The following is a 72,089-nucleotide window of genomic DNA, read 5'->3' on the forward strand; positions in this document are numbered from 1 at the left end:
GCCAAGATATTGGTTGAATCTTTGATGCAATAGAATCGACATGCGCCAAGATATTGGTTGAATCTTTGATGCAATAGAATCGACATGCACCTAAAGAGTACATAAACAGAATACACAAGGAGGAGAACAACTGGGTAAATGGGCTTCATGCATTCTTAGGGTAGTTTGTATGAGAATATTATCATTCCAAAAGGCTTCCTTCAACTATTTTCCCTTCTAGGCTGACTAGGCTATATTATGTAACAATCATGCATTAGAAGCCAGAGCAGGGTTTGATACAAAGGATCTGCCCTACAGTTTCAAGAGGATCTCCTATGCCATAAAGGACCCGACCTCTTGGTAGAGGTAGTAGCTATGTCGTACAAGGGAGAAGGTAACAATACATGTAAAACGTCGAGAGACCAAACGATATAGGCTATGCTATGGTTCGTTTAAGTTGACAGTACAGAAGTTGGATAATGCAGTATGAGCATGTTTCCTGCGCGAGACTGGTTACATAAACTTGCAAATGTGCAGAGATTCATGCTCAAGTAGTGGTCTCTGGAATAGTCCACCGTGGCACGTGACCATTGTTATTGTGACCATGCACAGGCTGCAGTCTCAACTCTTCTATTGCCACTTGCCAGTGCATAACGCAATACCTGGTAATACATCGAATATGCGTATACACTATTGACAGCGTCTACAATTCAGTAAACGATACACCATTATGCAATGCATAATTCTAGAACCAAACGGCGTAAAAGACCAGTGCGTTCAAATGAGGGAAAAACGAAAGCATATTTGACAATCAAGCGACTTCCTGCATATAATGCACAACATAATTTAGTGTGCAATGAAATATAGAAATACATTTATATTTGTAGCTATCAATTTGCATATTTAAAAAATCGCATTGAACCGAACATATGTCAGTTTCAAAATAAACGCACACCAAAACAAATAAACTGTCAACATCAATAGCAGTTATTTTGCCAAAAAACATTTAACCACATCTGTAAATAACACATTTACCTGATATCTCAATCCTTCTCCAATCCACTGTTATTCGTTGTCAATTCCACAAAATCATAACTGCACGTCGAGGATCGTTGGCAACATTATACTCTCCCGCTACATAGGATCTCAAATGCCTGCCTGCTGTTCGCCTCCGCTAAAGAAATGAGGGGAGAAATTCAGGCCACTGATTGGCTGCAGCACTCCTACCACTCGTGTAAACATCAAAGTATTCTCATGAAGGTGATGGGTAATGGATAACGTTATTTTGTTTTATCCATAAAAGGTTAAGGGAATTCCTTCCGTTCCGTGGGAATCTCTGTTCTGTCGTGCTCTTTTGCAGTATGGAGTATTCGGAGCACTTCTAAACCATATATCAAAGGTTAGACCAGCCAGTGAGGTGATTGTACATTCATTTTAATTAGGTGCTGCTATTCAATCAATTGTACTCCCATCCAAAAATGTAATACTTCAGAATAAATATTCTGAGTGAAATGTTTTCCATGAGAAAGAGCCAGTACAGGCAGAGTGAGAAAGCAGTAGCACATCACTGAGGTCCAAGGACCAAAGGCCATGGTATGTATATAAAAAGATTAGAAAAGAAAAACAAATCAGAATAGTTTCCAGGAAATGCAACCTGGCTCTAGTCCGAGTACAGGATGTCTTGAGTCGCTGGTCAACACACGGCCAATGGGATTCTCTCTCTAGGGAAATAAGATTTCCCTCAAAGATACAGTAGAGGATGCTTGCATCCCAAATTACACCCTATTCCCTTTAGTGCACTACTTTTGACCAGGGCTTGCATAAGGTGTCATTTGGGATGCATTCTCTCTAGCGAAATAAGATCTTCCCTAAAAGATAGAGATTAGGACAGAACCCTCTCCTTCCTTCAACGTGAACAGTTCTGCTAGTAATGCACATGCACTTGAAAATCAAAGTATCTGTAATTGTGTCACTGCCCCTATCTAACCTTTGTTGGTAATTTGATGTCAATGTATGGTTTGAGCCTTATTCAGGGCCTTAATTCTCTGATCTGATGTCCACTCATGGCATTGACCTCTTTAAATGGTTATACAACCAGTGGTAATGATTTAACATGGAGAACTGGAGATTATATAATGCACTGTCCACTGGGGCCAGGCAGGCTGGTGCTGAAACAGCACCAGAGGAGGCTGGTGAGAGGAGGACGCCTCATAATAATGGCTGGGATGGAGTGAACGGAATGGCATCTAACAAAATACATTCATTCCGTTCCAGCCATTACTATGATCCCTGTCCTCCCCATTTAAAGTGCCACCAGCCACCACTGTACAGCACTCATGGATGATGCAAGACACTAACTGAGGTACAGCTCCAGGACAGAAGAATTAGCAAATGTTTCTCAGGAATGACAAATGCTCCATCACTCCATTGGCTGGATATACATACATATACATAGGGTATAAATTAATTAGATTTATTGTAGTTCAATGAGTCTCAATAGCTCCACCGTCTGGTTAACCTGGGAATGGAACATTATTTAACTCAGGAGTTTGTACAGTATGTTTACACATTTTATTATTACATTCAGGCAAGAACTATATGATTTGAAATTGCTAAATTAACAAATAAAACATAGGTAAAACAATTCCTTAAAAAATGTGATCAGATAAAATATATAAAATTGCTACAAAATAAATAATGTCCTTCCCATCATTCAGTCTAAATATCCTATTAAAATAGCCCATTGCATATTATAAAAAAGCCAATGTCACCCCTCGCAGTCAATATGTGAGAAATCCCATTGTCTGTCCTCTTCCATAGGAATCCAGGTTGCATCCAATGTGTTCTATTCCCTAGCCCATTTCATAACATTCCATGATGCTTTTTAGAAGCTCGGAATCCAAAGTTTCATTTCCAGGTCCAAGTTGTGATCCTCATAGGCAACAACAGGAGGTCCGTTGGAGGCATCATGGTGATTTCAATCCAGCATGAACATTCTCTATTCGTTCCCCAAGGTAGATACTGCTGCCGGTGGCCGATTCGATGGCTTCTGACCAAACAACATCGACAGTCATTTTTTTTTCATTTCCCAAAGATTTGACATGTTGTATCGACCACAGTTAGTCAACATCCAGTAGGTGATCTACTGTACTGCACACGGCCAACGTTCGTTATGGTGTGTAGGTAGCTTAGTGGTTAAGAGCGTTGTGCCAGTAACCGAAAGGTCGCTGGTTCTAATCCCCGAGCCGACTAGGTGAAAAATCTGTCGATGTGCCCTTGAGCAAGGCACTTAACCCTAATTGCTCATGTAAGTCGCTCTGGATAAGAGCGTCTGCTAAAATGACTAAAATGTAAAAATGTAAAATGTGTGTCAATGTCTTTAGTTCCTCAGGTACTGTGTGTGGCCCCTGTAGAGCATCAGAGACCAGCTACTGATGAGCTCTGTCAGCGCAGGGGACCCAGACCCCGTGGACCCAGACCCCGTGCACAGACCCCCTCACACTGGCCTGCTCTGAGGCCCTCTCTGCCTCCACCTGACCTCCAGCCCAAGGGGTCGTCCATCACCACTTCACCTTCCAGACAGAACATTTAAAACCAGCAGATTGGAATTAGTTACACTGATAATCACCTCGGGCTGTGTCCCAAATGGCACCTTATTCCCTATGCAGTGTACTACTTTTGATCATGACCCTTATCCACTTGGTCCTGGTCAAAGGTAGTGAACTAAATAGGGAATAAGGTGCCATTTGGGACACAGCTCTAGTTAAATAGGAAAGACCCAGAGACCTAAATACAGCGTAGGCATTTAAAAAAGTTCCTTCTGAATTTAAAATGTCTGTCCCAAACTCACCTGGTATAATCTGGGTGGGTAAACACTCCTGGTATAATCTGGGTGGGTAAACTCCCCTGGTCTAACCTGGGTGGTTATACTCACCTGGTCTAATCTGGGTGAGTAAACTCACCTGGTATAATCTGGGTGGGTAAACTCATCTGGTATAATCTGCGTGGGTATACTCACCTGGTCTAATCTGTGTGGGTAAACTCACCTGGTCTAATCTGGGTGGGTAAACTCTCCTGGTATAATCTGGGTGGGTAAACTCCCCTGGTCTAACCTGGGCGGGTAAACTCTCCTGGTATAATCTGGGTGTGTAAACTCTCCTTGTATAATCTGGGTGGGTAAACTCACCTGGTATAATCTGGGTGGGTAAACTCTCCTGTTATAATCTGGGTGGGTAAACTCACCTGGTATAATCTGGGTGGGTAGCTCTGTGCCATAGTAAAAGCCATTTTCCTTTTCTGATGATTTAGTAAAGTTGTCCAACTAGAACAAGAACATATTTACTTATTTTATTATGACAATGTTTTCTTGCAAATGGTCCTAACTAATAGTTCTGAAACAAAAGACCTTCATGGCATATTATATTATATTATTATATTATACAGACAATACCCAAAATATTATTTTAGAATATGATGACAAAAGTAGTTTAGTGATAACTTTCAATTTGGTTAGGGTAACTGACCTCAGTACAGAAAGATCCAGAGAATTGACTTGAAATAGTTCCTGTTTCCTGATTCTTGCAGCTACAACACGCAAAAGAAGAGGTGCCATGCACAATAATGTGTTATTATACAAATCTATCTTTGAGATAACTACAATAAGGGCCTCCCGAGTGGTGGAGTGCTTGAGGCGTCACTACAGCCCCGGGTTCGATCCCAGGCTGTCACAGCCGGCCGTGACTTGGAGACCCATGAGGCGACGTACAATTGGCCCAGCATCGTCCGGGTTAGGGGAGGGTTTGGCCGGCTGGGATTTCCTTGTCCCATCGCGCTCTAGCAAGCTGACTTTGGTCACCAGTTGGATGGTGTTTCCTCCGACACATTGGTGCGGCTGGCTTTCGGGTTAAGCGAGCAGTGTGTCAAGAAGCAGTGCGGCTTGGCAGGGTCATGTTTCAGAGGACGCATGACTCTCCCGAGTCCGTAGGGGATTTACAGCAATGGGACAAGACTGTAACTACCAATTGGATATCACGAAATTGGGAAGTAAAAGGGGTAAAAGTAAAATCTAAAAACTACAATAACATGTTATTCTACAAGTCTATATTTGAGATAACTACAATAACGTGTTATTCTACAAGTCTATATTTGAGATAACTACAATAACATGTTATTCTACAAGTCTATATTTGAGATAACTACAATAACGTGTTATTCTACAAGTCTATATTTGAGATAACTACAATAACGTGTTATTCTACAAGTCTATATTTGAGATAACTACAATAACGTGTTATTCTACAAGTCTAAATTTGAGATAACTACAATAACGTGTTACTCTACAAGTCTATCTTTGAGATAACTTTTACACTTTGGAAGATTACAATTTCCCAGCTGCATAGCAGGAAACCTTCCAGTACTTGTGTCTTGCAACACTGTACATGATAACCACATGCATCGGTATCATGGTTTCCTAGTGGAATTACCTACCTGACACCGTCTGACAACGATGCATCACAGTCGATGGAGGGCTCCATTGGCGGATAATTCTAAAAAACAATCAAATCAACAAATCAATCCTGAGAATACATGATTGTGTAGTCTCTCTTGTACCAAACTCATGGCTATGGGATTGAAGAAACTAGTTTGCATGCAACTATTGGAATTAGGGTTGCAAAATTCCAGTAACTTTGCCAAAATGCCCAGGTTTTCCAGAAATCCTGGTTGGATTTCACCAAGGCCAGAGAGGAGCAGTGAAACAAAGGATCTGACCTGTCCTGCGTTGCCATTGCTGTCAGATGACTGGGGAAAGCCCATCTCTATGTCCTGGCTGCTGGCCTGTTTACGGCGTCGTGTTATAATGTAGTCATACGTGCTTATTTTGTTTAACACTGCAGAGACCAGAGGAAGAGAAGACAGTTGATTGGAAGGAAAACATTCTGTATGTAGCATCTTGTTGTGTTGACCTTGTGTACTGTTGTAATGCTGCAAGAGAAACATCCTCAGAGACAATAATAACGTGTTGTCATGCCAACTCACTGTTGTAATGCTGCAAGAGAAACATCCTCAGAGACAATAATAAAGTGTTGTCATGCCAACTCACTGTTGTAATGCTGCAAGAGAAACATCCTCAGAGACAATAATAAAGTGTTGTCATGCCAACTCACTGTTGTAATGCTGCAAGAGAAACATCCTCAGAGACAATAATAAAGTGTTGTCATGCCAAATAACATACAGATACACTATTCCATCGGTTCCATTGTACTAAATCAAACTAAAAGCTAGTATCAGGAAGGTATTCAAAATAATATGTACAATATTTTACCCAGGTCTGAGCCCGTATTCACAAAGTCTCACAATAGAACTGCTGATCTAGGATCAGTTTTGCCTTTCAGATCATAATGAATATGCTTATATGGACAGGGGGGGGGACCTGATCCTAGATCAGCACTTTTACTCTGAGACACTTGATACATACAGCCCCTGGACCAGTTAGTAACTCACAGAGATAGATGTGGAAGCCCAGCAGGTGAACCAGCAGCAGCAGAGAGCCAGTAGCCAACATGACCGTGAGGAAGGCTACAACCAGGAGACTGACTGAGCTTGTCTCCATGGGCACCAGGGGCAGGAAGACCAGCCATGTCCCGTTACTCAAAACACCTACAGACAGGAAGACCAGCCACGTCCCGTTACTCAACACACCTACAGACAGGAAGACCAGCCACGTCCCGTCACTCAACACACCTACAGACAGCAATTCTAGCCGGCCGCGTCGTAGCCGGCCGCGACCGGGAGACCCATGGGGCGGCGCACAATTGGCCCAGCGTTGTCCAGAGTAGGGGAGGGAATGGCCTGCAGGGATGTAGCTCAGTTGATAGAGCATGGTGTTTGCAACGCCAGGGTTGTGGGTTCGATTCCCACGGGGGGCCAGTATGAAAAATAAAAAAAATATGTATGCTCTGGATAAGAGTGTCTGCTAAATGACTAAAATGTCAATGTAAAATGTAAGTCCAGCCACGTCCCGTTACTCAACACACCTACAGACAGGAAGACCAGTCACGTCCCGTTTTTTTTTTTTTTTTTGGGGGGGGGGGGGGGTTTATCTGAGGGCCTTGTGGCCCGTGGGCCGCCAATTGCCCATCCCTGACATAGATGATCAAAATCATCATCCAATTACTCCTCTGATTACCTCATATTGAACCCAGTTGCATGCATCGCCTCCTCTCTATCTAGTCTAGTTAAGCTAGCCTAACACCACCAAAGACCACAACTCACTGGTAAACTGTGGTGCGGAAATGTAAACTCACTGATAAACTGTGATGCAGAAATGTAAACTCACTGGTAAACTGTGGTGCGGAGATGAAAACTTACTGGTAAATTGCGGTGCGGAGATGAACTCACTGGTAAACTGCGGTGCGGTGCGGAAATGTAAACTCACTGGTAAACTGCGGTGCGGAGATGAAAACTTACTGGTAAATTGTGGTGCGGAGATGAACTCATTGGTAAACTGCGGTGCGGAGATGAACTCACTGGTAAACTGTGGTGCGGAAATGTAAACTCACTGGTAAACTGCGGTGCGGTGCGGAAATGTAAACTCACTGGTAAACTGCGGTGCGGTGCGGAGATGAAAACTCACTGGTAAACTGCGGTGCGGTGCGGAGATGGAAACTCACTGGTAAACTGCGGTGCGGAGATGAAAACTCACTGGTAAACTGCGGTGCGGTGCGGAGACTGGCGGGGTCCATATAATGCTGGATGAAGATGAACAGGATGACCATGAGGAGCACGAGGACGCCCAGCGTAGCAGAGAACACCGTCACAAAGAAGTACCTGAGAAGGACAAACATAGAAATACATCTGGCTTTGATCTCAATCAAATGTATTGGATTTAGCCTTGCCACAAAGTGCTTTACAGTAACCTGGTCTAGACTACAAAGAGCCAAATAAACTACATTTAAAGGAATGATATTCAAAACAATATTTCCTCAAACTCTTAGTAGTCAACATCGACTGAAATGGGCCATCCTCCCATGCTTCCTCTTACCAGTAGTTCTGTCCCCCCACACAGTTGTTCAGCCATTTACAGTGGTGGTCAAAGTCTTCAATACACTTGTTGCACACGCCACAGTGTTTCACTTTGGGGTCCCTAGAGAAAGACAGAGAAACCACATCAACCTTGTTGCAATTTCCTCAATGAGAAAAAACATAATTGTATCTCAATGTACAGTATAATGCAACAGGGACAATCCTGAATTCAAACCAGAACAAAACGGCCGCCCGCCACTTTTTAAATGTTCAAAAATGAATGTAAACATTTGACCAATTCCAGATTGGCCTTTTTAAGAGACTTGGGTGAGATACATACACATTGATTTTACACAGGTAGCAGTGTAGGTTGTGGATAACATGTGGTTGTTTCTTCTTGTCGAAGACAGGCAGTGGGTTGGAGTAGCTCTTCTTGGCTCGGACGCCTGCCTCTGCTGGGTTTATTGACACGGCAGCTAGATGGGTGACCAGGTGCACAATGAAGGCTGTACCAGTTAGCTGCATAGTGGGATGGTCAAGGGACTAACAAGGGAAATATTGATACAGTTTATCAAATAGCCACACCATGAACCATAGTAGAATCCAAACCAGCTTGAATATCTGATTCAGTATCAGTGTATGAAGTAAAGTGTCCACTCTCAGTCTAGATGTCATTTTGACAAACCTTACAGTGACCATCGCGGTACACAAAAGCTTCTCTATGTGAGGAGGAGTAGGAGTGTCAAGTCTGAATAAATCAACCCTTTCTGTTTCATCATACTGCATCTGACACCATACTGCAGCTGAAATCATACTGCAGCTGAAATCATACTGCAGCTAACTATCATACTGCAGCTGACATCATACTGCAGTTGACATCATACTGCTGTTGACATCATACTGCAGCTGACATCATATTGCAGCTGACATCATACTGCAGCTGAAATCATACTGCATCTAAACATCATACTGCAGCTGACATCATACTGCAGCTGACATCATACAGCAGCTAAACATCATACTGCAGTTGACATCATACTGCAGCTGACATCATACTGCAGCTGACATCTTACAGCAGCTAAACATCATACTGCAGCTGACATCATACTGCAGTTGATATCATACTGCAGCTGACATCGTACTGCAGCTGACATCATACTGCAGCTGATATCATACAGCAGCTAAACATCATACTGCAGTTGATATCATACTGCATCTGATATCATACTGCATCTGACATCATACTGCAGCTGAAATCATACTGCAGCTAAATATCATACTGCAGCTGACATCATACAGCAGCTAAACATCATACTGCAGTTGACACCATACTGTAGCTGACATCATACTGCAGTTGACATCATACTGCAGCTGACATCATACTGCAGCTGACATCATACTGCAGTTGACATCATACTGCAGCTGACATCATACTGCAGCTGACATCATACAGCAGCTAAACATCATACTGCAGCTGACATCATACTGCAGCTGACATCGTACTGCAGCTGACATCATTCTGCAGCTGACATCATACAGCAGCTAAACATCATACTGCAGTACACATCATACTGCAGCTGACATCATACTGCAGTTGACATCATACTGCAGTTGACATCAGACAAAAGAGCAGTGATGATAGTGGTTCTGTCCCAAATGGCACCCTATTCCCTATATAGGGCTCTGGTTAAAAGTAGTGCACTATATAGGGAATAGGGTGTCATTTGGGATGCCACTATGTCTGTAAAGGTCAGTGGGAGGATGCCACTATGTCTGTAAAGGTCAGTGGGAGGATGAGACTATGTCTGTAAAGGTCAGTGGGAGGATGCCACTATGTCTGTAAAGGTCAGTGGGAGGATGCCACTATGTCTGTAAGGGTCAGTGGGAGGATGAGACTATGTCTGTAAAGGTCAGTGGGAGGATGCCACTATGTCTGTAAAGGTCAGTGGGAGGATGCCACTATGTCTGTAAAGGTCAGTGGGAGGATGAGACTATGTCTGTAACGGTCAGTGGGAGGATGAGACTATGTCTGTAAAGGTCAGTGGGAGGATGCCACTATGTCTGTAAAGGTCAGCGGGAGGATGAGACTATGTCTGTAAAGGTCAGTGGGAGGATGCCACTATGTCTGTAAAGGTCAGTGGGAGGATGCCACTATGTCTGTAAGGGTCAGTGGGAGGATGAGACTATGTCTGTAAAGGTCAGTGGGAGGATGCCACTATGTCTGTAAAGGTCAGTGGGAGGATGCCACTATGTCTGTAAAGGTCAGTGGGAGGATGAGACTATGTCTGTAAAGGTCAGTGGGAGGATGAGACTATGTCTGTAACGGTCAGTGGGAGGATGAGACTATGTCTGTAAAGGTCAGTGGGAGGATGAGACTATGTCTGTAACGGTCAGTGGGAGGATGAGACATTGTGATAAAGAAGCATATCTGACCTGATGATGACTCACTACTATCATTATCCACAACAACATTACAGCTATAGAGCAACACTAAAACCTTGGCTAAGTCCCAAAATTCCCTATATAGTGCACTACTTTTGGTCAAAGGTTGTGTACTACAGTTGAAGTCGGAGGTTTACATACACTTAGGTTGGAGTCATTAAAACTCGTTTTTCAACCACTCCACAAATTTCTTGTTAACAAACTATAGTTTTGACAAGTCGGTTAGGACATCTACTTTGTGCATTACACAAATAATTTTTCCAACAATTGTTTACAGACAGATTATTTCACTTATAATTCACAGTATCACAATTCCAGTGGATCAGAAGTTTACATATACTAAATTGACTGTGCCTTTAAACAGCTTGGAAAATTCCAGAAAATGATGTCATGGCTTTAGAAGCTTCTGATAGGCTAATTGACATAATTTGAGTCAATTGGAGGTGTACCTGTGGATGTATTTCAAGGCCTACCTTCAAACTCAGTGCCTCTTTGCTTGACATCATGGGAAAATGAAAAGAAATCAGCCAAGACCTTAGAAAAAAAAATGTAGACCTCCACAAGTCTGGTTCATCCTTGGGAGCAATTTCCAAATGCCTGAAGGTACCACGTTCATCTGTACAAACAACAGTACGCAAGTGTAAACACCATGGGACCACGCAGCCGTCATACCGCTCAGGAAGGAGACGTGTTCTGTCTCCTAGTGATGAACGTACTTTGGTGCGAAAAGTGCAAATCAATCCCAGAACAACAGCAAAGGACCTTGTGAAGATGCTGGAGGAAACAGGTACAAAAGTATCAATATTCACAGTAAAACTAGTCCTATATCGACATAACCTGAAAGGCCGCTCAGCAAGGAAAAAGCCACTGCTCCAAAAAAAGCCAGACTACGGTTTGCAATTGCACATGGGGACAAAGATCGTACTTTTTGGAGAAATGTCCTCTGCTCTGATGAAACAGAAATAGAACTGTTTGGCCATAATGACCATCGTTATGTTTGGAGGAAAAAGGGGGAATGCTTGCAAGCCGAAGAACACCATCCCAACCGTGAAACACAGGGGTGGCAGCATCATGCTATGGGGGTGCTTTGCTGCAGGAGGGACTGGTGCACTTCACAAAATAGATGGCATCATGAGGAAGGAACATTATGTGGATAAATTGAAGCAACATCTCAAGACATCAGTCATGAAGTTAAAGCTTGGTTGCAAATAGGTCTTCCAAATGGACAATGACCCCAAGCATACTTCCAAAGTTGTGGCAAAATGGCTTAAGGACAACAAAGTCAAGGTATTGGAGTGGCCATCACAAAACCCTGACCTCAATCCTATAGAACATTTGTGGGCAGAACTGAAAAGGCGTGTGCGAGCAAGTAGGCCTACAAACCTGACTCAGTTACACCAGCTCTGTCAGGAGGAATGGGCCAAAATTCACCCAACTTATTGTGGGAAGCTTGTGGATGGCTACCCGAAAAGTTTGACCCAAGTTAAACAATTTAAATGCAATGCTACCAAATACTAATTGAGTGTATGTAAACTTCTGACCCACTGGGAATGTGATGAAAGAAATAAAAGCTGAAAAAAATAATTCTCTCTACTATTATTCTGACATTTCACATTCTTAAAATAAAGTGGTGATCCTAACTGACCTAAGACAGGGAATTTTTACTAGGATTAAATGTCAGGAATTGTGAAAAACTGAGTTTAAATGTATTTGGCTAAGGTGTATGTAAACTTCCGACTTCAACTGTATGTAGGGAATAGGGTGCCATTTGGGACGAAATGCAACACTAAAACCTTCTGTGCAATTTATAGGTCTTGCTCTTCACTCAAAGCAGAAATATTTCAAGAGCTGAAACAAATAAACAGAAGCAAGACATCTCACAGAAATTATCTGACCTGAACACCTGTGTCAAATATTTACACTTACTTATTTGACTTGCGAATGACTTAGCTTGACTTAGAGTTTGCACTTTTGGGACTATTCTATTGGTTCTACTTGTAACTGGAAAACTAAATCAAGTGGTTCTACTTGTACCAGGTAAAGTCACTTGAGTGCAACTCAAATATTTGAAAGTATTTGACCCAGAGCTTATTTGACCAAGGCCTGCTTGAAACTTCTTCAACCTCTGCTTTCGACCAAGAGTCCTTGACTCCTTGAGTAAAGGTTACAGAGTAGGCCATGTGGCTCCAGGGTGAAGGTAGTAGTGGGATATAGATCCCAAAGCCAACTACAGCCATGTAGCTGTATATTGTCCATCCCACCAGCTGGAAGGAGTGAGGGGGACAGGCCCAGCCGTTAACCCTGGAGAGAGATGCCGTCGAGGGGGTCACCAGCTCATTCCTGCTGCTGCCGCGTGCAGGGGCCGTCCGCCTCAGCCCCCGCTCAAAACAGCTCATCTGGAACACAGAAGACAGCGACACATAGGACAAAGTCTATGTCCCAAATGGCACCCTATTCAGTGCACTACTTTTCACCAGGGCCCATTGTGCGCTGATCAAAAGTAGTGCACTATTTAGAGACTAGGGTGCCATTTGCATTTTTCCTGACCGCAATACCTGACCAGGAAAACCTCTGGGCTCTGGTTATAGACTAGGAACCTGGTTATAGACTAGACCCTGGTAATAGACTATGATGACTAGGAACCTGGTTATAGACTACGACCCTGGTTACAGACTATGATGACTAGGACCCTGGTTATAGACTATGATGGCTAGGACCCTGGTTATAAACTATGATGACTAGGATCCTGGTTATAGACTATGATGACTAAGACCCTGGTTATAGACTATGATGACTAGGATCCTGGTTATAGACTATGATGACTAGGACCCTGGTTACAGACTATGATGACTAGGATCCTGGTTATAGACTACAATGACTAGGACCCTGGTTATAGACTATGATGACTAGGGACCTGGTTATAGACTATGATGACTAGGAACATGGTTGTAGACTATGAGGACTAGGAACCTGGTTATAGACTATGAGGACTAGGATCCTGGTTATAGACTATGATGACCAGGAACATGGTTGTAGACTATGATGACTAGGACCCTGGTTATAGACTACGATGACTAGGACCCTGGTTATAGACTATGATGACTAGGAACCTGGTTAAAGACTATGATGACTAGGACCCTGGTTATAGACTATGACGACAAGAACCCTGGTTATAGACTATGATGACTAGGACCTTGGTTATAGACTATGATGACTAGGACCCTGGTTATAAACTATGATGACTAGGACCCTGGTTATAAACTATGATGACTAGGATCCTGGTTATAGACTATGAGGACTAGGACCCTTGTTATAGACTATGATGACTAGGACCCTGGTTATAAACTATGATGACTAGGACCCTGGTTATAAACTATGATGACTAGGACCCTGGTTATAAACTATGATGACTAGGACCCTGGTTATAAACTATGATGACTAGGATCCTGGTTATAGACTATGATGACTAGGACCCTGGTTATAGACTATGATGACTAGGATCCTGGTTATAGACTATGATGACTAGGATCCTGGTTAGAAACTATGATGACTAGGACCCTGGTTATAGACTATGAAGACTAGGACCCTGGTTATAGACTATGAGGACTAGGACCCTGGTTATAGACTATGATGACTAGGACCCTGGTTATAGACTACGATGACTAGGACCCTGGTTATAGACTACGATGACTAGGACCCAGTTCTTCCTATTCATGTCAAATGGCCAAGGAAAACTTGCCCACTTCCATCATCACACCAAAAGTGAAAGGAATGTTTTGTATCTATTTTAGAATGCATGATGCCACACTGGTAGGCTGCGGTTACATTTGCCAGGGAAATTAGTTGAGTTGGAGCAGCATGATGGCATTGTTACCATCCCCCACATCCATCCTGTATCAACAGCTTAGCTCACAGTGTCCATAGTGGTTCAACATAATAACCAAACACTCTGGCCTTACGTCCCAAATGGCACCCTATTCTCTATACATATTACACTACTTTTGAACAGGACCCATAGGGCTCTAGTCAAAAGTAGTGCACTATATAAGGAATAGGGTGCCATTTGGGACAGCCACGCATTGTGGTTCAACTGTGGTTATAATAGCCAACCCTTCTGGACAGTTTTGGTTCCTTGTCTCTGGACGATCAGGTTTTTAAAAACAGAAACCAGTTTCACAAGGAGGATATTGCTTTGAGCAGGCAGCCAGTCACAACAGTTGAACCTTTCCCAATCAAAGCGTAACCATTTATATGACATTTACGCTGACAAACCCCTCCTATGCCACTATGTTTCTATCATTATTTCTGATTTATAATTTTCCCTCCCTCGTCTTACCTTCTCCACTAAGCTGTCAAAATCATAATGACTATTCTCTTTATTCTCAAAATTCAGAATGTTAGTGCATGAAAAATTATGATGCTGTAGAACTAATCGTTTTGTCATCATCTTCATTTTGGCACACATTGGCATTGACATGGGCGTATGATCTTGTTTGCCTCATGAGTTCATTGACAGGGTTGAAATTCGGTTGCCGAATCCCTGTGGCGTATTCATTAAGCGCCATACGGAAGAAAATGTACTGAAACTGGGAAAGACTAGTATGGACGTATCCAATAAGAAACGCTCGTTTTCGTTTGCAGTTGTAAAACGTTTTGCTCCGGTGTGGACTAATGAATAGGACCCAAGCTTCTTATTTGTGCTCCTGCCAATCGGATGGTTTCGCCGATTACACTGTTTTGATAGGCAAATAACGTAGCCTTAGTTCCAACAATAGTTTAAACATAAATCGAGACAGGAAAATGTATAGTGTGTCAATTGGCTTTCCTATATAGAAGCCATAAAAAAATGTTGCACCAACCGGACGTTTGTAACTGCGAATGTTCCATCTGTCAGTCACATACAGTCAACAACGCAAGCAATCAACACCATAATCAGATGTAAACATTTTCCAAAACACCAACGTGCACAGCTAAAAACATAAACTACATACACTGATGATACACATTATATATAAAAAAACATAAAATATGCTATTGAAGTTTACCTTTTTACATCTTTAAAGTTTATTCAAAATTATTTGAAAATTACTTACATTTTGTCGGATGGCGTACAATAAAAGAAAAACACTGTGATGACCCAAAAAAATATTTGCTCAAAATAAGAAGCAGAATTCACGGTCTTGATTGCCCATAATTGTTTCTTTCCCCCAATCAGTCGGACTTTTGTCTCAACTACCGTCTCTTGCCAAAACGCAAAAGTTCACTGAATCAATCGATCAGGCAATAATTAGGAAGGCTACTAGGCTATATAAAATTGAGCGTATGTAAGTCCATAACAAGATCCATATCAAAGGAACTGGCACTGCGGGTGTCAGTCAGTCATCATAAATTGGAGAATTTATCTTGCGGTGCGTCCACTGCTATGGAAACGGGCCTTGCAGAAACGCGCATGCCCCGTACGTGGTCATTATAGAGCGCCCTCGGAAAGGATGCATTTAATTTACCAGTTTTTGAGCACTTTGCAGACCAATATATATTTATTTTTTTACAATAAAAAAAGAAATATGTGTGTAACATACAGTTGAAGTCGGAAGTTTACATACACTTAGGTTGGAGTCATTAAAACTCGTTTTTCAACCACTTCACAAATTTCTTGTTAACAACTATAGTTTTGGCAAGTCGGATAGGACATCTACTTTGTGCATGACACAAGTAATTTTTCCAACAATTGTTTACAGATAGATTATTTCACTTATAATTTACTGTATCACAATTCCAGTGGGTCAGAAGTTTACATACACTAAGTTGACTGTGCCTTTAAACAGCTTGGAAAATTCCAGAAAATGATGTCATGGCTTTAGAAGCTTCTGATAGGCTAATTTACATAATTTTAATCAATTGGAGGTGTACCTGTGGATGTATTTCAAGGCCTACCTTCAAACTCAGTGCCTCTTTGCTTGACATCATGGGAAAATCAAAAGAAATTAGCCAAGACCTCAGAAAAAACATTGTAGACCTCCACAAGTCTGGTTCATCCTTGGGAGCAATTTCCAAACGCCTGAAGGTACCACGTTCATCTGTACAAACAATAGTTCGCAAGTATAAACACCACGGGACCACGCAGCCGTCATACCACTCAGGAAGGAGACACGTTCTGTCTTCTAGAGATTAACGTACTTTGGTGCGAAAAGTGCAAATCAATCCCAGAACAACAGCAAAGGACCTTGTGAAGATGCTGTAGGAAACAGGTACAAAAGTATCTATATTCACAGCAAAATGTGTCCTATAGCGACATAACATGAAAGGCCGCTCAGTAAAGAAGAAGCCACTGCTCCAAAACCGCCATAGAAGAGCCAGACTACGGTTTGCAACTGCACATGGGGACAAAGATTGTACTTTTTGGAGAAATGTTCTCTGGTCTGATGAAACAAAAATAGAACTGTTTGGCCATAATGACCATCGTTATGTTTGGAGGAAAAAGGGGGTCGCTTGCAAGCAGAAGAACACCATCCCAACCTTGAAGCACGGGGGTGGCAGCATCATGCTGTGGGGGTGCTTTGCTGCAGGAGGGACTGGTGCACTTCACAAAATAGATGGCATAATGAGGAAGGAAAATTATGTGGATATGTTGAAGCAACATCTCAAGACATCAGTCAGGAAGTTAAAGCTTGGTCGCAAATGGGTCTTCCAAATGGACAATATGCAAGCATACTTCCAAAGTTGTGGCAAAATGGCTTAAGGACAACAAAGTCAAGGTATTGCCATCACAAAACCCTGACCTCAATCCTATAGAACATTTGTGGGCAGAACTGAAAAAGTGTGTGCGAGCAAGGAGGCCTACAAACCTGACTCAGTTACACCAGCTCTGTCAGGAGGAATGGGCCAAAATTCACCCAACTTATTGTGGGAAGCTTGTGGAAGGCTACCCGAAACATTTGACCCAAGTTAAACAATTTAAAGGCAATGCTACCAAACACTAACTGAGTGTATGTAAACTTCTGACCCACTGGGAATGCGATGAAAGAAATAAAACCTGAAATAAATCATTCTCTCTAATATTATTCTGACATTTCACATTCTTAAAATAAAGTAATGATCCTAACTGACCTAAGACAGGGAATTTTACTAGGATTAAATGTCAGGAATTGTGAAAAACTGAGTTTAAATGTATTTGGCTAAGGTGTATGTAAACTTACGACTTCAACTGTCTGTAGCCTAGAACTCTAACCCTATAATCTTGGCATTGCATCCAACTTCATGTAGCCATAATTAGGGAGATTCCTTCCCAGGATTTGTTTCTTTGGGAGGAATTTACTTTAAAGTTATTATGTTACATACTTTTATAGCCTCCACAGAATAACGGGAACTGAAACCAGGTAGGAAATACTGTGGCAATGAAACTTCTGCTTTCTAAACAGACTCCTGCACATACTTTAAAGTAATCTGCATCCATTTGGGACGCAAACAAAGACTTTATCCAGTTGAACTTCAGTTGCCATGAAAGAGTTGATGTAGACTCCTTGTTGTGAGGGACATAAAACATACACTACATGGCCAAAGGTATGTGGACACCTGCTCGTCGAACATCTCATTCCAAAATCATGGGCAATAATATGGAGTTGGTCCCCCCCTTTGCTGCTATAATTGCCTCCACTCTTCTGGGAAGGCTTTTCACTAGATGTTGGAACATTGCTGCAGGGACTTGCCTCCATTCAGCCACAAGAGCATTAGTGAGGTCGGGCACTGATGTTGGGCAATTAGGCCTGGCTCGCAGTCGGCGTTCCAATTAATCCCAAAGGTGTTCGATGGGGTTGAGGTAAGGGCTCTGTGCAGGCCAGTCAAGTTCTTCCACACCGATCTCGACAAACCATTTCTGTATGGACCTCGATTGGTGCATGGGGGCATTGTCCGGCCAAAGTGAGCAATCGGGGGAGAAGGGCCTTGGTCAGGGAGGTGACCAAGAACCCAATGGTCACTCTGACTGAGCCCCAGAGTTCCTCTGTGGAGATGGGAGAACCTTCCAGAAGGACAACCATTTCTGCAGCACTCCACCGATCAGGCCTTTATGGTAGTGGCCAGATGGAAGCCACTCCTCAGTAAAAAGCACATGACAGCCCACTTGGAGTTTGCCAAAAGGCACCTAAAGGAGTCAGACCATGAGAAACAACATTCTCTGGTCTGATGAAACCAAGATTGAACTCTTTGGCCTGAATGCCAAGCGTCACGTCTGGAGGAAACCTGGCACCATCCCTACGGTGAAGCATGGTGGTGGCAGCATCATGCTGTGGGGATGTTTTTCAGCGGTAGGGACTGGGGACTAGTCAGGATCGAGGGAAAGATTAATGGAGCAAAGTACAGAGAGGTCCTTGATGAAAACCTGCTCCAGAAGGCTCAGGACCTCAGATTGGGGTGAAAATTCACCTTCCAACAGGACAACGAACCTAAGCACACAGCCAAGACAACGCAGTGGCTTCAGGACAAGTCTCTGAATGTCCTTGAGTGGCCCAGCCAGAGCCCGGACTTGAACCCGATCGAACATCTCTGGAGAGACCTGAAAATAGCTGTGCAGCAACGCTCCCCATCCAACCTGACAGAGCTTGAGAGGATCTGCAGAGAAGAATGGGAGAAACTCCCCAAATACAGGTGTGCCAAGCTTGTAGCGTCATACCCAAGAAGACTCAAGGCTGTAATCGCTGCCAAAGGTGCTTCAACAAAGTACTGAGTAAAGGGTCTGAATTCTTATGTAAATGTATTATTTCTAAAAACCTGTTTTTGCTTTGTCATTATGGGGTATTGTGTTTTCTCACTAACAGTGGCCAGCCATGTAAACGCAGGTAAACGCAGGGGCCTTTTAACACTGGACCAATACAACCTGCGCGATAACATCCTTTATGAGAGGACGACTTCACAAGGAGGAAAGTTGGTAGACTTCTGGGGCCGTATTTATCAAGCGTCTCAGAGTCTGATGTAGGATCAGTTTAGCCTTTTAGATCACAATGAACAAGATTACATGGACAAGGGGGGGTCTGATCCTAGATCAGCACTCCTACACTGAGATGGTTGATACATATGGTCCCTGAGCTTGTTTTTTTTATACTGTTCCAATATCTGCCCTCTTGAAAAGTATGATATGGACTTCAGTATAGATAAACAAGTTCCATCCACACAGGAAGGATAAGTTATTGAGACTCCACAGTATCATATCAATCCCAGTGCCCAAAACATTTGAAAGAAACTAATGAATGATATAGTACCATATAAAAACACAACCTGTGGCGACTTTATTCTCCTAAGTATAGCACACATACAAATAATCTGTACAATCATGATGAGCTTTCACAACATGTCTGAGGTTCATTCTCATTATTCCCGGTGTGTTGAGAGCACAGAGTCAGACAATAAAACAACCAGGGTGGTTAAAAACAGGGCTTCAGATCAGCTCCAGGTAGAAGTTTTCTCCAAGCCACATTTCTAGGATCAGATTACCCAACCCCAGACCCTAACCTTAACCATTATGACGATCAAACATTATCTGACCCCAGACCAGCGGTTAGAGGCATCTTCTACCAACTCCCTAGTAGTGTCTCTAGCAGTATCGCTATACTCAGAAGTCCTAATGTTGGACACAAACAGGCAGCATTGTGATGTCACCCAGAGACACATTTGCTTGTTTTTTTTCAAGCTACAGAAAACAATATTTTAGATAAAGCAGGTTTTTAAAGAGTTAAGTCGGTTTCATGTTTCCTTTTTTGCCTTGGAAAGTTGAGTATCATAGTATGGTGATACTGGTATTGTGACAACCCTAGTTAGAGGCAACTTGACAGTGTGTGGGTCAGCTGTTGGCTGTGGAGCCTGGCCCTGGAGACTGGAGGAACTCATAGGTCAGCTGTTGGCCCTGGAGACTGGAGGAACTCATAGGTCAGCTGTTGGCTGTGGAGCCTGGCTCTGGAGACTGGAGGAACTCATATGGGTCATGAACCATCTCAGACCGGTCACCAACACCCAGGTGTGATGGACTCCCTGTGGAGGAACACAGAAAAACAGCACCAATGGTCATTCATTTGAAAATAACAAACAAAGCACATAAATAATGTGTCTATAAAGCCTTTGAAACGTTGAAACCCATGTCTCCTTATTACATTTTACATTATATTTATTCATTTGGCAGAAGCTCTTATCCAGAGCGTCTTTCCTTATAGCTTTAAGTGACTGATGGGCGAGCCTGTAAGTGTCAACAAGGTACAAAATGGCACGGACAAACCAAATCCTGTATGTTTCTAACACTGATTCAGCCAGGCAGGTGGAGGAGCTCCTGGCTACGTCCCAAATGGCACCCTATTCCCTGCATAGTGCACTACTTTTGTGCACTATATAGGGAATAGGGTGCCATTTGGGACTCACACTGGTACAGCCAAGTAAGTGGATGAGCTCCAGACAGTGTTGTCCTGAGGTCCTTACCCAGGTGGTGCTGGTCCCTGTCTGAGGTCCCTGACAGGGAGGAGAGGTTAGAGGAGGGTCTGGAGCCTCCCCTTTCCACCTGGCCCTCCTGGAACTCCTGCAGCAGCTTGGCTGCCTCCTCAAAGTGCTGCTGGCTGACCCCGTCCTCATGCTCCGGCTCCTTCTTCACGGACTTCCCTGAGAGGAGAGGAGGGACACAGGGAAGACCATTACAGTCATACAAGTGATGAAGATGACAGGGTCTGCATCCCAAACAGCACCCTATTCCTATATAGTGCACTACCTTAGGGCTATGGTAAAGAATCATGAACTATAAAGCCTATATTACGATACATACAGTGTGTGTGTAAGTGTGTGTGTGTGTGTGTGTGTGTGGGGGGGGGGTGAAGGTTATGATCATTGACATTGATGATGAAGGTTATGATCATTGAAACCATACCACTAATTGACAACCTGTAGGATTCTCACCTAAAGAGTTGAGCATGGACATCTCCAGAGACATGTCAGAGTAGCTCTTCATGGACATGAAGTCCAGCACTGAGCTGCCCTCTCCCAGACCTGTCCCATCAGCCACCTGGGCAAATAAACACATCCGGAGGGTCAACAATGTGGGGAAAGCAGGACGGACACGGACACGGACACACACACACACACACACAACACAGAACACACACACACACACACACACACACACACACACACACACACACACACACCTCATTTTACTCCAACCACTAAACTAAACCACTGTAAGCGTATTCAGTTGAACAGCTGTAAAATACTTTACATGCATATCGTAAATGTTGCTCTTGGTTTCGTCAGGTAACGCCATGTTTCTTTTCTGAAACAGAAGATGACATATTACAACCACATTAACATAATGTACATTCACACAGCTTTTACCAGAAATTAAAAAATCTATCTGCAAATACACATGCCCCCTCTAAAACAGGACTTACTGTGCTTTTGGAAGTCATATGTGTGACTGTGTCCCCCAGATGGCACCCACACGGTGCCACGGCCCTGGTCAAAGGTAGAGCCCTATATAGGGAATAGGGTGCCATTTGGGGTTCAGCCTGTATGAGTGTGTAAGTGGGGTACCAACCTGTCTGATCTGGAAGACAGCCTTGGAGTGATCCCCTGCAGTCATTTTATCCAGGAGCCCGTCAACCAAACGCTTAGTAACGTTCCCACAACCTTTAACAAACTCCTGAATACTGGAATGAGGAAGGAGACAGCATTTACACAAAATCCTGGTAACTTTCCCAAAGTTCCCTGATTTTTCAGATATCCCAGGATTCCTGGATTTCCTTATTATTGTATCCTGATTCCAGGAATACTGCAATGGGAACTCCAGTAATGATGTGAGTGCTGCTACAGCATTGACTAACCTGAGAGCACACTGCACCCCAGTCTCGTCCCCGTAGGCTGAGTAGAGCATGTCCATCTCATCAGGCAGCAGGTCTGGGTAGATGGAGTTGTTCTGCAGGGTCTGGGTGTTATAGGTACTGCTCAGGAACGTCACTACACACACACAGGAAGAGCAGAGAAGGAAGCCTTGGAAGAAATTCTCTCTCTCATCATAGCCAACAGTATGAAAGACAGAAACTATCACTTCTAAGCACCAGAGGTCAAATTGACTTTTTACATTGTCAGGACATATATCAAACGTGTTAGCTAACAGCTAAGCAGCTTTGCACTTTCTACACATACCCTTGTGTCTCCTGTCATCTTTGAAGCCCAGTGTTGTTAATCCAGGTAGGAGCTTATTGGACAGAGAGCTCAGGTCCACAGGGTGGGTCTCCTCCTCTGGGAAACAGAGTCAGAAAAGGTACTTCCCTCCGTTTTATATGGTCCAGAACATCTTGGACATTTATCTGATACATACAGTGGGGAGAACAAGTATTTGTTACACTGCCGATTTTGTAGGTTTTCCTACTTACAAAGCATGTAGAGGTCTGTCATTTTTATCATAGGTGCACTTCAACTGTGAGAGACGGAATCTAAAACAAAAATCCAGAAAATCACATTGTATGATTTTTAAGTAATTAATTTGCATTTTATTGCATGACATAAGTATTTGATACATCAGAAAAGCTGAACTTAATATTTGGTACAGAAACCTTTGTTTGCAATTACAGAGATCATATGTTTCCTGTAGGTCTTGACCAGGTTTGCACACACTGCAGCAGGGATTTTGGCCCACTCCTCCATACAGACCTTCTCCAGATCCTTCAGGTTTCAGGGCTGTCGCTGGGCAATACGGACTTTCAGCTCCCTCCAAAGATTTTCTATTGGGTTCAGGTCTGGAGACTGGCTAGGCCACTCCAGGACCTTGAGATGCTTCTTACGGAGCCACTCCTTAGTTGCCCTGGCTGTGTGTTTCGGGTCGTTGTCATGCTGGAAGACCCAGCCACGACCCATCTTCAATGCTCTTACTGAGGGAAGGAGGTTGTTGGCCAAGATCTCGCGATACATGGCCCCATCCATCCTCCCCTCAATACGGTGCAGTCGTCCTGTCCCCTTTGCAGAAAAGCATCCCCAAAGAATGATGTTTCCACCTCCATGCTTCACGGTTGGGATGGTGTTCTTGGGGTTGTACTCATCCTTCTTCTTCCTCCAAACACGGCGAGTGGAGTTTAGACCAAAATGCTCTATTTTTGTCTCATCAGACCACATGACCTTCTCCTATTCCTCCTCTGGATCATCCAGATGGTCATTGGCAAACTTCAGATGGGCCTGGACATGCGCTGGCTTGAGCAGGGGGACTTGCGTGCGCTGCAGGATTTTAATCCATGATGGCGTAGTGTGTTACTAATGGTTTTCTTTGAGACTGTGGTCCCAGCTCTCTTCAGGTCATTGACCAGGTCCTGCCGTGTAGTTCTGGGCTGATCCCTCACCTTCCTCATGATCATTGATGCCCCACAAAGTGAGATCTTGCATGGAGCCCCAGACCGAGGGTGATTGACCGTCATCTTGAACTTCTTCCATTTTCTAATAATTGCGCCAACAGTTGTTGCCTTCTCACCAAGCTGCTTGCCTATTGTCCTGTAGCCCATCCCAGCCTTGTGTAGGTCTACAATTTTATCCCTGATGTCCTTACACAGCTCTCTGGTCTTGGCCATTGTGGAGAGGTTGGAGTCTGTTTGATTGAGTGTGTGGACAGGTGTCTTTTATACAGGTAACGAGTTCAAACAGGTGCAGTTAATACAGGTAATGAGTAGAGAACAGGAGGGCTTCTTAAAGAAAAACTAATAGGTCTGTGAGACCCGGAATTCTTACTGGTTGGTAGGTGATCAAATACTTATGTCATGCAATAAAATGCAAATTAATTACTTTAAAAAAATACAATGTGAATTTCTGGATTTTTGTTTTAGATTCCGTCTCTCACAGTTGAAGTGTACCTATGATAAAAATTACAGACCTCTACATGCTTTGTAAGTAGGAAAACCTGCAAAATCGGCAGTGTATCAAATACTTGTTCTCCCCACTGTACATCTATACAGGTTCTATGGGTGCGACCCAAATGGTAGCCTATTCCCTATATAGTGCACTACCTTTGACCAGAGCCCATAGGGTGAATAGGGCTCTGGTCAAAAGTAGTGCACTACATAGGGAATAGTGCCATTTGGGACTGTGAGTTTCCCACTGGATAATACACTAGAAAAGTAGGGAACAAACCTTCTGCTTCTGGATTCAGCTGATTCACTACAGTGTACAACAGATTGCCATCAGGCTCTTTCCTCAGGTAACCCATCTGAAAACACAGGGACACAAGAACCATGTGGTCACCGTAGTAACTAAACATAGATCTCCCCTGGCGTCCACTTTAAATGTCCAACAGTATCTAGTAAACCTGACTCAAAGCCAGGGATTCGAACCAGCAACCCTCCGCTTCTCTAACCTCTAGGCTACCAGTCATATCTGATTAAAACAGACACTGGTGCATTGAGTACCTTGGAGTTGGGTATATAGCAGTTGATTATTATACACCTTGGAGTTGGGCATATAGCAGTTGATTATTATACACTACCAGTCAAAAGTTTGGACACACCTACTCATTCAAGGGTTTTTCTTTATTTTTACTATTTTCTACATTGTATAATAGTGAAGACATCAAAACTATGAAATAACACATATGGAATCATGTAGTAACCAAAGAAGTAACCAAAGAAGTGTTAAACAAATCAAAATATATTTTATATTTGAGATTCTTAACAGACATATCTCAACATCAACTGTTCAGAGGAGACTGCGTGAATCAGTCCTTCATGGTCGAATTGCTGCAAAGAAACCACTACTAAAGGTCACCAATAAGAAGAAGAGACCTGCTTGGGCCATGAAACACGAGCAATGGACATTAGACCGGTGGAAATCTGTCCTTTGGTCCGATGAGTCCAAATTTGAGATTTTTGGTTCCAACCGCCATGTCTTTGTGAGACGCAGAGTAGGTGAACGGATGATATCACCGTGAAGCATGGAGGAGGAGGTGTGATGGTGTGGGGGTGCTTTGCTGGTGACAATGTCTGTGATTTATTTAGAATTCAAGGCACACTTAACCAGCATGGCTACCACAGCATTCTGCAGAGATACGCCATCCCATCTGGTTTGCGCTTAGTGGGACTATCATTTGTGTTTCAACAGGACAATGACCCAAAACACACCTCCAGGCTGTGTAAGGGCTATTTGACCAAGAAGGAGAGTGATGGAGTGCTGCATCAGATGACCTGGCCTCCACAATCACCCGACCTCAACCCAATTGAGATGGTTTGGGATGAGTTGGACCGCAAAGTGAAGGAAAAGCAGCCAACAAGTGCTCAGCATATGTGGGAACTCCTTCAAGACTGTTGGAAAAGTATTCCTCATGAAGCTGGTTGAGAGAATGCCAAAAGTGCGCAAAGATGTCATCAAAGCAAAGGGTGGCTACTTTGAAGAATCTAAAATCTAAAATATATTTTGATTTGTTTAACACTTTTTTGGTTACTACATGATTCCATATGTGTTATTTAATAGTTTTGATGTCTTCACTATTATTCTACAAATGTAGAAAATAGTAAAAATAAATAAAAACCCTGGAATGAGTAGGTGTGTCCAAACTTTTGACTGGTACTGTATATACACCTTGGAGTTGGGTATATAGCAATTGATTATTATATACACCTTGGAGTTGGGCATGTATCGGTTGATTCGGTCGTGTGCTTCATCTGCAGCGTGCTCCACCAGGGCCAGAACGTGTTCCTCCGCTGTGCTGTCGGTCAGGCTGCAGGCGTTCCCCTCTGGCTCATACAGGTAACTGCTGGGACCACAGAGATACAGAATGTTACTCCACAGATCACTGGTTAATACAGGTAACTGCTGGGACCACAGAGATCCACACTGTTACTCCACAGATCACTGGTTAATACAGGTAACTGCTGGGACCACAGAGATCCACACTGTTACTCCACAGATCACTGGTTAATACAGGTAACTGCTGGGACCACAGAGATCCACACGGTTACTCCACAGATCACTGGTTAATACAGCTAACTGCTGGGACCACAGAGATCCACACTGTTACTCCACAGATCACTGGTTAATACAGGTAACTGCAGGGACAAGGGCTGGTCCTGGCCATTCTGCCGCCCTAGGCCAGACCAAAAAATGGCTGCCCCTACAAGAATTATCCCAGTAAGCAAAATGATGTTGAAAAGACATCTAAAATAGGTATTTTTTTCCAGATGTTGAAGTTAGGTTCCATTTAGGTTCTGAATGAAAGGTGAAAAGACGCATTTTCCGGACGTTGAAATCAGGTACATTTTCGGTTCTGAATGAACGTTGAAAATAGCTATTTTCCGGGCATTGAAAATACGTATTTTCCGGGCATTGAAAATAGCTATTTTCCGGGCATTGAAAATAGCTATTTTCCGGGCACTGAAAATAGCCATTTTCGGGGCACTGAAATACGTTCATTTTCAGGTTCCTTTTCGGTTCTGAATGAAAGTTGAAAATACGTTTTTTTTTTTGTCTGGTCCGGACTAACTCTGAACCAATCATAGACGTCTATGTTTGGGCCAAATCAAGGCTAGTCCAGACCGGACAAAATTTGAACCAAACATACAGTGGGGAGAACAAGTATTTGATACACTGCCGATTTTGCAGGTTTTCCTACTTACAAAGCATGTAGAGGTCTGTAATTTTTATCATAGGTACACTTCAAGAGACGGAATATAAAACAAAAATCCAGAAAATCACATTGTATGATTTTAAAGTAATTAATTTGCATTTTATTGCATGACATAAGTATTTGATCACCTACCAACCAGTAAGAATTCCGGCTCTCACAGACCTGTTAGTTTTTCTTTAAGAATCCCTCCTGTTCTCCACTCATTACCTGTATTAACTGCACCTGTTTGAACTCGTTACCTGTATAAAAGACACCTGTCCACACACTCAATCAAACAGACTCCAACCTCTCCACAATGGCCAAGACCAGAGAGCTGTGTAAGGACATCAGGGATAAAATTGTAGACCTGCACAAGGCTGGGATGGGCTACAGGACAATAGGCAAGCAGCTTGGTGAGAAGGCAACAACTGTTGCCGCAATTATTAGAAAATGGAAGAAGTTCAAGATGACGGTCAATCACCCTCGGTCTGGGGCTCCATGCAAGATCTCACCTCGTGGGGCATCAATGATCATGAGGAAGGTGAGGGATCAGCCCAGAACTACACGGCAGGACCTGGTCAATGACCTGAAGAGAGCTGGGACCACAGTCTCAAAGAAAACCATTAGTAACACACTACGCCGTCTTCTCAAGCCAGCGCATGTCCAGGCCCGTCTGAAGTTTGCCAATGACCATCTGGATGATCCAGAGGAGGAATGGGAGAAGGTCATGTGGTCTGATGAGACAAAAATAGAGCTTTTTGGTCTAAACTCCACTTGCCGTGTTTGGAGGAAGAAGAAGGATGAGTACAACCCCAAGAACACCATCCCAACCGTGAAGCATGGAGGTGGAAACATCATTCTTTGGGGATGCTTTTCTGCAAAGGGGACAGGACGACTGCACCGTATTGAGGGGAGGATGGATGGGGCCATGTATCGCGAGATCTTGGCCAACAACCTCCTTCCCTCAGTAAGAGCATTGAAGATGGGTCGTGGCTGGGTCTTCCAGCATGACAACGACCCGAAACACACAACCAGGGAAACTAAGGAGTGGCTCCGTAAGAGGCATCTCAAGGTCCTGGAGTGGCCTAGCCAGTCTCCAGACCTGAACCCAATAGAAAATCTTTGGAGGGAGCTGAAAGTCCGTATTGCCCAGCGAAAGCCCTGAAACCTGAAGGATCTGGAGAAGGTCTGTATGGAGGAGTGGGCCAAAATCCCTGCTGCAGTGTGTGCAAACCTGGTCAAGACCTACAGGAAACATATGATCTCTGTAATTGCAAACAAAAGTTTCTGTACCAAATATTAAGTTCAGCTTTTCTGATGTATTAAATACTTATGTCATGCAATAAAATGCAAATTAATTACTTTAAAAAAATGCAATGTGAATTTCTGGATTTTTGTTTTAGATTCCGTCTCTCACAGTTGAAGTGTACCTATGATAAAAATTACAGACCTCTACATGCTTTGTAAGTAGGAAAACCTGCAAAATCGGCAGTGTATCAAATACTTGTTCTCCCCACTGTAGATGTCTATGATTGGTTCAGAGTTGGTCCGGATCGGACCCAAAAACAACGTCCGTGGACATGTAAATCAAGGCTGGTCCAGACTGCACCAATAAAAGAAGACCAGTTTGGACAGGAACAAAAAAAACGTCAGCGTCGGTCCGTGCTTACTGAGGTTAGCCTACAGCAGGGATGGGCAACTCCAGTCTAACACTTTTCCCCAATCCCTTGTCAACACAGCGGATGAAACTAATTGCATTCTAAACTGAAGATTATGATTAGTTGATTATTGGTGTCAGATGTGTTTTCTGTGGCTGGGGCAAAAGTGTGACACCAATCAGGCCCCAGAGGACTGGAGTTGTCCATCCCTGGCCTACAGGCCCACAATGCCCAGCTATGTGGTAGGCCTATCGTTTGTAAAACACCCCAAAAAAAGACGGCCGACCAAAAAAAGGTGCTTAGCATGCCGGCCCACAATGGAATTTTATGACTGCCCATCCATGTGGTAGGCCCACCGTTTGCAAAACAGGCCGTTGCATTGTCTTTATTACATTTTTACATTTTAGTCATTTAGCAGACGCTCTTATCCAGAGCGACTTACAGTTAGTGAGTGCATACATGTTTTCATACTGGCCCCCCGTGGGAAACGAACCCACAACCCTGGCGTTGCAAGCGCCATGCTCTACCAACTGAGCTACAGGGGTATTAGTCCTGATGACTAATCAATTTGGCTATTTAAGCTCTGAATATCAGCTACCCAACTTTATCAGGAGGGGTTATCCCGAGCCTATTTGCAATGTGTTTAAACAGCGAGAAATGCAGAAGTATATTACTTTTTCGCTATGATCAGCTCGTAAAAAATGTATGGATACAAACTTAAAACCACTGATCATGACAATTTAGCCCACGAGATGAAACTCCTGGATAGCAGTTAAGTAACCCGATTGTCCATTCCATATTGTCCATTTTACTTTGACCTGTCCTGTTTTTAGGATATGTTGTTTGTTAACATGTCAGCGCATTTTTTATTTGATTGGGCGCCATTTAGGTTAGGCTATTTGATCAGAGAATAGTGCATGATGTAAAAAGTTTATATCTCATTACATTGTCATACATTTGATCTCCAGCCTGTAGGCTATAGATAAGGCTACATTCTCTTTCTACCATATCCTACATCTTCTACATATATGTTTGATGATTTTTTTGACGGAATATTAGTGGAGCGTCGCAGCGATGGGTCTCTCCAACAGCACCCTGGAGAGGCGCGCTGGGAATGGACAAGATAAACAATTTGCGCCCCTGCCTTTGACAAAGTGGACACTGCTTATCATAGGGCGGCATCAGCGCTCACCTAAAAAGCCCATTTGCCACTGGTTGAGAGAAACTGTCATTGTTTTTGGGCAGAATTATGTGAAGTTTTATGTGTTGTTGGAGGTGCGTCTTGGTCAGTTTAGCCATAGCCACCTAATCCTGCCTAATGAGCGGGCCGGCCCACAGAGATACACACTGTTACTCTACAGTTCATGGTTATGCAGCATGTCGGATGTAACATGTAGGATACAATGAACACCATACAGTAGTGGTTTATGGGCCTCATCCGTCACATTGTACCAAGCCTGGGACAACAGAAGGGACTACTTGAGCAATGATGTCATGTGTACACATGCATTAGACCAACATCTACTGAAGTCAAGACACTGGACTAGAGATTAGGCCAGTCCATTCTACCTGATGACTTCCTTCAGATCTTTGATGTCTTTGGGCTGTTTCTTGGATTTCTTGGCCGACGCCGACTCCACGGGCACGGGGACGACCTCCGGCGGGGGCTCCTCGGACGCCACGTCCTCGTCCCCCAAAATGGCCGCCTGCTGAGAGAAATCCATGTCCTGCATGAAAGACATGCTGCGCTTCAGAGCTAACAGCCGCTCCTGTAAACAGAGTACAGAGCCACAGAGAAAGAGAGAGCCACAGAGAGAGAGAGAAAGAGAACCAAAGGGCAACACTTTATACTCCATCTACCACAACTCAGCCAGAGAGTGATGGGATGGCTGGTGGGATGGCAGGATGGGATGGCTGGTGGGATGGTGATGATTGTTAGGAGGGAAATCATTGAACAAACATCTCTCTCGAGTCACACATCTGCCCTCTATCTGTTTTTGTTGTTCTACAGTCTCCTGAATGCTCCAATGCTACATTATGGAAATATACAAGGACCTTAGAGTGTGTTGAGTCTGAAGTAAAAACACACAGAGGCAAATCTGTTTCACAAAGCCAGAGAGGAAGAAGAATGACCAACAGGTCAAATGGCATAGAGAGAACAGAAAAGGACAAGACAAGGGCAAACAGGAAGCACCAGCGAAGACATCTGTCACAGGAAAGGGAAGTGCATGAAATGGATGGGTTATGAACATCAACACGCACAACAAATCATACACTGACAATCACATTTCTATCCGGTCCTTGTATAGGACACAGACTCTACTCATTACTTTGCTCATCATCTTGAAGCCAGTGTGCAGCAGTTTCTTGGCAGCCTTGTAGTAAACTGTCTCTGGCCGGTTATACACCATGGCATTATCACACATCAGCTTGAAGTCTGCCTGCAACAGAGGAAGCAACAGCTTTAGAAGAAGCAGCTCCATCACTCAATTACAAACATAAAACTGATACAAATACTTCAACACAAATATTTTTTCAATTGAAGCAAATAAATATTCTCATTTGAAAACACTATCCATGTTATGAATGTTACCATTATGTAAAGCACACACACATTCATTTCCACAAGTTATATCAACGTGATAACACCAAGGCTCTTCCACAATGAATCTTTCACTGATTCCTGGCAACTTCTGTCCTTGTCACCTTCTCAAAATGCATTGGAGAAGAAGGTCCAAGGGAAGTCATGTTGGACCTTCTCCAATACAGTTGCGAAAGAGGCGAGGAAGTAGCATCACCTCACCTTGAACTCTGTGACGGTTTTGTACTCGTTGTCTGTGATCTTGTCGTTCATGGTGCTGAAGTCCATGGGGTGTTTGATTATCACAGAGTAACCCGGAGCGATGGCGTCTGTCACTGGGAAAGTGAAAAACCCATGGGCATCCTTCCTGGAAAGACAAGACAATCAATTAGTACCGACTGAACTGACTTTCATGTCACCAACAGGCATAATCCAGAGATGTTCGTGGATCTGTCACTGACCACGTTTACATGCCCACAGTATTCCAGATAGTAGCTCATATCCTGCTTAAGGTCTTATTCTGCCTTGAGAGCTCGGTTTTCTTTAGTTGGTTTGGTCAGGGTGTGAATTTCTATGTGTACATTCTATGTTTGTAGATCTGTTGGCCGGGTGTGATTCCCAATCAGAGGCAGCTGTCGATCGTTGTTTCTGATTGGGGATCATACTTAGGTAGCCATGTTGCCTACCTATGTTGTGGGATCTTGACTCTTGTTTGGCTTGTTTGTGTATAGCCATTGTGAGCTTGACGTTACGTTGCTTTTGTTGTTTTGTCGTGTGCTAACTTCGTTAATAAACATGTATGCATTCCACACTGCACCTTGGTCCAATCCTGTACTCTACGAGCGTGACAGAAGATCCCACCACCAACGGACCAAGCAGCGTGCCCAGGAGGAGCAAACACCCTGGACACAGCGGGAAGCAACCTTGGTAGATGTCCTCCTCGGTTGGGGAAAAATTACAGAGGAAGAATCCGTCCGTTACGGTGAGGTAATGGAGGAGGGCTGGAGTCCGGATCGACGGCGACTCCAAAATGCGAAACGACAAAGGAGACCCAAGAGGCAACCCCAATAAAAAAAATTGGGGGGTACACGGGGTGGTCGACGAAGCATTAGGAGGCCGTGAAAGGGCTGACTTTAGGGGAGGAGGCCGCTAATGTAGGGGTCCTCCAAGACCTGCGGATCAGCAGTATGAGTGAGAAGGCCACCACATTACGGGGGCTGTTAGAGAAGAGGGAGCAGGAGCAATCACTTCAGAAGGAGGCGCTGCAGGAGGCCCAAAGGGAGAAGGAGTCAGTGGATGCAAGGAGAGAGGAGCTGGCCAGGCAACAGAAGGAGCGTGGGACCATACAGGCACCCTGTTCTGCTGTGATTCACAGCCCGGTGCGAGTGGTGCCCGCGTCCCGCTCTTGTCGGGCTAACATGAGCGTTCAGCCAGGACGGGTTGTTCCTGCTCTTCGCACCAAACCAGTGGTGCGTGTCTCCAGCCCGGTACGCCCCGTGCCTGCTCCTTGCACCAAACCAGTGGTGCGTGTCTCCAGTCCGGTACGCCCCGTGCCTGCTCCTTGCACCAAAACAGTGGTGCGTGTCTCCAGTCCGGCACGGCCCGTGCCTGCTCCTCGCACCTGACCAGTGGTGCGTGTTCCCAGCTCGGTGCGGCTCATGCCTGTTCCTCGCACCAGACCAGTGGTGCGTGTCCCCAGCCCGGTACGGCTGGTGCCAGAGCAGTCCGCTCCACCGTTGTCCAGTCCAGCTCCGGTCAGCTGCTCCACTCCAGTGCCAGAGCAGTCCGCTCCACTGGTGCCTAGTCCAGCTCCGGTCAGCTGCTCCACTCCAGTGCCAGAGCAGTCCGCTCCACCGGGGTCCAGTTCAGCTCCGGTCAGCGGCTCCACTCCAGTGCCAGACGTCAACCCCTCTCCAGGGTCGGGGCCTCCCACACCAAGGTCCAGACAGGACTTGGTGCATCGCGGGGGGATTGCCGGTCCAGGCCCAGACGTCGGCCCCTCTCCAGGGTCGGGGCCTCCCACACCAGGGTCCAGACAGGGCTTGGTGCATCGTGTGAGGACTGAGAGGGGAAGCATCGCGCCGAGGTCCAGACCGGACCAGGGGTGCAACGGGGAGGCAGAGAGGGAGAGGACGTCACGCCCGGAGCCGCCACCGAGGCTGAATGCCCACCCGGACCCTCCCCTAATGAGTCAGGTTGGTGCGGCCGGAGTACGCAGCTTTGGGGGGGGGGGGGGGGTACTGTCACGCCCTGGCCTTGAGAGCCCGGTTTTCTTTAGTTGGTTTGGTCAGGGTGTGAATTTCTATGTGTACATTCTGTTTGTAGATCTGTTGGCCGGGTGTGATTCCCAATCAGAGGCAGCTGTCGATCGTTGTTTCTGATTGGGGATCATACTTAGGTAGCCATGTTGCCTACCTATGTTGTGGGATCTTGACTCTTGTTTGGCTTGTTTGTGTATAGCCATTGTGAGCTTGACGTTACGTTGCTTTTGTTGTTTTGTCGTGTGTTAACTTCGTTAATAAACATGTATGCATTCCACACTGCACCTTGGTCCAATCCTGTACTCAACGAACGTGACATATTCGGGTAAGCTGTTTACATGCACCTTTGATATCCCACTCACGAGAATCCCTGTATCCATGAATAAACTGAATATTCCTAATTTAAATTCATATGGGTTAAATGGAATAGTAACTGAAATATGGACACTGACTGTAGGACTCTAACCTCCCACATGTAGCGTAATATAATATGAACTCCTGCAGAATTATGCATTTCTTGCAGCAAAATTATAAAACAAATTTTGTCTCGGGAACAGGAGAGGATAAATATTATTTCTTTCTTTCATCATCTCTCGAGAAAATGCGAATGCGCGTGTAATGTGTTATCTTTGACACCGTTATGCAAGCAGACAGTATTTCAACCACCTAAAATAAGCACCTAAGATGAACTGAAGTCTTATCAGCAAAGTGTTTAATCATTTTCTCAGCTTTTCATTTCCTTAAAACCGGTCAAACTGATGACATTTGGACATTTTGCACAGGACCAATCTCTCCACTGTTTTGGAGTTGTTGCGTTTTCACCCCGGTCCCTAAATGCAGACCTAAACGAAACAGACAACTTTACCGGTGTTAACTAGATAACTGATGCATTCATTCTATCAATGTAAGACATTCTGGTGAGCACTACTTTATATAGTCTCCTGGGGCAACAAGTCATGACAGAAGACAAGCTGCATGTATCAAACTATAGTTGACATGGCCTACCAAATGTAGGAAATTACAATTGTCACGACTTCCGCCGAGGCTGCCTTGTATTTTCCAGGGCATAAAACAGGCGCACGGGAAAAATACTCCCGTCGATACACAATACACGAGCTCCACCGAGCTTCACTAACCTCCACAATAAACAATCACCCACACAGACAAGGAAGCAGAGGGAACACTTACAGTGAGGGAAAAAAGTATTTGATCCCCTGCTGATTTTGTACGTTTGCCCACTGACAAAGAAATGATCCGTCTATAATTTTAATGGTAGGTTTATTTGAACAGTGAGAGACAGAATAACAACAACAAAAATCAAGAAAAACGCATGTCAAAAATGTTATAAATTGATTTGCATTTTAATGAGGGAAATAAGTATTTGACCCCCTCTCAATCAGAAAGATTTCTGTCTCCCAGGTGTCTTTTATACAGGTAACGAGCTGAGATTAGGAGCACACTCTTAAAGGGAGTACTCCTAATCTCAGCTTGTTACCTGTATAAAAGTCACATGTCCACAGAAGCAATCAATCAATCAGATTCCAAACTCTCCACCATGGCCAAGACCAAAGAGCTCTCCAAGGATGTCAGGGACAAGATTATACACCTACACAAGGCTGGAATGGGCTACAAGACCATCGCCAAGCAGCTTGGTGAGAAGGTGACAACAGTTGGTGTGATTATTTGCAAATGGAAGAAACACAAAAGACCTGTCAATCTCCCTCGGCCTGGGGCTCCATGCAAGATCTCACCTCGTGGAGTTGCAATGATCATGAGAACGGTGAGGAATCAGCCCAGAACTACACGGGAGGATCTTGTCAATGATCTCAAGGCAGCTGGGACCATAATCACCAAGAAAACAATTGGTAACACACTACGCCGTGAAGGACTGAAATCCTGCAGCGCCCGCAAGGTCCCCCTGCTCAAGAAAGCACATATACAGGCCCGTCTGAAGTTTGCCAATGACATCTAAATGATTCAGAGGAGAACTGGGTGTTGTGGTCAGATGAGACCAAAATCGAGCTCTTTGGCATCAACTCAACTCGCCGTGTTTGGAGGAGGAGGAATGCTGCCTATGACCCCAAGACCACCATCCCCACTATCAAACATGGAGGTGGAAACATTATGCTTTGGGGGTGTTTTTCAACTTCACCGCATCAAAAGGGACGATGGACGGGGCCATGTACCGTCAAATCTTGGGTGAGAACCTCCTTCCCTCAGCCAGGGCATTGAAAATGGGTCGTGGATGGGTATTCCAGCATGACAATGACCCAAAACACACGGCCAAGGCAACAAAGGAGTGGCTCAAGGAGAAGCACATTAAGGTCCTGGAGTGGCCTAGCCAGTCTCCACACCTTAATCCCATAGAGAATCTGTGGAGGGAGCTGAAGGTTCGAGTTGCCAAACGTCAGCCTCGAAACCTTAATGACTTGGAGAAGATCTGCAAAGAGGAGTGGAACAAAATCCCTCCTGAGATGTGTACAAACCTGGTGGCCAACTGCAAAAAACGTCTGACCTGGGTTTTGCCACCAAGTACAAAGTCATGTTTTGCAGAGGGGTCAAATACTTATTTCCCTCATTAAAATGCAAATCAATTTATAACATTTCTGACATGCGTTTTTCTGGATTTATTTGTTGTTATTTTGTCTCTCACTGTTCAAATAAACCTACCATTAAAATTATAGACTGATCATGTCTTTGTCAGTGGGCAAACGTACAAAATCAGCAGGGGATCAAATACATTTTTCCCTCACTGTATACCATGACTAATGAGGGAATAAGGACCAGGTGTGTGTGATTGAAGACAAGACAAATGGAGTGATGATAAATAGATCGGCAGTAGCTAGTAAGCCAGTGACGCCGAACGCCGAAACCTGCCCGAACAAGGAGGGGAGGTAGCCTCGGCGGAAGTCGTGACAATAATATGGCCTACCAAATGTAGGAAATTATAATATGGCCTACCAAATGTCGGAAATTATGATATTGCCTACCAAATGTCGGAAATTATACGCAGAAACTTGTCTAAATTAGGGGTGAAAGTAACCAGTAGGCTATACGGTCAAGTATGGAATATCAACAAAATAAATTATTATGAAATTATTACGGTGGATCGAACCGCACAGGTAGCCTACTTTTTGAAGTGATTTGTTTGACAGTTAAACATCATCACACAACACCCATGATATGCGAAACTGAGGCCGATAAGATGTTTACATGCCACAGTATCCTGTCTAAGATCAACATATCCCAGGAATTTTATCCTGGTTTCTCATAACCAGGATACAAGCTGATATGATGTTTATATGCATCAACTCTAAAACAGAATACTTGAGCATTCCGAATAATAACGGGATACTGGTGTTGATGTAAACATGGTCAATGTTGTCAGAGAGCCTTACCTCTGAAGCTGGCGCAGGAAGTGTTCCAGGAGCTGCTGCCGAGGGGTGCACTCACTCTCTGAGGGAAGAGACAAACACACAATCACATCAGCACAAATTCTACAATCCAATGTGATCCTATTTTACATTAGCCTTTAACACCTCACAGATTACTATGGATGTACAATGTATGTTATGATCAAGCAATAAGGCCCGATGGGGTGTGGTATATGGCCAGTATACCAAGGCTAAAGGCTGTTCTTATGCACGACACAATGCGGAGTAATGGATACAGCCCTTAACCGTGGTATATTGGCAATATATCACAACCCCCTGAGGTGCCTTATTGCTATTATAAACTGGTAACCAACATAACTAGAGCAGTAAATATACATTTTGTCACACCCATGGTATACGGTCTGCTATACAACGGCTGTCAGCCAATAAGCATTCAGGGCTCAAACCACCCAGTTTATAATCAGTAATAAAATGTGTAATAACATGTAACAACACAGGAGAACTGCTAGATTATTACCCGGGACTGTCCTGCAAGCCCTGATAGGCCGGTCTCCTTGCTGCTCCACCTCTGTCTTGATGTTGGGGTGAAACTGGTCCATCATCTCCGGCTCCGGCTCCATCTCAAACCTCTTCCTCTTCTTCTCCTCCTGCTGCTGAGACAGACAGGCAAAGCCACAACAGGAGTCAGTGACATTGTCCTCATTAAACTACTGGAGATTGTCCTATGATCTCCTAGTTATTATGGTTAGGGTTAGTGTTAGTGTTACTGCTGCAAGTACAGTGTATGAATGAGTAATTATAATACTTGTTAGACGGTAGTAAAGGCAGTAATGTACAGTATTGCCAAACACTGTATTCTTATTTACTTCACTATCTCCAGTTCCACTATCTCCTATAGGACCAGGAGGTCCCCAGTTCCACTATCTCCTATAGGACCAGGAGGTCCCCAGTTCCACTATCTCCTATAGGACCAGGAGGTCCCCAGTTCCACTATCTCCTATAGGACCAGGAGGTCCCCAGTTCCACTATCTCCTATAGGACCAGGAGGTCCCCAGTTCCACTATCTCCTATAGGACCAGGAGGTCCCCAGTTCCACTATCTCCTATAGGACCAGGAGGTCCCCAGTTCCACTATCTCCTATAGGACCAGGAGGTCTCCAGTTCCACTATCGCCTATAGGACCAGGAGGTCCCCAGTTCCACTATCTCCTGTAGGACCAAGAGGTTTTCCGACCATGTGACCTCCAGGAAAACATTATAGGCTCTAGGGCTCAAGTAAGCTTGCTGCAAGTAAGCATTTCATTGGACGGTGTATACAATGTGTATCCTGTACATACGACTAATAAAACTTGAAACTTGAGTAATTCAAACCAAAACGTTCTCACCTCAAAACTAATACCAATGTTTGGTATCTTTGGCAGCATGAAAGGCTGGACTGCCACACCAGTGTGACTGGGCACCACACTGGGCAGGCCGACACCACTGGCAGAGGCAGTAGCAGCCTCTGATTCATTCAGATCCCGCTCTCTCTTCTTCCTCTTCTCTTCCTGTCAAAGATCACACATTCATTGATTGATTATTGTTTTTTTTTTGTGCTAGCTGTTATATGGTATGCTTTTTTTTTATGAAAGGCTGCCTCCCAAATGGCATCATATTATTCCCTTTACTGTGTGCACTACTTCTGACCAGGGCCCATATGGATCTGGTCAAAAGTAGTGCACTATATAGGGAATAGGGTGCCATTTGGGACACACATTGTTCAGCTCATACTCACTTTCCGTCTTCTCCTCTCCTCATCATCTACATGTTTGTCTTTCTCCTTCTCAGACTTTTTCTTCTTCTTCTTCTTTTTGTCCTTGTGGCGCTCTCGTTCATGGTCTGACCTGTCGTCGTAGTAACTAGAGTCATGGCCGGAGCCTGAGAGTTCTGTGATCTCACTTCCTCCCACTTTCAGCACCAGCTTCAGCGGCTTCTCAAAAGGCTTGTCCTCACAGTCTGAAAACAGAGACCACATTTAACTGAGTTATGGGTCATACCCAGCGCAAGATCAACAAGCATGATGTGTCATCATACTAGCAGAATATGTGGTGTGTGTGTTACTGTGTAATAAGTGATGATAAACATTAGCTACCCATCACAGAGATCTATCTGCTGGGCAATGCTACCACTACGACAGGATAAACTGGCTAGCTAGCGTTAATGCCAATATTATGAATACTCAATCTTGATAAGACCTGATATACATCCCTCATAATATTAATTGGTCATGCTTATGGCAGCAAGCAACATAAGTGGAGGAATCGTAAGTTAGCACTGGCACCGCAGGACGATTCAGTCAGCTGGCCATTAAGTAGGATAACGTTAGCTAGCGAACGCTGCTAGCTTGCTAGGCTAGCAAAATGGGACAAAGCCAGGCTTTGAATAGGTTTCTTTGCTCACTTACCATCAACTGTTCTCCACTCCGGCTTGTGCTTTTTATGCTTCTTCCCCATGTTTGTTGTGTTTAAATTAAGCGAAAGCGTCTAGTAATTAGATATCTGTATCTAATCATTGTTTGCAATCAAATGCGATCCGTACCCCAATAACCCGGAAGTACATTTCCCACAACAATGCATCTACTTCAGGTTCAACAAAACTGCGCGCTAAATTCGACTGACGTCCAGTCGATACCGGACCAAAACTCAGGTAAGCAATTTTGTGTAAACTTCTTGAATTAAAGCTTCAACAAAATAACTGACGAATCGCAATAGCTGTATTACACGTAACACTAGTAACAACAATTGCTAGCGAGATCTAGCAACAGATTAAAGCGTGTCACTCTGCGACTTTGGCTAGTAGCTAAATGCTGTGAGCTTGATGCTTTGAATTCAATGTGTTGTTGTCATACTAACTAGATAATTATACTTATTTTGTTGTTAGTTCTAAAGGCAGATAAGTACTTCTTGTTCATGTTGGTGATGTCAACAAGTGTACTGTTGTCGAGACATTACATTAGACTGAACGATGAGTTATTGTATTTCCCCTCGAAAATGTTATAATTTTGACATATATTTTAATCTCTCTGAAGGTATGGAGGGCGACAGAATGGATGTAGGGGATCTGAAGCAGAACCCCAACGACATGAACAACATCCATGTGGAGGTTCACGTCAAATCTAACAGGTACTAGCTAGTGCATATTCAAAAGCTCTATTCACACTGAACTAGTATTACAGTACTGGGGAATGAAAGTGTCCCAAATGGCACCCTGTTCCCTATATAGTGCACTACTTTTGACCAGGGCCCTCCCATTGAATAGGGTTGCCAATTGGGACACTCAGTTATGTAATGATTTACCCCAGCATGTTAGTCTTTTCAAAGTTGTATTCATGACATGCTTCCATTCCTTTCTTCTTGTCCCTAACAACACTGCTCTCTCTCATCTCTCTCTCTCTCTCTCTGCGTATTACACTGACTGCAGCACTGCGAAGAGGTCTGACGTGAAGATGCATGTCTTGGCCCTGCTGAACCGTCATCGCATGGTGTTCGGGGCATACAGGTGGACAGAGTTTGACGAGGACTTCCTTATCAAACACGTCCAATCAGTGGCCATAGTGGATGCTGAGAGAAAAGTAAAGTACTATGACAGCCTAACGGCATTTACTGTACAGATATATTTTTCTCCGACTTTTTTCCCTCCCTTTCAAGTTGCTTGAGATAAATCATGTCCTGTAGGCACTAATTGGCACATACAGTATGTCTTAGTGGCAAATTAATAATACATTTTCAGCTGTATGTTAATGCAACATGGTATGAGTCCCAAATGGCACCCTATTCCTTATACAGTGCACTACTTTAGACCTGAGCCCTAAGGACCCTGGTAAAAAGCAGTACAGTGCACTGTAAGACATATGTCTGATGTTTGGGTTGTTTTCCTCCTCCAGCCCATAGATCTGAAGAGCTGCAGTCTGTCCATCCACATCTTCACCCTGAATGATGACGGGCCCAGCACTCTGAACCTGGAGGAGGAGGAGCTCTCTGCAGCCAATCACTGGCTCTTACCAGCCGGTGGGTGGGCCCATGTTAACAGAGATTCTACTAATTTACTGTTCTATATGTAATTCTATGGCTGCCAGGGTTGACGTTTTCTTCTAAATGGATTCAAATACATGATTACTCCCCTGTGTGTGGTATTTTTTTTCAGCTGAGTTCCATGGCATCTGGGAGAGTCTGGTGTATGAGAGCGGGGTCAAAACACAAGTAAGAAACATTTATGATGCGTCCCAAATGGCACTCTACGGGCCTATAGGGTTCTGGTCAAAGGTAGTGCACTACATATGGGATACGGTGTCATTTGGGAATCAACCTTAATAACTTGTGCTATTAACGGAGTGTTGTAGATAGATGCCAGTGGTACTACATTGATGGAATTATTTGAACTGCATCCTGTTGTCATCGTCTTTTCCCCTCTAGCTCTTGGATTACGTCTCAACCACGATTTACTTCTCTGACAAAAACGTGGACAGCAACCTGATCTCATGGAACCGGGTTGTCCTGCTTCATGGTAACAGAAACAGGATCTTGTTAACTTGACACATTAATATAATAATATATATTATATTATTATATAATATGATAATAGAATATGGTAATACATTTGATATTAATGTATAATATCCTATGATTATGCCAATCCTCAATATGCTGTATATAATATGCCTAAAATATGGATGTGCCAACTATAATAAGCATACATGTGATATCTCTAAAAAGCAATATAATTTGAAATGATTTCGATCGTGTGTCTATATTTGTGCCCACATTAGGACCCCCGGGCACAGGGAAGACGTCTTTGTGTAAAGCTCTGGCCCAGAAGCTGTCAATCAGACTATCGGACCGGTAAGAGAGAGAGCTCTCGCTCAGAGGAAAGGGCTTTGGCGGAAACTTGTTGCAGGATGTTTTTCCACCTCCTCTATTCATTCCACCATGTGCTGTATTCCCAAATGGAAATGTACATATTGTCATGGTTTTACCTTGTATTTTAACTTGAATGTTTTATTGTCTATTAATCAATGCAATATCCATGTATTTCAGAGTCTATGACTTCCATGTGGGTTATAAAAACTTGAACTCCCTGTCCTATTCTCCCTGCAGGTACTCTTATGGGCAGTTTGTTGAGATCAACAGCCACAGTTTGTTCTCCAAGTGGTTCTCTGAGGTACAGTTAGCTCTTCCTGCTTCTCATTACATGTCTTATTGAATTTACTGGAATAAACTTTATTAATCCCACAAGGGGAAATTGGATTTGTCACCAGCAAAACTATACAACATCAACATACATGAATACATAATTATTGGTATTGTTTGACTGTAAACAGGTAATGTGTCTTTGTTCCAGAGTGGTAAACTGGTCACTAAGATGTTCCAGAAGATCCAACAACTGATCGATGACAAGCAGGCTCTGGTGTTTGTTCTCATCGATGAGGTAAAGTATGAATAGCCTACAACAGTGGTCCAGAGGTTTTCCTGGTCAGGTCATGTGGTCAGGAACAACTCCAGGCCCCAGTTAAAGCCTACAACTGCAGTGCCCTGTTAACTCCTACAGCTGCAGGGCCCAGTTAAAGCCTACAGCTGCAGTTCCCAGTTAAAGCCTACCACTGCAGGGCCCAGTTAAAGCCGACCACTGCAGGGCCCAGTTAAAGCCTACCACTGCAGGGCCCAGTTAACTCTTACCACTGCATGGCCCAGTTAAAGCCTACCGCTGCAGGGCCCAGTTAACTCCTACAACTGCAGGGCCCAGTTAACTCCTACAATTGCAGGGCCTAGAGTAACTGTGTTGTTTGATGACCAGGTGGAGAGTCTGACGGCTGCGCGGAACGCCTCCCAGGCCGGAACGGAACCCTCAGATGCCATCCGAGTGGTCAACTCTGTCCTCACACAGCTGGACCAGATTAAGCGGTCAGTCAGACATGCTCATGTTCAGTTAATCTACCGTGGTTGTTCACACATTAGGTCCCATAGATTGAAGCAACAACTCATGAAAGCACTGTTTAACATTACTTCCTATTACTTGGCGCGTCCCAAATGGCACTGTATTCCCACAGTGCCCTGGTCAAAAGTAGTGCACTATATAGAGAATAGGGTGCCATTTGGGATACAACCATGTTCTCTCCAAGCAGCTCTGGCATTCTACCACTTCATCCTCCATCCTCCAGTGTGTTGGTTTGTATGTAGTTTTACCCAGCTGATCTTGTATATTCCAGGTATCCTAATGTTGTGATTCTGACCACCTCCAACGTGACAGAGAAGATAGACCTGGCGTTTGTGGACAGAGCAGACATCAAGCAGTACATCGGCCCTCCGTCTGTAGAGGGCATCTTCAACATCTACCTGTCCTGCCTGGAGGAACTCATGAAGGTAAAAACACACCAACATCTGTCTGTCCTGCCTGGAGGAATTCATGAAGGTAAAAACACACCAACATCTGTCTGTCCTGCCTGGAGGAATTCATGAAGGTAAAAACACACCAACATCTGTCTGTCCTGCCTGGAGGAACTCATGAAGGTAAAAACACACCAACATCTGTCTGTCCTGCCTGGAGGAACTCATGAAGGTAAAAACACACCAACATCTGTCTGTCCTGCCTGGAGGAACTCATGAAGGTAAAAACACACCAACATCTGTCTGTCCTGCCTGGAGGAGCTCATGAAGGTAAAAACACACCAACATCTCTCTGTCCTGCCTGGAGGAACTCATGAAGGTAAAAACACACCAACATGTGATTGTGTAATGAATACAGTAGGACCTCTTCAGGAATGGAGGCCGTTTGAAACACTGAATTGTCCGTAACTTTGAAATGTGCTTAAAGATGTGTCAGTCTGTAACTCTGGGGTTCGTATCTTTGAGGTTCTACTGTAGGATACAGTTACTCTGACCAAAGTTATTGAGGTGTCTTTTCACTGACATGTTTGTGTTCAGTGCCAGGGTCTTGACAAAGGTCTTGTACCGAAACGTCAACCTCAATAAATGCGTCCAGAGGTAGAAATCATGTGTTCTTTCCCCTTTTTGTGTAATGGGTCTAGTGCCAGATCATCTACCCCAGACAGCAACTGCTGACCATGTTTGAGCTGGAGACCATGGGCTTCAGGGAGAGCAACGTGTCAGAGCTCAGCCTGCTTCTCAGGAACATCTCCATGTGAGTACTGGCCCTCAGTAGCGTTGCCATTCATATCTCAGACCTGCCACCCAGCTACTACCTTTGAGAAGTGGCCCCGTGTAGCTCAGTTGGTAGAGCATGGCGCTTGCAACGCCAAGGTTGTGGGTTCGTTTCCCACGGGGGGCCAGGGGGACCAGTATGAAAATGTATGCACTCACTAACTGTAAGTCGCTCTGGATAAGAGCGTCTGCTAAATGACTAAAATGTAAATGTAAGTGTGTGTGTGTGTGCGCGTGCATGCATTGGATTATATCAGAGTAGAATTGAATGATGTTTTGCGCTTATTTCTCTTGTTGACTTTTCCAGAAAGAGCAAAGGGCTCAGTGGAAGAGCGCTGAGGAAACTACCCTTTTTGGCCCATGCTCTTTTTGTGAAGGTATTTAGAAGTTTTCAAATGTTTCACGCAAAATTCAAACAGGTTTTTTTGAAGAAGAATTATATGGGAAGATTTTTTTTCTCTTAAGAAACTATTTTTATATGGAAAGGGTGCTGCTCATTGCGTTCCTATGCAACAAGAATCTGACTTGTCTATGATTTCTTGTTGCCAGACCCCGACAGTGGCCCTGGAGAGGTTCCTGGAGGCCATGGACCTAGCAGTGGACAAACAGATAGAGGAGAGGGACAACCTAGTCAACTGTCTGTGATCTACAGTGACTTTGTCTCAAATAGCACCCTATACCCTTTTATAGTGCCCATAGGGCTCTGGTCAAAAGTAGTGCACTATATATGGAATAGGTTGCCATTTGGGACGCATAATGTGTCTCAGACAGTCTGAACCTGTTTTACCCAACAGTTAATGGAAACTTTATCTTCTGGCATTTCATGTACATTTTATTTCATGGTTAAGGAATATGCATTTATAGTCTTATTTTTCTGACCACTCAAAGATGACCAAACCAATTAGTTTTCTCACAGACAGTGTGTGAAAGTAGACATTTTACCACTAGAGTACTGTATTCAAGATGGCTGCCATCAACCAGTCAGTCATGTTCTGTGGAGACTTCCTGAAGTTCTTGTTGCTACTGCCTAACATCATCAACATTAAGTGCATTCTTAGCACATTAAATAGCAACAGTATTAAGCTTGAGATGCAGTCCTCTCTTGATATGTGTGACTATACAGCTTTAATTTTCTAACCCAAGACAGCGTGTCCCAAATGGCACCCTATTCCCTATGCATAGCACTACTTTTGAACAGGGCCCATAGGGGCTATGGTCAAAAGTAGTGCACTATATTGGGAATAGGGTGCCATTTGGGACACACACCATATGTTGTTTACAGCACATGTATTCATTACTCTGTCTGCTTATCTGATGTTTTCTATATGAGCATGCTGTTTCCTATACGTTTGATAGGTGGTATCAGAAACACAGACAGTCTTTCTGCTACTGTAAGTGAATACCAATCTAAATTGCCCCAAATAGGAGAGCTTCAATGGAAATGTACAATTCTGATTTAATTTCCAAATCCGTGGATGTTTTTTGATACTCAAGGATGTTCCATGTATTGTATACTGCCATCATATGGTCTTTTCATTCAAACTCAGGATACACATGTTCATAACTGACCTTTTTTTACATGTATATAAAACATTGGATTATTAAACTCTTTAAAACACCCTTTGTCTCATTTTGAGTTTGTCAAATACACTGCCCACATGATAAACATGTGATATCATCATGATTGGCTAACAGGCCATAGTCATTAGTGCACACTGTAGCAAAATGTTTGCAACGGAAGCTTTACTCCAAGAGGCTCTAATCTACAATGTGATGTCAATGATTTTGTTGCAAAATAGTTTGCTTTTGTGCACTAATGAATACAACCCTCTGTGGTGAACTAATGAATACAACCCTCTGATGTTTCTGAATTAGCACAGACCTGCCTTCCTCCTGGGCAATTATGTGTGAAACACATCTCACTGTTCTAGAAATGCCTCAGACCTGATGAAAACAAGGCCAGATCCCCCCGTGGTGAAATTCCCCTTTAAGTGTGAAGTGGAAAAATGTTTCTATTAGAACCCCATGCACTTTGGTGTTCGACCACTGGGTGGCGCAATAACAATCATCTCCAGTTCTGTCATCCAACCCTGCAATGAACTTTAATGGCTACCCTCCTGTTTGCTCTCTTAACTGATATCTAACAGCTATTTATCTTATTAATATGGGGCCAGAGCATTTATTCACTGCAGAAATTAAACAAGGAGGATTGCAATTAAACCGACTACCGACCATTGAACACAGGAAACCTTTCTGATTGGTACAGTAGACCAATTTCACCTGATGGTGAGTTACAGTAACTTCCTGTTCTATAGCTCACTGATGACTGATCATAACAATACTGTAGTTTACTGTATGACCTAAAGACGACGAGTCTGGATATGTTATTATCTCTGCTATGTCCCTAATGGCACCCTATTCCCTATATAGTGCACTACTTTTGATCAGTAGTGCACTATACAGGGAATAGAGTATACTGCACTATACAGGGAATAGAGTATACTGCACTATACAGGGAATAGGGTATACAGCACTATACAGGGAATAGGGTATACTGCACTATATACTGGGAATAGGGTATACTGCACTATACAGGGAATAGAGTATACTGCACTATACAGGGAATAGGGTATACAGCACTATACAGGGAATAAGGTATACTGCACTATACAGGGAATAGGGTATACTGCACTATATACTGGGAATAGGGTATACTGTACTGCACTGTACAGGGAATATGGTATACTGCACTATACAGGGAATAGGGTATACAGCACTATACAGGGAATAGGGTATACTGCACTATGCAGGGGATAGGGTATACTGCACTATGCAGGGAATAGGGTATACTGCACTGTACAGGGAATATGGTATACTGCACTATACAGGGAATAGGGTATACTGCACTATATAGGGAATAGGGTATACAGCACTATACAGGGAATAGGATATACTGCACTATACAGGGAATAGGGTATATTTCACTATACAGGGAATTGGGTATCATGCGCTATACAGAAAATAGGGTATCATAAGCTATACAGAGAATGGGGTATCATGCACTATACAGGGAATAGGGTATCATGCACTATACAGAGAATGGGGTATCATGCACTATACAAGGAATAGGGTATCATGCACTATACAGGGAATAGGGTATCATGCACTATACAGAGAATGGGGTATCATGCACTATACAGAGAATAGGGTATCATGCACTATACAGAGAATAGGGTATCATGCACTATACAGGGAATAGGGTATACTGCACTATACAGGGAATATGGTATCATGCACTATACAGAGAATAGGGTATCATGCACTATACAGAGAATAGGGTATACTGCACTATACAGAGAATAGGGTATCATGCACTATACAGGGAATAGGGTATCATGCACTATACAGAGAATAGGGTATACTGCACTATACAGGGAATAGGGTATCATGCACTACACAGGGAATAGGGTATACTGCACTATACAGGGAATAGGGTATCATGCACTATACAGGGAATAGGGTATACTGCACTATACAGGGAATAGGGTATCATGCACTATACAGGGAATAGGGTATCATGCACTATACAGGGAATATAGTGCATGACCACAACCTCTCCCGACCACAACCTCCTAGGAGAGGTTGTGGTCGGGAGAGGTTGTGTTTTCTCTAGCAGGAGGTAAGCTTGGCTTCTTATATGGTGTTGAGTAAAGCTTAAACCATGTATTTAGATTGTAGGTAGGTATTGTAGTTAGGTATTGTAGGTAGTTTACTTAGGTAGTTATTGTAGGTTATTGTAGGTAATTATTGTAGGTAAGTATTGTATTCGGCGGAGCCCGGCGAAGCACGAGGCTAGCTAACCCACTACCTGGACCAACAAAGCTAGCTAGCTAGCGGGTAGCTACTGGTAACTTTTAGCAACTGTGGATAGTTGTTTCCAATGTTATTTCACGCTTAAGAGTACCTGTAATTAAGCCAGCTAGCTACCTACCATTCAGCTGTTTTTCTAACCTCATTATCCGAGGCATTAACGTTAGGTAGTTGGTAGCTACTGTACTTAATTACAGCTACTGATTGCAGTCTGCCACCGGGTAAGTTTGGCTTTATACATAGCTTGGGCTTTGTCGAGTAAGGCTTAAACTATGTATTTAGATTGTAGTTAGGTATTATAGGTAGGCATCGTGGGCTGTATATTATTAGGTATTATAGGTAGGCATCGTGGGCTGTTGTGGGTAGTTATTGTAGGTTAGCATTGTATTCGGCGGTGCCGGGTGTAGCACGAAGCTAGCTAGCTAGCTAACTCACCTCCTGGACTAGCTGGCGAGTAGCTATTAGCAACGGTAGCAACTAAATACAATATCCTTTTAGCCAGCTACATTTGTTCGCAGCGCCGCCGTTATTCAAACAAAGTCAACACAGCAGCCATTGCTAGCTAGCCAACACGACCAGCTAGCTGTACTGTAGCAGCTAAATACAATATATTTGTGCTAGCTAGTGTTAGAAATTGCGTAATTCAAATCTGGTATTGGAATAAGAATCAAGAGATCTTCAATCCAAGCTTAATTTATTATATGCAAAATGTATGTATGATAAGTATGAAGGTTCGTATATACGGGTCCGCTGAGATACCACGCAGGGCACTCAGAGAACTGATCCATTGTTTTAAGTTCTTTCTCAAATACTCTGACAGAAAGCCTCCACCTCTTCTGTTGGCCAACCAGAGCAAAGGACTGAGTGTGGTCCAGACTCCACTCAGCCAATCCGTTGGTGCAGGGGTTGGTCCCAACTCCTCGGCACTCCATTTGTTGCACATTGTTGCCAGGCATAAGTTGCTATCATTATAACCTGTGGAGTCAGCACCCAAAAGACACCATTCCACTGTACTCCATGTACCCATGTTCAAGGACGGTTTCACAGACAACAAAGAGAGAGTGTTCGTATCTGTGAGAAATACAAGTCTTATCTCATCCTAGCCCCTAACGTTCCCCACATGAATCACAGCCTACAGTTCAAACCTATGCTCCTCATTAATGCATTCCTTCCAAGCTATTCATCACATACAGATCCAATTATGAGAAAAATAGAACCCAACAATCCCCCTTTTGACGCCCTCTAGGGTGTCACTCATTAAAATACAATACAAACAAAAATAAACACTTTTATTAATAGACAATTTGATAATAAAAGGCCTTCAGTCCTTCCATCTACACCCAACTTGCAAACGGTTGGCTACAAGTCACCCAGGCACTTCAAACCTTCACATAAGGAAAGACAAACATTCCCAATGGTTAACTTGATTAATAAAGCATAAAACACAGGATTAATAGAACACAAAACATAAGATTATTAAAACATAAAACACCAACAGGGAAGTACATTTTGGCCCCCTTTAGACACCCTCTAGAGTGTCACTCCACCAAGCCTGGTAGGTCATATCCTTCATTCCTTAGGTCGGAGTCCGGGATTGGGCCGTATCTCACCATCTGTTTGGAAACCACCTTCTCCATCTCCTTTTCTCACCAACCCTCAGACACAGGAAATAAGACAACATCCACAAAGAACAAGTATACCCATAGAAGCTATAACTTCACCCAGAATAGTCACAACAATAGTTTTCCATTTTACCAAATATGTTATCAAACCAACCGTTTATGGAGCTATCAACACCAGAGTTCTCAACCAGTTCGTTCGCCAGCGTGGTGATGGTCACTCAAGCGCTTTGGTCACGGGCCCGTCCGGAGCAGTCTTGTTGGAGATAAAAGTACAGCACATATATCCAAACAGAACACAAACCCCGTCCCGCTCAGCCACAAGCATATCTAAAGCTATTTTATTCTGCCATGTCATTAAGCTAGTTGCCGCTGTCTGCTCAGCTAATCTTTGCTGGTTATAGTAAATATAATTCATCCAATCTATGTTTTTATTAATTGTTGACCACCAGAAAATACTTAATTCAAACCCAGCTGCGATCTGATTCCTAGCTTTGAATTGTTCTGGAACCCCTCGGGGTACTGCTATCCCATCAATATATATCCTTTCATCAAAGGATCCCAGGAGGAGGTCCTACTTTCTACGTGACAACTCACCAGTCTCTGACACGTTTGATTGTTTGCGTATGTAGGTGAGTTCACAATCAGTTATCACCACACAACCATCAAAACCAGGCACGGGCCTGGTTTTGGTTCCTAAAATCCTCTGGCTGCAACAAAGAGGAGAGATTAGTCATGGTCTCTTTTAGTTGTGACATTCTCTGTGTGGGAGCAGGAGCTAAGATGCCTTACCCTGTATCCTATCTTATTAGTCCTAGAAAAACAATAAGAATCCCCTGTGACTTCAAACTGAGGCAACCCTGGTCGGAATGACTTTGTTATCGGGGGATACAGATAGTGCAAGTTACCATAAGACTCTTTCACCACATTCCCAGGTGGCTTGCATGGAGGATAAACCTGACAGAGAGTCAAAGCCTGTCAAGGGGAACGGAGTAGTTGTTAACCTTGGTTTGGCTGTCCTACAGGCATAACAGTCCTCTTTAGACCGTATACTGAATCCATTCCAACCACAGGTTAAAATCTATTTACTCCGTCTCCATCTGTACTACTTCCTTCAGGTCTATAGTTTGCACTATCTCACTACCTCCCTCAGAGAGGTTTACTCTATAGGGTGCCCCAGTTGAAGAAGATATCTCACTTGTCAGGTCTGTAATCTGTTTTAGCATAATTCAGACTTTCAGACAGTACCTACCCTCATATGGGTCGCACTGCCATTTCTGATAATTCCCTACTTTCACAATACTACACCTGTCCCTAAACTGTGTATGGAGATTGACATATCCTTCCCTAAAGTCCCTAGTATTTCCCCTTTCCCTACGTCTAGCTGTCTCCTATGCCTTTTCAACTTGTGTTAGGTTAACTACCACTTCTGGCTGAAACAGGAGGGTCTGTGTGTGTTAGGAATATGGCCCCCACAATCAGACAGCTACCTACCGTCGGGAGACCTGTGAATCCCCACCCTCGCCCTGAGAACATGTCAGACGCCAGAGGCCAACCCATTGCTTCACCTTCTATCGAACTCACACAGGGATGATCAGACAGGGTAAGGGAATCTTCGTTAAGGAGCCAACCCCCGAGCCCTAGTGGTGATCGGTTCTTTCTCCTAACTCTGTGTTTGTTCGTCAGGTGTAGCTGGGTTTACCTTTTTGCAGTGAGTGACATGCACCCAGATGGATCTCTCAGCTATTCTGCTGGCAAAGGCAGTACTTGGTAGGGCCCTTCCCGCCAGGCCTGCTTCAGTCTCCTGGTTAAATAGAGTGGGTCACCTTCTCCTTTAGTTCACCTGTGGGGCACAAATCCTCTGACATACAGGTGTGGTTAATAAACTATCATACATGTTGTTGTTTTTTTAAGTATTTTGTCCTCTCCTTCGTATATATTTAATATTTAATCCAACCATCCCCCTTTTTGACACATGATTTGGCCATGTGTCAATATTACCACCTACCTAAACAATCACTTTGGTAATATTGGTAATTCATTATCCAATTGCCATTCCTCCACTCTGTCTTCTGTTATTTAATGGTTCAAATCAAATATATTATTACCAAATTATAATCTTCTTCACAATTTTCACAGTACTATAAATTACCCTCAACTTAGTAAAATAAACTATCTTAAAGTCCTCCTCTCATGCCTTTAGAATTTACTAGTGTGGATGATTAAAATAACACCAGAATGTTAAAACAGAGTTCAGAGGCAATTGAAATCATTTAACGAACTGTTTAATCCCATAGTATACTAAACATTACCATTATTCTAAATATTTCATAAATGTTAGTTATCCCAAGTGTTCATTAAGTCCTCATGACATTCATTCTCATAAGAAATCATATATACCCCAAACTCAGCCAAAACCTAAAAACTCCATAAAATTCACTGTGTGTGTGCTCCTCTAAGACCTATCACCCTTGACCTGCTGAAACCCCCCCAAAATTGAAACAACAAGGCTTTATAAACATCATACTAGGTGTGTTGTTTTTTGTTTGAAAAACCCAATTTGAAAAACAACCACAAATAGCCAGGCCTTAATTTGGTAGCTCACTTTTATGACCTAAATACTGCCTAACTTCACTACTGCTCCCCTAGCCCTAGGCAACATTCCAACGAGATGAGCTAATCTCTTTCTCCTGGTTATCCCCAGTCTTAACCCATCAATAATTGTTTGTATCAATCTAATTCCTCATAACTAATCTATAAAACCACTAAAAATTCCTCGAGTATACAATGATTATTTAATTGATTACCCTAACTCTGCTACATGTGATCTCATCTCAAATGATCCATTATCAATTATTTGTTCAACCCCCTAGGAAAATCTGTCTCCCCTTCTATTGTTCCTGTCCCCTCAGTAAATGTCATATTTGAGTTTTTAGCCAATACAATCACGGTTACATCAAATGTTCCCTCATTTAATGGTATTTTCTTCCTAATATAACTTCCCTAAATGAGATTAAATCCCCTGCCTTCCTCTACTATCCTTATATCATTACTGGATCAATGATAATAATTGTAATAACTATTTCACATTAAATTGTGTCTTTTTTCTGATAATGTTATAATTGTAGCCTATTCCATCACTTTAGTTTAAAATATAAGTTTATGTAACAAATCCATAACCCACCACAGGCTGGCGCTATTCAATTTATTTAACTGTTCTCTCTGATTATGCCCTAATTAATAAAACAAATACTTGCTATCGTTGATTAGCATACATTTAATGATGTTCCTACCATCTGAACTGTACTGTCTCTCACCCTCCCCTTGCTCCTTCGGGGAGAGCGCATGGTAACCTTATAACATATTTTCATAGACTTTTCTAGAATACTTCTATTTAAGCTATCTAATTCAACCTTTCACATTTCTCAATCCACATAGTAATCTAGGTATATAGCCCCACTGCGAAAGTTTTGTCTACTGTCCCTACCTGTGTTCGAACCAGGGACATCGCCAGTCACTCCACACCATCTGCGATGCTCTCAAAGTAACTACTCCCAGTTCATAGAGCAAGTGACGTCACCAAATGAAAATCGCAGTAGCTTTCACCTCAGCAAAAAAAACTCTATCTCCCTTTGATTCCCTATTGAATAAGTTAGTTTTTATATTTAACCCCAAAACACGCTACAAATAGTCCATTCAACATTACCAAACTAAATACTCAGTAGCATCCGGTCACCACCCACACCAGCCGTTGACTTCGCCTCATGCCACCGAAATGCCAAATAAACCATAATAGTTCAATGGAGCCCCCTATTGGCTCTCCCCTACCTATACATTACTTCCATAACCACATTAGTTATGGTCCGATTAGCAATTAAACCTTATCACATGATCAAACAACGCCACAACCTTAAACTCATATGGGGCGGCAGGCAGCTTAGTGATCAATAGCGCCGCGCCAACAACCGAGAGGTCGCCGGTTCCAATCCCCGAGCCGACCAGGTGAAAAATCTACCGATGTGCCCTCGAGCAAGGCACTCAACCCCAATCGCTCCTGCAAGTCGCTCTGGACAAGAGCGTCTGCCAAATTACCAAAAATGCAAATGTAAATATTCTCCACTTTCCCACCCATGACGTACGTCTACGTTCGGATGAGCAAGTTCAGAATATCCATCGTCAGAAACCCCCAGGCACCTCTCAAATAAACACAAGTGGTGTTCCCAGCCAACTCCCAGTCTGTCCTGGCTCCAAAAGCCACACTTTCGCTCTCTCCAGCCCCTCCCCTCGCAACTCTCTCTTCAGCTTTCGGTGGGAGCAGGCTCTTTTGAAGAGCTGTTTTTTTCGTTTTAGTGTTCCCAATATTCTGCCGTTATTTAAAGTACTTTAGTCTATTTATTTAAATCAAATCATTCCCACCTAATTAGTTAAAGTTGGTGCATATTTATATTTAAACTATAAACCGAATTATTTCAGTCTAATTGTTTAACCAGTATTTTGCAGGGTCAAACATCAAACGCCACAGTTCAATCATATCAGCTCAAACGTTTCAGTTCAGTCACACAATTCATTCACTTTAGCTTTATGTTTCTAATTGTTATTAACGGGTTATATGGTTTAAGCAACCACAAACCCAACAGTTATCCCCAAATGATACAGTTTGGACAGCCACAGACATTTTAATTCCCAATTAGTTTTCTATCAAGGTATACTGGTTTATCATTCACACTCTCATTCATACGACCACACTCACACTGTCTAACCTTTTATCATGCTTCCTATGATTTTTAAGTCATAAACCGTACTGTCACACCACTTGTGTAGAATATCTTCTATGGGAATCACACCCTCTAACCATAGGTCACACCATTTATTTAAAATACATCCTATGGGAGTCACACCCTCTAACCATAGGTCACACTTTATTTAAAATACATCCTATGGGAGTCACACCCTCTAACCATAGGTCACACTGTTTATTTAAAATACATCCTATGGGAGTCACACCCTCTAACCATAGGTCACACTTTTTATTTAAAATACATCCTATGGGAGTCACACCCTCTAACCATAGGTCACACTGTTAATTTAAAATACATCCTATGGGAGTCACACCCTCTAACCATAGGTCACACTGTTTATTTAAAATACATCCTATGGGAGTCACACCCTCTAACCATAGGTCACACTGTTAATTTAAAATACATCCTATGGGAGTCACACCCTCTAACCATAGGTCACACTGTTAATTTAAAATACATCCTATGGGAGTCACACCCTCTAACCATAGGTCACACTGTTTATTCGCTTTAAAGTGCCACCTATGAACCTCTAGTCATAGTTTGCACTCCCATGGGTTTAACCATCACAATTATCAAACATTTGCATAGCCTTTTATGAAATGGATGTAGTATACTGTAATCGTTATTTATAGTACAATAGGGTTCACTTACATCAAACAGGTGTTTCACAAAATTAATTTGGATAAAGCCAATGTGCAAAACTTTAGTTATATTACAATAGGTGTTTTGCTTACCTTTTTAGAAGCCCGGGCAATTTGTGAAACACACGGTTCGAAGACAGCGATTGTCCAATAGGCTGGATGAATTCCAGCGAAGTGAAGTTCCGCTACCAGATCACAGTCGGAGGTCACCAATTGTTAGAAATTGCGTAATTCAAATCTGGTATTGGAATAAGAATCAAGAGATCTTCAATCCAAGCTTAATTTATTATATGCAAAATGTATGTATGATAAGTATGAAGGTTCGTATATACGGGTCCGCTGAGATACCACGCAGGGCACTCAGAGAACTGATCCATTGTTCTAAGTTCTTTCTCAAATACTCTGACAGAAAGCCTCCACCTCTTCTGTTGGCCAACCAGAGCAAAGGACTGAGTGTGGTCCAGACTCCACTCAGCCAATCCGTTGGCGCAGGGGTTGGTCCCAACTCCTCGGCACTCCATTTGTTGCACATCGTTGCCAGGCATAAGTTGCTATCATTATAACCTGTGGAGTCAGCACCCAAAAGACACCATTCCACTGTACTCCATGTACCCATGTTCAAGGACGGTTTCACAGACAACAAAGAGAGAGTGTTCGTATCTGTGAGAAATACAAGTCTTATCTCATCCTAGCCCCTAACGTTCCCCACATGAATCACAGCCTACAGTTCAAACCTATGCTCCTCATTAATGCATTCCTTCCAAGCTATTCATCACATACAGATCCAATTATGAGAAAAATAGAACCCAACACTAGCCAACGTTTAATTATTGCTGCGTTATGAAAGGAACTAGACACGGACACGAATGATCTGTTTAGTGTGTTAACACACTATTGGTAGTTTGTTGTAACCAAGTATCGGTGCTAAACTGTGTGTTATTGGATGCTAGCATGCTAGTTAGCTATAGCGTCATAGTTAGCTAGCTGAATAAAGTAAGTTGAGTCTATTCCTTGAAACATTGAACCGCTGTAGTTCACAACAATTCTAATTTCTAAAGTGGAAGTTGGGAGAGTTTTATTTGGGTGGTTCAGTGAAACAATTATAGTTTCTGAGGTGAAGTTGGGAGAGTTATATTTGGGAGTTTTGGTTTTTACTCTCTCCTTTCCCAGATGTTTAGTTCATTTCATTCCGATCTCCTCTGCATTATTGTAGCCATTTGCTACAGCCTGTCAACTATGCCTCTGCCTATCCCTGTTCTCTCCTCTCCGCACAGGCTACACAAACGCCTCACACCGCGTGGCTGCTGCCTCTCTAACCTGGTGGTCCCTGCACGCACCCCACACCTGGAGTTCCAGGTCTCAGGCAGCCTCTGGAACTGCCGTTCTGCTGCCAACAAGGCTGACTTCATCCCAGCCTATGCTACCCTCCAGTCCCTCGACTTCCTGGCGCTGACGGAAACATGGATTACCACTGAAAACACTGCTACTCCTACTGCTCTCTCCTCGTCTGACCATGTGTTCTCGCATACCCCGAGAGCATCTGGTCAGAGGGGTGGTGGCACAGGAATCCTCATCTCTCCCAAGTGGACATTCTCAATTTTTCCCCTAACCCATCTGTCTATCTCCTCATTTGAATTCCATGCTGTCACAGTCACTAGCCCATTTAAGCTTAATATCCTTGTCATCTATCGCCCTCCAGGTTCCCTTGGAGAGTTCATCAATGAGCTTGACGCCTTGATAAGTTCCTTTCCTGAGGATGGCTCACCCCTCACAGTTTTGGGGGATTTCAACCTCCCTACGTCTACATTTGACTCATTTCTCTCTGCCTCCTTCTTTCCACTCCTCTCCTCTTTTGACCTCACCCTCTCACCGTCCCCCCCCTACTCACAAGGCAGGCAATACGCTTGACCTCATCTTTACTAGATGCTGCTCTTCTACTAATCTCACTGCAACTCCCCTCCATGTCTCCGACCACTACTTTGTATCCTTTTCTCTCTCGCTCTCCTCCAACACTACTCACTCTGCCCCTACACAGATGGTAATGCGCCGCCGCAACCTTCGCTCTCTCTCTCCCACTACTCTCTCCTCTTCCATCCTATCATCTCTTCCCTCTGCTCAATCCTTCTCCCTCCAATCTCCTGATTCTGCCTCCTCAACCCTCCTCTCCTCCCTTTCTGCATCCTTTGACTCTCTGTGTCCCCTATCCTCCCGGCCGGCTCGGTCCTCCCCTCCAGCTCCGTGGCTTGATGACTCATTGCGAGCTCACAGAACAGAGCTCCGGGTAGCGGAGCGGAAATGGAAGAAAACGAAACTCCCTGCCGACCTGGCATCTTTTCACTCCCTCCTCTCTACATTTTCTTCATCTGTTTCTGCTGCTAAGGCCACTTTCTACCACTCTAAATTCCAAGCATCTGCCTCTAACCCTAGGAAGCTCTTTGCCACATTCTCCTCCCTGCTGAATCCCCCCCCCCCTCCTCTCTCTCTGTGGATGACTTCGTCAACCACTTTGAAAAGAAGGTTGACGACATCCGCTCCTCGTTTGTTAAGTCTAATGACACTGCTGGTCCTGCTCACACTGCCCTACCCTATGCTTTGACTTCTTTCTCCCCTCTCTCTCCAGATAAAATCTTGCGACTTGTGACTTCAGGCCGCCCAACAACCTGCCCGCTTGACCCCATCCCCTCCTCTCTTCTCCAGACCATCTCCGGTGACCTTCTCCCCTACCTCACCTCGCTGATCAACTCATCCTTGACCGCTGGCTATGTCCCTTCCGTCTTCAAGAGAGCGAGAGTTGCACCCCTTCTCAAAAAACCAACACTCGATCCCACTGATGTCAACAACTACAGACCAGTATCCCTTCTTTCTTTTCTTTCCAAAACTATTGAGCGTGCCGTCTTTAGCCAACTCTCTTGCTATCTCTCTCAGAATTACCTTCTTGATCCAAACCAGTCAGGTTTCAGGACTGGTCATTCAACTGAGACTGCTCTTCTCTGTGTCACGGAGGCTCTCCGCACTGCTAAAGCTAACTCTCTCTCCTCTGCTCTTGTCCTTCTAGACCTGTCTGCTGCCTTTGATACTGTGAACCATCAGATCCTCCTCTCCACCCTCTCCGAGCTGGGCATCTCCGGCGCGGCTCACTCCTGGATCGCGTCCTACCTGACCGGTCGCTCCTACCAAGTGGCGTGGCGAGAAGCTGTCTCCGCACCACGTGCTCTCACCACTGGTGTCCCCCAGGGCTCAGTTCTAGGCCCTCTCCTATTCTCGCTATACACCAAGTCACTTGGCTCTGTCATATCCTCACATGGCCTCTCCTATCATTGCTACGCTGACGATACACAACTAATCTTCTCCTTTCCCCCTTCTGATAACCAGGTGGCGAATCGCATCTCTGCATGTCTGGCAGACATATCAGTATGGATGACGGATCACCACCTCAAGCTGAACCTTGGCAAGACGGAGCTGCTCTTCCTCCCGGGGAAGGACTGCCCGTTCCATGATCTCGCCATCACGGTTGACAACTCCGTTGTGTCCTCCTCCCAGAGTGCGAAGAGCTTTGGCGTGACCCTGGACAACACCCTGTCGTTCTCCGCTAACATCAAGGCGGTGACCCGATCCTGCAGGTTCATGCTCTACAACATTCGGAGAGTACGACCCTGCCTTACACAGGAAGCGGCACAGGTCCTAATCCAGGCACTTGTCATCTCCCGTCTGGATTACTGCAACTCGCTGTTGGCTGGGCTCCCTGCCTGTGCCATTAAACCCCTACAACTCATCCAGAATGCCGCAGCCCGTCTGGTGTTCAACCTTCCCAAGTTCTCTCACGTCACCCCGCTCCTCCGCACACTCCACTGGCTTCCAGTTGAAGCTCGCATCTGTTACAAGACCATGGTGCTTGCCTATGGAGCTGTGAGGGGATCGGCACCTCTGTACCTTCAGGCTCTGATCAGTCCCTACATACAAACGAGGGCATTGCGTTCATCCACCTCTGGCCTGCTGGCTCCCCTTCCTCTGCGGAAGCATAGTTCCCGCTCAGCCCAGTCAAAACTGTTCGCTGCTCTGGCACCCCAATGGTGGAACAAGCTCCCTCACGACGCCAGGACAGCGGAGTCACTCACCACCTTCCGGAGACATTTGAAACCCCACCTCTTTAAGGAATACCTGGGATAGGATAAAGTAATCCTTCTTCCCCCCCCCTAAAAAAATAAAAAATAAAGATATTGTAAAGTGGTTATCCCACTGGCTATAGGGTGAATGCACCTATTTGTAAGTCACTCTGGATAAGAGCGTCTGCTAAATGACGTAAATGTAATGTAAATGAATATGGCATCATGAACTATACAGAGAATAGGGTATCATGAACTATACAGGGAATAGGGTATACTGCACTGTACAGGGAATAGGGTATACTGCACTATACAGGGAATAGGGTATACTGCACTGTACAGGGAATAGGGTAACATTTATTATACAGGGAATAGGGTATACTGCACTATACAGAGAATAGGGTATACTGCACTATACAGGGAATAGCGTATACTGCACTATACAGGGAATAGGGTATACAGCACTATACAGGGAATAGTGTATACTGCACTATGCAGGGGATATGGTATACTGCACTATACAGGGAATAGGGTATACTGCACTGTACAGGGAATAGGGTATACTGCACTGTACAGGGAATAGGGTATACTGCACTATACAGGGAATAGGGTATACTGCACTGTACAGTAGGGTAACATTTATTATACAGGGAATAGGGTATACTGCACTATACAGAGAATAGGGTATACTGCACTATACAGGGAATAGGGTATACTGCACTATACAGGGAATAGGGTATACTGCACTCTACAGGGAATAGGGTATACTGTACTATACAGGGAATAGGGTATACAGCACTATACAGGGAATAGGATATACTGCACTATACAGGGAATAGGGTATACTGCACTGTACAGGGAATAGGGTAACATTTATTATACAGGGAATAGGGTATACTGCACTATACAGAGAATAGGGTATACTGCACTATACAGGGAATAGCGTATACTGCACTATACAGGGAATAGGGTATACAGCACTATACAGGGAATAGTGTATACTGCACTATGCAGGGGATATGGTATACTGCACTATACAGGGAATAGGGTATACTGCACTGTACAGGGAATAGGGTATACTGCACTGTACAGGGAATAGGGTATACTGCACTATACAGGGAATAGGGTATACTGCACTGTACAGGGAATAGGGTAACATTTATTATACAGGGAATAGGGTATACTGCACTATACAGAGAATAGGGTATACTGCACTATACAGGGAATAGGGTATACTGCACTATACAGGGAATAGGGTATACTGCACTCTACAGGGAATAGGGTATACTGTACTATACAGGGAATAGGGTATACAGCACTATACAGGGAATAGGATATACTGCACTATACAGGGAATAGGGTATATTTCACTATACAGGGAATTGGGTATCATGCGCTATACAGAAAATAGGGTATCATGCGCTATACAGAGAATAGGGTATCATGCACTATACAGAGAATGGGGTATACTGCACTATACAGAGAATAGGGTATCATGCACTATACAAGGAATAGGGTATATGGCACTCTACAGGGAATAGGGTATACTGCACTATACAGGGAATAGGGTATACTGCACTATATACTGGGAATAGGGTATACTGCACTGTACAGGGAATAGGGTATACTGCACTCTACAGGGAATAGGGTATACTGCACTATACAGGGAATAGGGTATACTGCACTATATAGGGAATAGGGTATACTGCACTATATAGGGAATATGGTATACTGCACTGTACAGGGAATAGGGTATACTGCACTATACAGAGAATAGGGTACAATTTGGAGGCACATATTATCTCTAACATGGAGTTTCCATGTACAGACTGGTATTTCTACCCATTCTCCGTATGTTGCATGTTTTGCATTCTGTGAATACTGTGCTGTCCTGGTTTCATGTCAGCTGCAGCCTGCAGGGGCTCAGACAATGAGCTCTTGTTTGTCATGGGCCACAAGCTTTAACTCCACTTCAAAGGTTCCTCTGGTGTGCATCTCAAATGGTACCCTATTCCCTATGTAGTGCACTACTTCTGACCAGAGTCTATGGGGTTCTGATCAGAAGTAGTGCACTACATGTTGTTATTGTATAAGGCTCTTAGACAACTCTTCTGTTTCATTCTACCTGTCATATTTCTCACATACATTAGTGTTGTAATATAATATACTGGTTACAATGTCTTTAACTCAACACCATTCATAATTCCATTCATATACTGTACCTGTTTCACTACGTCAGCCCTTAGTGGAAATGTAGTCATTCAACAGACTAACAACTGCAACCCAATCAGCGTATGCTTTTCCCTTACACTAATCTGATTAACGATTATAAAGTCGTCAGAGGTAAAGATATGGGGCAGAAGCCTGTGAGTGTGTGTTGTGTGTGTGTGTGTGTGTGTGTGTGTGTGTGTGTGTGTGTGTGTGTGTGTGTGTGTGTGTGTGTGTGTGTGTGTGTGTGTGTGTGTGTGTGTGTGTGTGTGTGTGTGTGTGTGTGTGTGTGTGTGTGTGTGTGTGTGTGTGTGTGTGTGTGTGTGTGTGTGTGTGTGTGTGTGTGTGTGTGTGTGTGTGTGTGTGTGTGTGTGTGTGAGTGTGTGTGTGTGTGTGTGTGTGTGTGTGTGGCAGAAACGGGCATGATAAATAAAACTATAATTGCTCTGTCTGAAGGCCCTTTTCTCTCCTCTGTTGTTGCTCCAGAAATGAGGCAGCTGCTGAACTGCAATCAAGACAGACAGCAAGAGAGAGAGAGAGAGAGGAAAACTCAAAAGCCTTATTGTTGCACAGTTTTATCACTGTTCTAAAGCGGTTAGAAACCTGCCATGAAAACTCCAAACAAAACAAACAGTGTTGTGTTTATCCTGTCAACCGTTGATCAGGTACATGGCCGAAAGCAATGGAATATCAGGACCAGTGCCAATAGTATATCACTGTGGGTGGAGACACATCGATGTGATGTGGACACATTGACTGCAGGGAATTGGACAGGACGATTTGATTTGATGTTTGAGGTTTGTTAAAACATTTGCTGACAAATCCTTTTGTTCTGAATGAGAGATGATTACAACATTGGTTTATGCATTACAACAGATTGTTGCTGGAAGCTTCTTCAAATAAAAAAGAGTGTGTGCGTCTGAAATGGCACCCCTATTCCCTATATAGTGCACTACTTTTGATCAGGACCTGTAAGGCTCTGGTCAAAAGTAGTGTACTATAGGGAATATGGTGCCGTTTGGGATGCACCCATTCATTCATTATCCATTCACAGCTTGTAATAAACTGACATGGCTTTTGTTTAACGCTGACATGGCTTTTGCCTCTAGGAAGAGGCAGCCCAACCTGTATATCCACGCTTTAGATTTCATTCAGACTTTAAGGGTCGGTTTCCTGGACGCCGACTAAGCCTAGTTCTTGACTAAAAAGCATTTTATTCTGTGTTCCCATTGAGCATGCTTTCTAGTCCAGAAATGTAGTCTGTGTCCAGGAAACCGGCCTTAAATGTCCTCTGAAAACTGTCTAACTGGCTGACCAAACCCTGATAATAATCCACATCCTCTGTAAGACTTCTAAAGCCTGTTTGCGTACCAAATGGCACCCTATTCCCTATGTAGTGCACTACCTTTGACCAGGACCCATAGTGGGCTATGATATATAGGGAATAGGGTGCCATTTGGGATGCAGACCCTGTAAATTGTCAGAGAGAGCAGCTAGTGGGTTGGTTCTGTTTCATCCTCCATTCCTGTCATCTACAGAAGCAGCTTTGATAACACGCCTGCCTTCTCATCTTAATGAGACACCGGGTTAGTCCCAAATGGCAGAGTTGATCAAAAGTAGTTCACTGTAGGGAACAGACGCGCTGATTTACAAAGACAACAGACACCACTACCTCTGCCTACCACCATTTTCATGATGTCAGGGATTGGTTATAAACAGTTGTGATCTGCTGTAGTAAATAGACGACTGTGGGTGGTTTCACATCCCATTCATCTCTGTAACACAGAAGTAAAATCTCACTTAATGGGAGATAAACGCCCAATTATCATCCATTTAAAAAGCCTGTTGGATTAGTTAATTATGAGTGGGAGATGGGAATATCAGGACAAAATAGACGAGAGGAGAACAGAGGAGATGAGAGAGGACAGGAAAAGAGGAGAGAGATACCTTCTAAGGAGAGGAGAGCGATACCTTCTAAAGAGAGGAGAGGAGAGAGATACCTTCTAAAGAGAGGAGAGGAGAGAGATACCTTCTAAAGAGAGGAGAGGAGAGAGATACCTTCTAAAGAGAGGAGAGGAGAGAGATACCTTCTAAAGAGAGGCAGGCTGAAGAGGCATGGGTTGTGGCCCAAATGGCACTCTATTACCTACGAAGTGCACTACTTTCGAGCAGAGTCCTATGGGTCCTGGTCAAAAGTAGTGCACTATATAGGGAATAGGGTGCCATTTGGAACAGAGTCACAGTGGTAATTGGGCGATGCAACAAGGATCAAAGAGAGCTGCTGTGCAAATGTCTGTCAACCCCAGAGAGTGATCTGAGAGAGAGCCTCCCTTTGTCAGCCAGTGTGTGTGTGTGTGTGTGTGTGTGTGCAGAGATACAGAGAATGAGAGAAAGATGTAGAGACAACAAAACCTCTCATCCCACCATATCACAGCAGCCACCACCCACCACTCACCCACTCCCCATTTAGCTGCCCGGCTCCCTGTCTGGCTACAGGCCCATTGGTGGGTATTAGCAGGGCAGCTACGCATCTTAATACAGTCAAACGTGGGAAACCATTTGGTGGGAAACCATTGGTGGGAAACCATTGGTGTAACCTTTTATTTTATCTTCATCTTATTTCATTGGGGGGGGGGGGGGGGGGGGGGTTACAGGTACAATATAAACATTCATATCAATTCATATTCCGTTCATATATTTTCAGTTGGTTATTTGACACATTGTAACTGTGGGCTGCCACTCAGACGAAGAAGACTGAAGGAGGACAGGGAACATGACAAACGTACAGAACTAGCAAGTATTGATCATTTTGATCATATTTTAAACTTGAAGTAATAATAACACCATTGGTGTAACCTTGAGGGGGATCTGCAGTGCACGATTAGGGTCGAAAAATTACAGTAACGTTCCCAAATTCCTAGAAGTTTTCCAGAAATCTTGGTTGGAGGATTCCGGGTTTCCTGCTTATTAACTGGGATTTCTGGAAAACCAGGGAATTTTGGGAAAGTGATCGTAATTTTGCAACTCTATGTAGAACTCTGAAGGCCTAAGTCATCATGGGAGATGTGGGTCTTGATGTTGGCTGGTACTGTTAGATACTGAATGGGCAGTGCATCATAGCGGCTATATAAACACAGACAGACTTCAATGGTTGTTGGGATGTAGTCAGAAAACAAAACCATGTCTTCATGATCAAGCATGCTTCAGAGCTGTCAGCATGGCCAACTACTAACATGTCATCACACGGATTCATTGCAGCTAGAATGAAGGCTGTTTTTCCATTGTCTTGTGTTCTGATGCCAGCTTTAGATTTTCTTCAATCTTGGTTTTGTTTTCCCTTACGGTAATTCAGTTTAATTTGTTTGGATTGGAAGATGAATGTCACTAGGATTTTCTGTTATGCAAGACAAAGCTTGGTTGTTGGTTGAGTTTCCCTCTCCCTCTCTCCCTCTCTTTCTCTCTTTCTGTGTGTGTGTGTGTGCGTACCTATGTGTGTGTGTGACTGTGACATCAGATGGATAAGAACACATCCTTTGTTTATCAATAAGGATGTGTACTGAATGCAAATGTCTGCATTGTCTTATGCTTTTATGACAGCTTTAGATTTTCTTCAATCTTGGTTTTGTTTTCCCGTATGGTAATTCAGTTTAATTTGTTTGGATTGGAAGGTGAATGTCACTAGGAATTTATCTTACACAAGACAGAGCTTGGTTGAGTCTCTCCCTCTCTCTCTCTCTCTCTCTCTCTCTCTCTCTCTCTCTCTATCTCTTTCTTTCTCTGTCTCTCTCTCTCTCTAAATTCAATTAAACGCAAAGGGCTTTATTGGCATGGGAAGCATATGTTTACATTGCCAAAGCAAGTGAAATAGATAATAAACAAAAGTGAAATAAACAATAAAAATTAACAGTAAATATTACATTTACAAAAGTTTCAAAAGAATAAAGACATTTCAAATGTCATATTATGTCTATATACAGTGTTGTAATGATGTTCAAAGAGTTAAAGTACAAAAGGGAAAATAAATAAACATAAATATAGGTTGTATTTACAATGGTGTTTGTTCTTCACTGGTTGCCCTTTTCTTGTGGCAACAGGTCATAAATCTTGCTGCTGTGATGGCACACTGTGGTCACGCTCTCTTTCTCTTTCTCTCTCTCTCTCTCTCTCTCTCTCTCTCTCTCTCTCTCTCTCTCTCTCTCTCTCTCTCTCTCTCTCTCTCTCTCTCTCTCTGTCTCTGTCTTTGTCTCTCTCCCTGTCTCTGTCTCTGTCTCTGTCTCTGTCTCTGTCTCTGTCTCTGTCTCTGTGTGTGTGTGTGTGTGACATCAGATAGATACAAACACATATTAACTGTCCAGGTCCAGGCCCTAAATCAACATCAGACAGGTAGGATGGTTTGGATGTTTGTAAGATGCCGTCATATGATTTAAGGGCATTATATCATGTTGAAGTTGACACTTGGAGCAGAAGGTTGCCTTAGCAGAGAGATAGTCATAACACCTACTGTTGGTCTTGTGACTAGGGACTTGTTTAACTCCTCCAAAATAAACTATCAGCTCCGCTTCAAAGGGAGGTGACTGATGGATGTTTGAGGCCTATTTTCAGAATGTTATCCTTACTTCTGTTTAGAGAACAATGGTCTTCTTATAGAAGGTTGGTTGTTGGTTGTATTTCGATGAAAAAAAGACCTTTGTGCATCCCAGATGGCACCCTATTCCCTATATAGGCTATGGTCAAAAATAGTGCACTATATAGGGCCCTAAAATTCAACTATGGACCTCGAAGCCAGTTCCACTGCCTTTATTCATTGTTCCTATCTAATCAGGGACTGATTTAGACCTGGGACACCAGGTGGGTGCAATTAATTATCAGGTAGAACAGAACAACAGCAGGCTCCGGACCTCATAGGGAAAGAGTTGAATACCCCTGATTTAGAGAATAGGTAGCCTGGAAAAATCGAATTTAATTGAATTCTGAATGATCAGTTGGAACAGGAAAGTGTCCTCTCAGGACCTCTACAAGCCAAATGATGTTTTAACCTTCTCTACCGGTTGTCCATGTGGTTGGTCCTTTTGCAGGTAGCAATGTGAGACAATATATCCACAGGAAGTATCATTAAATCAACTTTTCAAAGTGCTGGTAGTGCATTCAGATTTCCATCACCTGAAGCATGCGTACAAGATGAAACTACATGCGCACAACCCATGTATAGACTACTGCTGAGCTGGTGCACATGTTTACATGGTTCTGCGCATGATTCAGGTGATAGAAATCTGAATGCACTACCAGTGTTTTGAAAAGTTTATTTAATTATACTTTCCTGTGGATATATTGTCTCACATTCCTACCCCCAAAATGACCAACTGCACGGACAACCGGTAAAGTACGTAAAAATATCATTTAATTCAACATTCTGGCTTGTAGAGGTTGTGAGAGGACACTTTCCTGATCCAAACGCTCATTTATGCCCGATGTAGAATTCAATGAAATTCAACATCGGGGATTTCCAGGCTAGAGAATTCTAGGGTGCCATTTGGGACGTAACCTTTGATAGTCACTGCTTGACTTGGACTGAAACAGGTGCCGGTATTCATCTCCGCTGAGCTTCTGCCCAAGTCAAGCGCTGTTGATAATACAAATGTTGAGGATATAGGCTAACATTACATTCTGACAGACACCAAACTCTCTTTGTACATTGTACTCCCAAATGAATAGGGGAAAGTTGGTTATCAGTATATTTTTTATACTAGGAAATTGTCAAGTTACAAGAACTCACCTCATATAACAAGATATGCTGATTCAACAGTATGGACACGAACATGGCCATACATCTAAATATACTGTATATTGTTATGCTGGAACAAAATCACCAGCAAAAGTTAATACCTATTTGAATTCAGTCCAACAGGGGACGGCATTTAGCCGAGACTTTGAGGATGTATAGCCTATAGCCAGGCCAACTACTCAGATTGAGTTGAGCGCCTCCTGCTCTGCGCTACGCTACCGCCAGACAGACACACATTATTCCATTCAGTCAGTTGGCTTGTCTGACGCTAAAGAGCAAGTCTACTACAACCTCTCCTCTCTCGGGATATGTTTTGAGAGAAAGAGCGTTGTTTCTGTACAGCAAAAGAAAACGTGTGTATCTTGGTAATTTTGAATGCGCTTGGAGAAAGTTAGATTTACTATTTTCTTGCAAAAACGTGGACACAATGTGACAATGTTGACCAATAGACTGGATTATCCATGACGGATTGGTAAAGAACTGGACAGTAATCAAGGAAAAAGGGACTTAAAAATGGGGAAACTTCAGTCCAAACATGGTAAGATATATCTCTTATAAACATTTGCATTTGAATATTCCATACTGATTGATGATTGATGAATATTTTGTACACATTGTAACGAATTTCTCGTTTGTATTTCCATGTGTGCTGGGATCTAAAGTGGGTAAACGCAGAGAGAACCCTGAAGGTGAGAATAAACCTCTATCAGCATTTAGAAATAAGGCATTAAACCTTGTTTTAAACGTTACATTATATTAATTATAATTTCCCCCCGATTTCTAGGAGACAGTTTTGTTGTGAACGCGTTCCTCCGAAGAGGGATGGAAGAATGCGGGAGGTACTGCGCCTCGGATCACAAACTGAAGAACAATCAGGTAAGAAACGAAACACTTGTATTTTACACCTTTAAAAAATATATTTTTCAATGTGCTTTCTTGGATAAAATGATACAAAAAAGTAATAAGAATTTGGCTAATGATGATAATTATTTGGATACTGAAAATAATGCTAAAAATAATAATTTGATAAAATTCTATGATAATTTAAATACATTACTCTTAACACGGGTTGTTGTAAAATTGGGCTATGGTCAACCTTGAGAAGTTTGTAGTTTCAAATTGCCCAAATTAGATGGTCCATAGATGGTCTACAGTTGGGATCAATTATGATTACAAGTTCCTCTAATGCTGCCCCAAGAGGACAAATCAATTAACTCCTTCATGATTCAAACATCGTTTGGGGACTAGCCCTTCCTTAAAATGCAATTTATTCATATGAAAGATTTAATGTTCAAATTAAGATTTGTATCCACAATTTTGAGGTTGTTTTCTAGTATTTATTTTGTTGATGTTTGCGCATCAGTTTTTCCCTCCCAGAAACGTGTACAGTTTTGTAAAGCATGGCATATAGAAAGAGTTGGTAACTGAAGGGGAAATCTTGCACTACTTAATTTAGAAAAGGACGCTGACTGGGGTGTGGTCTCAGTCTGTCTGGCAGTTCAAGGTTGTCAGAAGTGCAGTGTTGTATAATCCCTTTCCCTCTACCTGCAGATTAAATGCTCTCTACCACACACTAACAGGAAAACACTAATTGTGATCTACAGTCATTAAGTAAGCGTTCAAAGGCCTTTGCAAAGACATGTTGATGTGTGTGAAGTTGCAGATTGTTGTCGGGGAGGTAAACGCCTGACTGGGCTGCATATTAGACAGGTTATAACATCCTGGCTGGGCTGCATATTAGACAGGTTATAACATCCTGGCTGGGCTGCATATTAGACAGGTTATAACATCCTGGCTGGGCTGCATATTAGACAGGTTATAACATCCTGGCTGGGCTGCATGTTGGAGAGGTTATAACAGCCTGACTGGGCTGCATATTGAAGAGGTTATAACAGCCTGACTGGGCTGCATATTGAAGAGGTTATAACAGCCTGCCTGGGCTGCATATTGAAGAGGTTATAACAGCCTGACTGGACTGCATATTGAAGAGGTTATAACAGCCTGACTGGACTGCATATTGAAGAGGTTATAACAGCCTTAAAGGGGCAATCTGCAGTTGCTACATCCATTTTTTGATTTATAAATGAATGATATGTACCCATTGATTCTTGAAGAATATAAGTTCTAAATGCGTCATGAGCTTAGTTCAACTATCGTACCCCATCAGAACCCAAAATATAAACTCCAATGTTTGTCAACAAAGTAAATGTAAACAAACCGTGTATAGCCTCAAAACATGGTTAAAACTATAGTTTCAATATAAGGGATGGTCAGTCCTTGCATCCATAGCTCTGTCTATGAATTTGAGAGTGGTTAAATTTCTCCAACCCCATCCCTCAGCTTTTTAGCGAAACCGTGGCGGGGAGTACGCTTTGTTATTGTTTCAACTGCTGGTTGCCGCTTTAAGCCCTCTGGGTAGGTTTGTCTGTGTCTTATTCTCAATGGCTCCTATTATAGTCAGGTTTAGCTCCCAGCAGGCAGCCCCCTCTCTCTCTGTCTCCATGACATAACATTACATCACTTCAATTAGCATGTCATGTTTAGGGGTGCGACGGGCACAGAGCCTTCAGACCAGTGCCCTGGTCAAAAGTAGTGCACTATAAGGGAATAAGGTGCCATTTGGGACTGAGCCATTCAGACAGAAATTATGAGCAGTTGGTTCACTCAGAGGTAGTGACGTGGGTCCCGTTAAGGTGGGTGGCTATAAGGCTGTCATGTCTGTAATACTGCAGGAGATGGATCGTATCAGAGGGTTATTACCGCCCACTCATGGCAAATTAAAAGACAATTTTCCTCCACTTCACAGGAATTCCAGCACACACTCCCCCCTAAGGGTGAAAACCACCACCACCACACACACACACACACACACACACACACACACACACACACACACACACACATACCACCAAACAGCTCAGGCTGGGATGTTATTAGGCTTTAGGAGGTGGGTTGGTCCCACTCAAATCAAATCTAATTTTATTTGTCACATGCTTCGTAGACAACAGACTAATAGTGAAATTCTTACTTACGGATCCTTTTCCAACAATGCAGAGTTAAAGATAAAAAATAAAATAAAATATAAAGACAGTGATAGTGGGGCCTCCCGAGTGGCGTAGCGGAAGTAGGAAATAACATGGCTATATACAGGGAGTACCAGTACTGAGTTGATGTGCAGGTGTATGAGATAATTGAGGTAGCTATGTACTGTACGTAGGGGTAAAGTGACTAGCAGCAGCGTATGAAAGTGTGTGTGTGTGTGTGTGTGTGTGTGAATGTGTGTGTGGCGTCAGTATGCGTGTGTGGGAATATGGGGAAAAGGAAAGGAAAGGAAAGGGGTATACCTAGTCAGCTGCACAGCTGAATGCATTCAACCCAAATGTGTCTTCCGCATTTAACCCAATCCCTCTGAATCAGTGGGGTGTGAGTGTGTGGGTAGAGTCCAGTGTGTGTGCATAGAGTCAGTGTAGAGAGTGACCCAAAAATTGGTCAGTCTGGGTAGCCATTTGATTAGCTATTTAGCGGTCTTGTTTAGAAACTTATGGCTTGGGGGTAGAAGCTGTTCCGGATCCTGTTGGTTCCAGACTTGTTGTATTGGTACCGCTTGGTAGCAGAGAGAACAGTCTGTGGCTTGGGTGGCTGGAGGCTTTGAAAAAAAGCAGTTTTGGTATGGCAAGCAGTGGCCATACCAAGCGGTGATGCAGCCAGCAGTGGCCATACCAAGCGGTGATGCAGCCAGCAGTGGCCATACCAAGCGGTGATGCAGCCAGCAGTGGCCATACCAAGCGGTGATGCAGCCAGCAGTGGCCATACCAAGCGGTGATGCAGCCAGTCAAGATGCTCTCGATGTTGCAGGTGTATAACTTTTTGAGGATCTGAGGGCCTATGCTAAATTTTTTCAGAGGTGTTGTCGTGCCCTCTTCACAACTGTCTTGGTGTGTTTGGACCATGATAGTTTATTGGTGCTGTGGACACCGAGGAACTTGAAACTCTCGACCCATTCAACTACAGCCCCGTCAATGTGAATGGGGGTGTGCTCTGCCCTCCTTTTCCTGTAGTCCACAATCAGCTCCTTTATCTTGCTCACATTGAGGGAGAGGTTGTTGTCCTGGCACCACACTGCCAGGTCTCTCTCCTCCCCATAGGCTGTCTCATTGTTGTCGGTGATCAGGCCTACCACTGTTGTGTCGTCTGCAAACTTGATGGTGTTGGAGTCATGTGAGCCCACGCAGTCGTGGGTGAACAGGGAGTACAGGAGGGGACTAAGCATGCACCCCTGAGGGGCCCCTGTGTTGTGGGTCAGTGTGGCGGATGTGTTGTTGCCTACCCTCACCACATCGGGGCAGCCCATCAGGAAATCCAGGATCCAGTTGCAGAGGGAGGTGTTCAGTCCCAAGGTCCTTAGCTTAGTGATGAGCTTCGAGGGCACTATGGTGTTGAATGCTAAGCTGTCAATGAACAGCATTCTCACGTAGGTATTCTTTTTGTCCACTCTCCATTCAACTAAAGTATCCCGTCCGGCCAAGATTTATTTTGCGTCACTATTTTGCAGGGTATGTTAGAGGATCAGTCACACTCATAGAACATGGTAAATATCGGTTTTAATCTCATCTAGCCAATACTTGTGTTTCCTGTTGACTTTGAATTTGCTCTGTGTAGGGAGTGGATGAATTTGGTGTAGAGTGATTCAATGCAATTGGGTTATTGCATAGTTATGGCATAGCTTGGTTATCCTGGACATAGAACCATAGATCTCATTACCCAGCCTTTCACTAGGCTGTAGGATTAATACCCAGCCTTTCACTAGGCTGTAGGATTAATACCCAACCTTTCACTAGGCTGTAAGATTAATACCCAACCTTTCACTAGGCTGTAAGATTAATACCCAGCCTTTCACTAGGCTGTAGGATTAATACCCAGCCTTTCACTAGGCTG

At 43.6% G+C, this 72,089-nt stretch overlaps 4 protein-coding genes across 13 annotated transcripts in view; 1 reads left to right on the forward strand and 3 right to left on the reverse strand.

The window, feature by feature from the left end:
- LOC311112361 (tubulin polymerization-promoting protein-like) overlaps positions 1-1,129 on the reverse strand; it is a 24,219-nt gene extending 23,090 nt beyond the window's left edge. Inside the window, exon 1 of the mRNA XM_084155447.1 lies at positions 1,015-1,129. The gene's annotated coding sequence lies outside the window, so the exon portion shown is untranslated. The remainder of the gene's footprint in view (positions 1-1,014) is intronic.
- A 2,294-nt stretch (positions 1,130-3,423) lies between these two features.
- LOC311107397 (palmitoyltransferase ZDHHC11-like) lies at positions 3,424-12,839 on the reverse strand (the record flags this gene model as incomplete). Its single annotated transcript, XM_084149890.1, has 10 exons — positions 3,424-3,551; positions 4,222-4,300; positions 4,503-4,563; positions 5,467-5,525; positions 5,749-5,867; positions 6,481-6,678; positions 7,682-7,806; positions 8,021-8,122; positions 8,342-8,520; positions 12,612-12,839. The coding sequence occupies 10 exons, from the start codon at positions 12,837-12,839 to the stop codon at positions 3,424-3,426; spliced, it is 1,278 nt and encodes a 425-aa protein (XP_084006016.1).
- Positions 12,840-19,701: 6,862 nt separating this feature from the next.
- LOC311126918 (bromodomain-containing protein 9-like) lies at positions 19,702-39,541 on the reverse strand. 10 transcript variants are annotated; one of them, XM_084158622.1, is made up of 17 exons: positions 39,383-39,541; positions 38,714-38,934; positions 38,325-38,486; positions 37,459-37,594; positions 36,945-37,002; positions 31,508-31,652; positions 31,035-31,145; positions 30,274-30,413; positions 26,062-26,197; positions 24,583-24,658; positions 22,615-22,710; positions 22,293-22,425; positions 22,007-22,118; positions 21,689-21,742; positions 21,370-21,475; positions 20,902-21,078; positions 19,702-20,463 (listed from the first exon to the last, which is right to left on the reverse strand). In XM_084158622.1, exons 1-17 carry the CDS (start codon positions 39,429-39,431, stop codon positions 20,363-20,365), a joined length of 2,013 nt encoding a protein of 670 aa, XP_084014748.1. In that variant the 5' UTR covers positions 39,432-39,541; the 3' UTR covers positions 19,702-20,362. The 10 variants fall into 10 exon arrangements, with proteins under 10 accessions (XP_084014748.1, XP_084014752.1, XP_084014749.1 ...); XM_084158626.1 differs by having other exon boundaries at positions 30,274-30,410; positions 37,459-37,591; positions 39,383-39,533; XM_084158623.1 differs by having other exon boundaries at positions 37,459-37,591; positions 39,383-39,533.
- Positions 39,542-39,553: 12 nt separating this feature from the next.
- LOC311126920 (pachytene checkpoint protein 2 homolog) lies at positions 39,554-45,744 on the forward strand. The gene is made up of 14 exons (XM_084158627.1): positions 39,554-39,624; positions 40,007-40,100; positions 40,399-40,549; positions 40,862-40,985; positions 41,122-41,177; positions 41,391-41,481; positions 41,744-41,816; positions 42,072-42,135; positions 42,316-42,402; positions 42,769-42,875; positions 43,181-43,334; positions 44,000-44,112; positions 44,440-44,509; positions 44,682-45,744. Exons 2-14 carry the CDS (start codon positions 40,009-40,011, stop codon positions 44,775-44,777), a joined length of 1,278 nt encoding a protein of 425 aa, XP_084014753.1. The 5' UTR covers positions 39,554-39,624; positions 40,007-40,008; the 3' UTR covers positions 44,778-45,744.
- The last annotated feature ends 26,345 nt before the right edge of the window (positions 45,745-72,089 follow it).

This window comes from Coregonus lavaretus (assembly GCF_964263955.1).
Source record: "Coregonus lavaretus genome assembly, chromosome: 3".
Classification (NCBI taxonomy): Eukaryota; Metazoa; Chordata; class Actinopteri; order Salmoniformes; family Salmonidae; genus Coregonus; species Coregonus lavaretus.

Excerpts from the sequence above, each read along its gene's own strand:
- LOC311126920 (XM_084158627.1), top strand. The coding sequence starts at position 40,009 with ATGGAGGGCGACAGAATGGATGTAGGGGATCTGAAGCAGAACCCCAAC. Across the intron at positions 40,101-40,398 it reads GTTCACGTCAAATCTAACAG|CACTGCGAAGAGGTCTGACG; the intron begins GTACTAGCTAGT and ends CACTGACTGCAG. Across the intron at positions 41,817-42,071 it reads TCAATCAGACTATCGGACCG|GTACTCTTATGGGCAGTTTG; the intron begins GTAAGAGAGAGA and ends TTCTCCCTGCAG.
- LOC311126918 (XM_084158617.1), bottom strand. The coding sequence starts at position 39,431 with ATGGGGAAGAAGCATAAAAAGCACAAGCCGGAGTGGAGAACAGTTGAT. Across the intron at positions 37,003-37,458 it reads GGCTTGCAGGACAGTCCCGG|AGAGTGAGTGCACCCCTCGG; the intron begins GTAATAATCTAG and ends CTCTTCCCTCAG. Across the intron at positions 22,711-24,582 it reads GCTGAATCCAGAAGCAGAAG|AGGAGGAGACCCACCCTGTG; the intron begins GTTTGTTCCCTA and ends TCTGTTTCCCAG.